Below are 72,089 nucleotides of genomic sequence, written 5' to 3' on the forward strand. Positions count from 1 at the left end.
ACAATGTCGTGCTTGTGATCTTTTATGAAAACTAGCTTAAGGGCCGGTCACAACTAAAGTACGAACAATTGACCTCACACTCGGGGAAAAATCGACGTGATCGAATTACTAAAACCTCGAGATTGTAAGACATTAAAAAGGCAAACCTCGATTTTATAGACCACGGCCACCCCCCACTCGGGGACTGATACTTAGAACAAGTTCGAAGTATAACAGGGGAACAAGCCCAAAAGGCGAATCCCAAAGATAAAGGCTACAACCAAATTAACACGGTTCAGAGACGTCCGATTTTCGTTATAAAACAGGCCTTCAAATATTTTTATAAACCGATTAAAAAGGCTACCCTCGGCTGAATTACTAAGTGTCTCGATAATATCGACCCTCAAAAACCCTAATGGGTACAAAGTCTTTCGAACTCTCGAACAAATTTTTTATTTTATGCTAAGGCACAACAGATTTTATATGACTAAACAATAAACTTTTCAAGCCAGAAGGGGGGAGAAAGCCATTCTTTTTACTATAGTCGTATCGGCCTAATTCAAGAGCCTAAAGGGCCATTTTATTTTTGAGTTCGAGAAATCATCCTCATTCAATTAAAATCTAAGGGTTACCTTACTCTGAGTTCGAGCAAGTACTCACTCGGTTATAAAAACTATACTAGTCCGGCTTCGATCAAATTGCCCAAGCCTCGAACTTATGAACAAAATTTTCATAAGGCATGAATGAAAAAAAAATTTCACAAGGCAGAAAATGAAATAAAGACAAGTCGAAGAGAGATCTTTATATATATGAGAATATTTACAAGGTCCAATCAGAATCCTACACAAAATATCAAAAGTGAAAAATCCTAAGGTTCCTAATTTTTCTCAGGGGCATCTTCTTCTCCATCGAGGTCCTCCCCATTCTCGGACCCCCTCTTGTTGTTGTCATCATCATTATCGGAAGATGACAGCACTCCAGCATCAGCTTCAAGCTCTCTAGCCTTTATTATCTCGTCGATAAGATCGAAACCTCGAGCATGGATCTCCTCGAGGGTCTCCCTCCGAGATTGGCATTTGGCGAGCTCAACAATCCAATGTGCTCGAGTTTGAGCAGTCTTGGCTGCCTCTCTCACTTGGACTTGAGCGGTTTCAGCATCTGCCCGGTAGACGGCCACGATCGCATCTGCCTCGGCCTTTGCCTTTTTGGCTTCAGATTTGGCCTTTGTATTTTCGAAAGCCAACCGAGCCTCGAGATCCTATATTTGCTTTGCCTGAGCAGCTTCTTTTTCAGCAGCAAAGAGTTCCATACTTTCTTTCCACCCCAAGGTATCCGCCTTCATCATGTCGACCTCTTCACGTAATTGCTCGATCCTCTCGACCTTCTGTTGCAGCTGTGAGATTGAAATGTTAGCCATCGTTCCCGACTCGAGCCCATGAGCTTTTAAGATTTTTATTACCAGCTCGATCAGGTCGGTTTGCTCTTTGTGAGTCGTGGCCAACTCGGCTCGAAGGTCCTTGATCTTTTCTTCTTTTTGCCCACCGAGAAGGTTAAGGGCATTCCTCTCCTCGGTAAGCCTTTGAATGTCGGCCTCGTACCGACTCAGCTCAGCTCGAGATCAAGAAAATGCTTCCCGATGAAGCGTTGAGGCCTACGCAGAAAGAAAAAAAGAAGTTAGATAGGAAGAGAAAAATGAACACAAGGGTAATACCAACAAAGGAAATTAAGGCTTACCCGATTCAAAGCTTGTTGTTCTTCATTGAAAAGGCTCGATGCCGCGCCCGAGTCCTTCCTCGAGACCTCCAAGTCGCTCAGGCCGATAGCATCTTCGACTCAGGTAAAGTAATCACGGAAGGGGTCCTCCCTTCTGTGGGTTCCTTCTATGGAGGGGATCTTCAAGGCCCGAGCCTCTTGAATCATCTCCTCATAAAGCAGCGGGGAGCCTCCAATTTCTATTGAACTAAGTGGATTACTTGGGGCGTATTCTCCATCTCGAGGGGCCTCGAGACCAGCCTATACAGCCATACCCACTGTTGGATCATTATGGTGGGAGGCATCTTCAATCCTCGAGGACTCGGGAACCTCGCCCAAGTCTCTTCCCGAGACCCTTCATCTCGAGACGGAGTCTCTACAGCCTTCATCGATTCACTAACCTTTGGGGGCTTGGTGCTAATTCCCACTCGGCCCATCAGCCGGGAGTCGTCTTCTTCCTCTTTTTGGTGTTCCTCCCTTAGATGCCGAACAGAGTCTTCGGTCAGGAGGATGGTTCTTACTCGGTTTACAAGCCTTCTTCTTCTTTGGTTTTAGATACTCAGAGGTTGAGGTTTTTTTCCTCTTTTTGTCCTTCGCCGATTTTGGTGTCGGGATCAAAGTTTCCTCCTCAGCAGATAAGGGCCTCATGATAACATCTTTGCCAAGGCCTGTATGAAAGGAAATTAAGTAAGAAATGCTTTAACAAAATCATCAAAGACGTGGAAAAGGGGCTTACCATGCGTTTTGGCCTCCCATCGGCCTTTTGATAAATCGTGCCATGAGCGCTCGGCATACTTAGAGGTCGAGGCCATGTCCCGAACCCAGCTCTTGAGGTTAGGAATTGCACCGGGAATCCAAGCGACCGCTACATCACAGAAAAGGAAATCGATGAGAAGAAACAAATGAGCAAAATAATAAATAGGAGCTAACAGTGGGATTGTACTTACGCTTCATATTTTATTTCTCGGGAAATGGCATCTTCTCGGCCGGGATCAGGTCGGAAGTGCTCACTCGAAGGAATCGGCCCATCCAGCTTCAGTCCTTGTCCTCGTCTATGCTCGAGAACAACACTTTGGTAGCTCGGCGTTGGAGTTTTATCAACCCGCCTCGATAGAAGCGGGGGCTGTATAACCTGATGAGATGGTCGAAGGTGAAAGGCATCCCCTCGACTTTGCTCACAAAGAATCGGAGCAGAATAATAATTCGCCAAAAGGAAGGATGGACTTGGCCTAGGATTGTTTGATATTGACGGCAAAAATCAACGATGACGGGGTCGAGGGGGCCAGCGTGAAAGGGTAAGTATAAACACTTAGAAACCCTTCCACATTGGTGGTGATGTCCTCTTCGGGGGTCGGGATCACTACCTCTTTTCCCTCCGAGTTGCAGTCTTTCTAACACTGGTTTGCTTTACTTTATAATTCATTTTCTGTTATTAATCTTCACATTTATCAATTGGTATCAGGTGAAATCACGTGTCCTTAAGACCACATTATAAGTTTAATTGTTATCCAATTTTAAGGGTAAACAACGCTCTTAAACAAATAATAATTAGAAGGTATTTTTAATTATTTTATTCTTATTTATGTCTTATTGGTATTTTAATAATTATAATATTATTTCATAATTAAGGTAAAATGATAAATAATTTTAAATAGCTATTTTTAGTAATGACGGTACATATTTGACGGAGGGGAAGTAAAAGAAGCCGAAAAACCTCCACATTCCAATGTCCTAACCTATCACGATTTTTCTTTCTGGCCTAATATGGTTTCTGATGTGGCTATTAACATCATTACGGTTGGAAAAAGGTGATTAATTAAAGTTGGAATCTGAGGCAGTAATAATATTTTAATAGACCTGATTCGCGGTAAAAGGAGACAATTAGTCGGAATAAACGGCAACTTTCCATTACACGAAGATAGGCTTATGCAACCTTGATCTACTGTATTGCTAAACACTTTATTGGAGAACTAAAACTTTTTCAAGATAAGAGTTTAAAATTTCTTAACAATCTTAACTGTTCAAAATTAACAGATTTTAGATGGTATAAAGATATGTTTATAAAAAAAGTTATGATCAGAGAAGACTGCGGTAATGCTTTCTGGAAAGAAAAATTTATCAATGGTCTACCAAGATTGTTTGCCGAAAAGGTAAGAAACAAAATGAAAGATAGATTCAACGGTCTAATCCCTTATGACAATCTTACATATGGGGATTTAATCAGTTTTATTAATGTTACAGGTCTTGACTTATGTACAGACCTCAAACTTAAAAGCCTTATTAAAAAAGACAGGCTCCAATCCGAAAATTTCCTAAGATTTTCCCCTATCTTTTCTCTCCCTCTCTGTAAAAATGTTCTCTTATGTTTGAATAAAGCTTTTAACAAGTAAGTCTTTCTGTCTTTACTATTTAATTACGCATTTATTTTATCTATTTTAAAGATAAAACTTAAGATCCTCTTAATGGTAAAAACCCAATCGGTAAACCGTCTTAATCGAAAAGTCAAACCAAATCGATTAAAAAATTCGATTATATTTGATTTAATTTAGTTTGATATTGAGTAAAAAAAATCGAATCAACCCGACATATAAATATATAATTTTTATATAAACTTTTAAAACTATTTATATAATTTTCTTTAAAAATATCAAAAAATATTTGCGATTCTTTTATGGGATATAATATTTAGTTAAATATGAAGTGCTCGATATTTATTAACTTTATATAATAGGTTGTACGATCACTTTCTTATCAAGTGTTAGTGAAATGCGTCAATCTCTTTGTTCTTCCATATTCATATGTCAATATCTATTAAATTCTAATATCTTTTTCGAATTTAAAATGGTATTTTGACAATTTAAAATTAAATAGACCATATCATTAAATAGGTATTTTTATATTTAATTATTAAATTCGATTAACCTTGAAAGTATACATCAACATAAAATTATTGTGACGATTAAAAAATAACTATCATGTATTTCTAAGAAATTTCTTCCATAAGAATATTTTAATAGATCATATATTTATCAATTTTTCAAAATTTTTACTAAACATATAGTCCCCCCGTTTCAATTTATGTGAACCTGTTTGACTAAACACAGAGTTTAAGAAAAAATGAAGGCTTTTGGAATTTGTAGTCCTAAATAATTCAAAAAGGGGGCAGAGTATTTATATAGTTATAAAAGCTGCTCATTAAGGGTATAATTGTAAGTTTAAGCAAAATTATTTCCAAATTTGGAAAAGAGTCATTCTTTTTGGAACAGACCAAAAAGGAAATATGTTCACATAAACTAGAATGGAGGTAGCTCCGTTCCAATTTATGTGAACCCGTTTGACTGGGCATAGAGTTTAAGAAAAAATGAAGATTTTTGGAATTTGTGGTTTTAAACAATTCAAAAAGGGGCCTAGAGTATTTGTGTGGTTATAAAAGCTTCTAATTAATGGTAGAATTGTAAGTTTAAGCAAAATTGTTTCAAATTTAGAAAAGGGTCATTCTTTTTGGAACGAACCAAAAAAAAAAATAGGTTCACATAAACTGGACGGAGGTAGTATTTACTTATAAAAAATTTAACAAAGTAAGATTGAAAAAATATTTATATAACAACAAAATCCGAAAAACCCGATAAAACCGAATCAATCCAAACCGATATAAGTTGGTTTAGTTTGGTTTTAATAAAAACCGAACCAACTCGGTCTATGTACATCCCTATCCGGAGCATTAATACCAAACAGTAGTAGTCCCTCCATTTTAAATTAGATGAGATACTTTTCTTTTTAGTCTGTTTCAAAATAAATGACACATTTCTAAATTAGGAAATAATTTAACTCTAAACTCTTCATTTTTACCCATTTTACTCTTAATGAGAAGCTTTTATAACCACACAAATGTCATGACTCCATAAAATTTTTATCCATAAGCTTTTAAGACCACAAGTTTGAATTTTTTTTTTTTTTTAAACTTTTGTCTAGTCAAATTACCTCGTCTAAATTGAAACGGAACGAGAAATAAATTCGAAAATCAATAAAGCAAAGGCCTAAACTGTCGGTATATTTTCCACGTGTCCCAACCCTTTTATCACTTCACCTCTTCAGCACCACAAACAACAGAAACACCACATAAAACCAACATTTGGGCCCCAAACTCTGCGTACTTTTGTTTTACGCACTAGAAAGCAAAACCCCTCCATTAAAAGCCGCACCAAACCGATTAAATCACCACTGGTGCCAATCGCATAGTCAAAGGCACAAAAAAGAAAGCTAAGTGAGCTGATTCGATGAACACTTCCTTCTGCCACTGTCTATAGTCACCGACACTTCTTCCCATTTCCATTTCTAACTTTCTATCGTCACTCACTTCACCTTTCTCATTTCTATCTTCCCGAATTAGTATACTTTCTCAGTCACTGCCAAAATTGCTGTTCTAAGTTTTAGCACTGGACCAAGGCTGGACACCCCTCCTAGTACAATGTCCAGTAGATAGTGACAACTCTTCTGCTACTAGACGAAAAGCCAGCTTGGCGGGGTAACGTATGTTTTCTCTCATAAAATGGTAACTCCACAGTTGGTCCAAACCCAAACATCTTACTCATCAATGGCGCCCAAGCAAAACTGTAAGAGCAAAGTTACTTCTTTATTCTCCGATGGGTTTCTGTGTGCCGGCGGAAGTATTGTTGCTTTACTAGTGGTCTGGGCCTTTTGGTCGTTTATGAGCACTAGCCCAAATACTGATCCAAGTTTTTTCAGTACTTCCGCTGCTAAGAAGTCCACTTTGGAAACTCCGGGAGAGCTTACTTCACCGGGTTTCGATTTAAGGTACGATCCGCCCGACCCGACTTTCTATGACGACCCGGATGTGAGCTACACTATTGAGAAGCCGGTAAAAAAACTGGGACGAAAAACGAAGGCAATGGCTGAAGCTGCATCCTTCATTTGTCCCCGGAGTAGAAAAGCGGGTTTTGATGTTTTCCGGTTCACAGTCGACGCCGTGCAAAAACCCGATCGGCGATCATTTGTTGTTGCGGTTCTTCAAAAACAAAGTCGACTACTGCCGAATACACGGGTACGATATTTTCTACAACAATATTTTACTGCAACCTAAGATGTGGTCTTTCTGGGCAAAAATGCCGGCGGTAAAAGCAGCCATGTTAGCTCATCCTGAAGCTGAGTGGATCTGGTGGGTCGATTCAGATGCTGCTTTCACCGACATGGACTTTAAACTTCCATTGGATCGTTACAAAGCCCATAATTTCGTAGTACATGGTTGGGAGAAGTTAATCTACGAGCAGAAAAGCTGGACAAGTATCAATGCCGGAGTTTTCTTGATTCGGAATTGTCAATGGTCCATGGATTTAATGGAAGCTTGGGCTAAGATGGGCCCACAGTCGCCGGAATACGATAAATGGGGTGAAATTTTACGTTCCACGTTTAAAGATAAGATTTTTCAAGAATCAGATGATCAGTCGGGATTAGCTTATTTACTGTTGAAGGAGAAGGAAAAATGGGGAGATAAAATATACGTAGAAGGTCAGTATTATTTCGAGGGGTATTGGGTGGAAATTGTAGGAACATTAGATAATATCACCGACAAGTATTTAGGTATAGAGAAAGTGGTACCTAGTTTAAGAAGAAGACATGGTGAAAAAGTAAGTGAGAGTTATGGTAAGGTGTGGGAGGAACACCTTAAGGATGCTGGGTATGGGAGATACAGTTGGAGAAGGCCGTTCATCACACATTTTACAGGGTGTCAGCCTTGTAGTGGGGACCACAATCAGATGTATTCTGGTGAAACTTGCTTTGATGCTATGCAGAAGGCATTGAATTTTGCTGATAATCAAGTGCTTAGGAAGTATGGTTATATGCATAAAGATCTGCTTGATTCTTCCTCTGTTTTTCCTGTGCCTTTTGACTTTCCTGCCTAATAGATTTCTTCATTACTTTGTAATTTTAAGCTCTATATATATAAATATATGTATTATATAGTCTTTTCGTTTACCATCTTTTATGGCTACCTATTTTATTGTGCAATTTGCAATGTTGTAGTGTAGAGGTATTTTGTAATTATTGAGTTGACCCATATATAGTGACAACTTAAAGATATTTACATTATTAGTGTATTGTTAATTTTACTTTTTATGGACGAATACATGAAATTATCATTTATGGTGACTTAATAGTGTAAAAAAAAATTTAGTAGTACATAGAGGTTATACTCTTGCAATAGATGTAAGGAAAAGGAAAAACATCTATGAGACAAAAGTATATGCCACATGTTAGAATAGACAAAATTTTGAGGACAAAAAATGCAAGGTCGCATGTGGTTCTATTCAGAAGTAGTGTGTTTGGTAACATTGACCTAGAGAGAGTGACCAAAAGGGGCATTTGATTGAAGAGCTTAGTACGGGTAGCAGAGTAGTGCCAATGAAATTGACACATTGTAATTGTATGATTTTAAGATGCGGATACGTTCTATATTACATATTCAGCCTTTTCTTATTGGATACAAATAAAAGCACAAATATTATTAGATAAGCAACACAGAGGGGAGTTAACGAATCTTTTCCTGAGATCTGGCATGGCTATGTCGTTGGGTAGAAGACTCGCATAGTCACTGCTGGCAATTTTGATTCTTTGAGCTTGAGGTGTTCACTTTTCAGTATCAGAGAAACAAAAAAACCTCTATATTATCACAACCCCACTCACTATTCCACAATATAATTATCATGTGACAAAACGACAAACGAACAAGTGTCTAATATCTGAGCAATACTTTTATATAAATAAGAAGAGAGAGAGAGATGTAATTGAAGTACACCCAATTGATTAAACAAATATCCTAGTATTTGATTAGACACAAGTTAAACATACTTTGGAACCTGCAAAATGAAACAATCTCTATAATTTGATAGTTACAGAGTGCAAATTAAAAGAAATACAATAGTACTAATTTAATAGGAGTAGTTCAGATATGGTTCAACATATGTTTGGCTATAAGTACTACTCCTAGTCTCTTTCATTTCATGTGATATTTTTTTTCTTGTTTTAGTTGTTTAACAAAAATGATAAAAAGAATGATAATTTAGAAATAATTTAAATTTACTTTATATTTCACTTCTAGTAATATGATTTTATAGGGAAAAAAAAAATCTTGACATACCTAATCAGAAGATGCAGAGGTACTTGCAAGTGTGAGCAAACAAGTTTGACAACAGTATTATAAGGAACGAAAGCAACTTGTATTGGTGAAGAACATTTTCACAAGGTTGCATGTGGGTACTATGACTGTCCAGAAACACCAGCTTGATCATAATGGGCATTTTATTGTATGTGCCTATTTGGTTAGGGGGGCAACACGAAATGTGCTGATACTATTAGTTGATAATTGGTTAGGAGTTACGACTGTAAGATGTGGATATCTAATTGGTCGATCAAACATTTGAATGTGATAAAACGAACACAAACATCTGTGAAATAACAAGTAACAATTGTGAGTACATAATTTCATCATAGATACTTAAGACATCAAAACCGGGCTGTGAAAGTTTGAAATTAAATGACATTACATTTGGTGAAGAAGAACCCTTAAAACAAATTTCATGCACCGAATGTATTACCAGACACCGAATAAGAAATGAAATTTGGACCTAACTCAACTCAAAATTAGCTATGTATACGGGTGAAATCGAGCCTTTGGACGCCTCGGTTCCCGATGAAGTAAACGGAGCACAGATGTGACTGTAAGGAACCGGAATCAGGGCAAGGAGCCCCTCGAGTCAGGGTCCGGGCAATACACCTGCCCTCGGAAGAATCGGGGCCACATCCCCAGGTCCGGTTCGAACCCTAAAACTTCGGATAGCATTACCAGATAATCGAGCACGACAAACAAAGGGTCGTGATATCCGTGCCCAGCCGGATATTATGGTGTGAATCTCGGCACGTATCGGCAAAAAATCAGTGATTAGTAAAACGAAAGATTTTTATCTTTTTTGGAATTCTACTTAGGGTAAAACTCCTCTACTATATAAAGGGGAGTCTAACTATTCATTAGGCATCATTGTAACACTCATATCAAGATAATATACTCTTATTTTCTCTGTTATTCAAAGTTCTTACTTTTGTTCATCGGTTCTTCATTATCGTAAGCTCGGGATCATCGAAGGCAGGTATTTCATCAAAGTTGGTACTGAGTCCGGGATCACTCGGGTTAATTGGTTTGACAATTTATTACGTCATTTATCTGTTTAATCTAACGCAATTTATCATTTGTATTGAATTAATTCGCGTATCCTTAAAATCACGTATAAATTTAGTTGTTATCCGTTTTTTTACGGTAAACAAAAATATTGACATAAATAATAGGCAAATGATCCTATCCTACGCCGACGTGGGACTCTAACAACATCAAGAGTAAAAAAAAAAAAATCTACTTCGATATTGGACGTGGAAATGGGTTTCCAAAATATACAGGTACGACTTGGTCCAATTACGAATATCTGAATTTTAAAGGTTGGACTTGCGCATGGATTTGAACCCACAGGCAGCCCAATTATGCTGTCAGTACAGAGAGAGTGAGAGAGAGCCATTCGACTGATTTGCACAAATTATGGACTGGATATTTCTTCTGTTTTAAGTTTGTTTTACGAGTTGCTTCATACTTAAAAGTATGTCGGTTTTATCCCAGTTCACTCATGTATCAATTAATCTTATGTCTCATATCCCAAAGCATGACCCCCGGAAAAAGAACACTTAAAATGAGAGAATTTTATATTAAAAATAGATTTTTATTTTTACTTGTTATTCTACGTATATCAAGATAAGACAATTTATTTTTTATATTTTACTCTTAATTCATTAACCAACATTTCTTGAATAAATAATGATCAATTGTAACTTTCCCATGTTCAATATTGGAATTCACAAGAACTCTTCATTATCCTCCTTCGTTAAACACAAAAGTCCACTAAAGTCATCTTTTATTTTCTTGTTCTTTGGAGTATTTTTTTTCTTCAGAAGTTATTTAGGAATTTGGGTTCAATTATTGAGTACCAATTAATAGGGTTATTATGGTAAAATTATCATGTCAATCATTATTTCTTAAGGGACGTGAAAAGTCAAAACGTGCCAAGTGAAAGTGAACGGAGGGAGTATTCAAGACTTTAAGGGGTCATTTGGTATGCAGATTAAATTATTTCGAGATTATAATAATGGGATTATAATCCCAGGTCTAATTTATACCGCATGAGAGATGGGATAAAATAATCCCGCACTTGATGGGATAAGGTGAGATAAGATGGGATATCCTGGATTAAGTCTGAGATTAAATTTATACATTGTTTGGTTGGTGGTATAAATTTATCGCAGGATAAATTTACACCGCCAACCAAATACGGTATAAATTTAATCCTACATCTTATCCCACCTTCTCCCTCATACCAAACGACCCCTAAGGAGGTTATACTGTTACGGAGAAAAAGTGGGTGAAGTGCACAAACAACTATTCTTAGAGTTTCTATTAGGGATCAGTGTCACGTCCTTAGTAATTAACTAAGTACACATGCGGCACTTGACAATTTGCTCACGTTCTTGTTATGCCAAGTTAGCCTTACTACACTCAAGATCGCTAAGAGAATGGTAGAAAGAACACAAGAGAATTGTTAATGGAAGCTTTATATTAGAGAGAACTTGAATTGTTTGCTTGATGAATTACAAATGAATGACATCCTTTATATATTAGTCTCCTAGGGGCTAGTGTGCAAATATTAATTGTTACACAAGTCCTTAATATTTACAAGATAAGGGCTTTCTCTAGAATTCTCTACAAGCCTAGAAGATTCCAAGGACTTTCCTAGCAAATCCATAAACATCTAGGATCTTCCAAAGGAAATGTCCATACTTCTCTAGAATCTTCTCACAAATGCAAGCATTCCTCCTATGTAAGCTTCCACATGGCATTAATATATTCCAAATGGCGCTTATATGGCATGATGACATGGCGAGTTATCACACTCTCCCCCACCTAATGTTGCGACGACCGCGGCGCAATGTTGCTTCATAAACTCTCGGATCTTATCTTTGAATTGCCATAAATCTTCATAACGTTCCCATGTGGCCTCCTTCGGTGATTGCCCCTTCCAATGGACGAGGAACATTGCGGTGGCTTTTTGCCCTTGTTTTCGCCTGGCCTGGTAATCAATAATAGCCTCAATCTCCCGGTAGTGCGAGGCGGTGATAGTAATAGGCGCTCGACTTGAATGGCCCTACTTGGATCATCATTGTCTTCATGATAGGGCTTAAACATGCTGACATGGAAGACATGGTAGATCTTAAGATATGATGGCATGTCAAGCTTGTATGAGATCTTGCCTACCTTGGCGACTATCTTAAATAGCCCCCATACTTGCGAATCAGATTCTGATGCATGCCTCGTAGTGCCTTAAACTGTCTTGGATTAAACTTCACCATGACCATGTCTCCAACTCTATAGTCCGTGGGACGCCGCTTACGATTTGCAAACTTCTTCATCTTCTTAGCTGCCTTATCCAAGTAGGACTTAGCAGTGTCAAGCTGCTCCTCCCATCCTTTAGCCATATGATAAGCCCCCAAACTCTTTCCCTCGAACGCGGCTGGTAATGAATGTGGAGTTTGTGGCTGTTGGCCTGTGGCTAGCTCAAATGGTGTCCGTCCCGTGGACTCACTCCGCTGCAAGTTATAAGAGAATTGGGCGATGTCTAGGAGCCTTGACCAATCTTTCTGATGCGCGCTTACATAAGGCCTCAAGTAGCATTCTAGTAAGGCATTGACCCGTTCCGTTTGTCCATCTGTCTGTGGGTGGAAACTAGTGGAAAAGTGCAGTTCCGTGCCAAGTATATCGAATAATTTTCTCCAAAAGTTCCCAGTAAAACGGGGGTCTCAATCACTGATAATATGACTTGGTAAGCCCCAATACTTCACCATATTTTTAAAGAATAGCTTGGCGGCTTCCTTGGCGGTGCAACCTGGTGTGGCGGGCATGAAGGTGGCATATTTGGAAAATCTATCCACGACCACCATAATAGTACCATAACCGTCAGACTTCGGTAGGCAAGTGATAAAGTCCATAGTCACGCTCTCCCATGGACGCTCTACAACTGTTAGTGGCTCCAAAAGTCCTCCGGGTTTTTGTTGCTCAACCTTGTCCTGTTGACAGACAAGACAAGTCTGCACATAACACTCTATGTCATCTCGCATGCGTGGCCAATAGTAGACTGACTCAACCAAGGCCCTAGTGCAACGTTGGCCTGGATGACCAGCCCACATTGTGTCATGACTCTCCCTTATAATCCGCCGTCTAATGTCTCCAAACTTAGGTACGTAGACCCGCCGACCTGTGGTAAGTAGTAGGCCGCCTTCAACCCAAAAACGTCTCGTATTGCCCTGGTTGGTTAACTCGATAAGTTATTTGGCTGCTGGATCGTGTTGCATGCCTTCTTTTATAGCCTCACGAATGTCCCATCTTGTTGAAGTGATTGCAGCAAGCTCGGCTTTCCGGCTCAAGGCATCGGCTACAACGTTACCTTTGCCCGGCTTATACTCTAGTACATAATCAAATTCGGCCAAGAAATCCTGCCACCGAGCCTGTTTTGGGGTGAGCTTCTTCTGCGTCTGAAAGTAGCTAGTAGCTACATTGTCGGTCTTGACCACGAACCTCGACCCAAGCAAATAATGTCGCCATGTACGAAGGCAATGCACAATAAGCAGTCATCTCCTTCTCTTGCACTGTGTAACGCCGCTCCGTCTCATTTAACTTGCGACTCTCAAATGCTATGGGATGCTTATCCTGCATCAAGACACCCCCAATGGCAAAATCTGAGGCATCTGTATGCACCTCAAATGTCTTGGCAAAGTCAGGTAATGCCAAGACTGGCTCCTCTGTTACAGCTGCCTTGAGGTCTTCAAACGCCCTTTGACAATGCTCCGTCCAAACCCATGGCTTGTTCTTCTTTAGCAACTCAGTCAATGGTGCGGCCTTTGCTGAGTAGCCACAGATGAACCGACGATAGTAGTAAACAATGCCAAGGAAGGATCTCAACTCAGTTACCTTTATAGGTGCCTCCCACTCCTGGATAGCACGTACCTTAGCCTCGTCCATGCGTAGCTCGCCATTACTAATAACATGGCCTAAGAAGTGCACCTTTAATTGTGCAAACTCGCATTTCTCCCTCTTGATGTATAGTCCGTTCTCCCGCAAGACTTGGAAAACCTTCCTTAAGTGCTTCATGTGCTCTTCCAAGGTGTTGCTGTAGATGACTATGTCGTCTAGGTAGACTACCATGAACTGATCAAGGTAGGGATGGAAAATCTTATTCATAAGGGTGCAAAATGTGGCAAGTGCATTGGTTAAGCCGAAAGGCATCACCAACCACTCAAAGGCTCCATATCTCGTCACACATGTTGTCTTTGGCTCATCCCCCTCTACAATGCGAACCTGGTAGTAGCCCTTGCGAAGATCCACCTTGGTAAAATACTTGGCTTGCCCAAGTCTATCGAATAAGTCAGCAATGAGCGGGATTGGGTACTTATTCTTCACCGTGACCTTATTAAGTGCTCGGTAGTCTATGCACAAGTGTAGTGATCCATCCTTCTTCTTCTGGAACAATACTGGTGCGCCGAAAGGTGCCTTTGATGGGCGAATATGACTAGCATCTAGCAACTCTTTCAATTATTTCCTAAGCTCCTCTAGCTCGGGCGGTGCCATACGATATGGGGCAAATGCGGGTGGCTTAACCCCTGGCTCCAACTCAATCTTGTGATCCACCTCTCGCCTAGGCGGCAAGTGCTTAGGCAACTCCTCGGGCATGACATCTTTATTTTCCTCAAGCAACTTCTCTATGCGAGGTGGTAGTGTCTCTTGAAAACTCTTGTCTTCCTCCAGACTTGTGATGGTTGCCACGAACGTCGGCTCCCCCTTCTTGATCCCCTTTATAACCTGCATAGCTGAGAGTTGTGCTTGGCTCTGTCCGTGTGGCATAGACACTGTAGGTACCATGCAAGCTCCTTCTCGCTCCATAACCAAGAGATGTTGGAGGTAGGGATCGATCAAAGTATGACAATGTCTAAAGAACTCTTGTCCCAATATGATGTCAAAGATATCCATAGCGGTTACGGTAAAGTTTGTCATACCTTTCCAAGTTCCCAATTTGACACCAACTCCATTAGCTACCCCACGAGCATTTTGTACCTCGGCATTCACGGTCTTGACGCGGGAGTTGGTTGGAGCAAGCTTCAATTCTAGTCTTTTTGCGGCAGCCTCAGTCACGAAATTATGAGTTGCTCCAGTATCCACCATTGCACGAGCAGGCTTGTTGTTGATGGTGAGATCCACGTACTGGTTTCCATTCTCGGTAGGTTGGATAGATTTCTTTGTGACAGCACCGCATAATCCGATCATACCTAACTGTGCGGTTCCCGAACTCTCTCCTTACGACTGCTCCTTCCGTTCACGGACCATGGCGCTAAGGCTCTTTAGGTCGGGACAATTCCTGAAGCTGTGAGGCCCTCCGCATATGTAACATCCCTTCTTCTCGGCCTGCGCTTTCTTCTCGGCGTACCCCTGACGGCCACTCAGCTTTTTGGAATCTTGAGTCTTATAGTATTGTTGTTGTATCTCCTTGCCTTTGCCACGGTCTCCCCCACCTTTGACATTGTTAAACTTTGATTCTTTGACTTTCCCTTTGTTGTGTTTGTCATGCCTGAAATCCATCAATGATTCGGCCTCCACTATGGCTTGGTCTATATTTGCGACTTGCCGGCGTTGTAACTCCTGCTTAGCCCAATTTTGCAACCCGTCCAACAAGTGGAACAACAAGTCATCATTGGTCAAGTTGGGGATTTGAAGCATAAGGGTAGTGAATTCCTTGACATAGACACGTATGCTCCCTGTTTGCTTCAACTCCCTAAGTTTGCGCCTTGCCTCGTACAAGACATTGTTTGGAAAGAACTGTCGCTTGAACTCGGCTTTGAACTGATCCCACGTGCTAATAGTACATATACCTTTATCCACGGCGGCCATCTTCCTTCTCCACCATAGCATGGCAGTCTCTGAGAGGCACAACACCGCAGTGTTGATCATGGCCTCTTCGTCCTTCACTTTGCCGTGCTTGAAGTAGTTCTCCAAGTGCCAAAGGAAGTTTTTCACTTCTTGCGCATCACGAACACCTTTGAACACCGGGGGTTTGGGAGCCTCAATCTTGGCCTCCCTCGTCACCACAACATTGCTAGCTGCCTCGGTCATGCCAGCACTAGCATGCTCCTCGAGTGACTCTATCTTTGCCTTCATAGCATCGATAGTACTCAAAGCCTCCATGAGTCTGCTCTCTAAGGCAGTGATAGTTTGCCTTAGTTCCATCTCGGTCTGTGTACGTCCCTCCAAGTCATTTCGGATGCTCTCAATCTCTTCAAGAGTGTGCCCTTAAGAACACTAAGGATGCCTTCCACCTTCCCCAAGCGTTGGCCAAAGGTCTCCACGGCGTCCATCCCCGCGTTCATCTTCATCACCCACTCTTTACCGAGCGAGACGTCCTCAGGCAGGACCTCCACTTCATCCTCGCTCGCCTCAGTGGCAGATGGTTCTTGGGATGTAAGCCCTTCGTTTGACACAACCTCAGGTGGCACCTCCCGACCCTTGTTGGTGGCATTTCTCTTTTTGTTACGGCCGCTCTTGCCAGCAGCATCCTGGATGACGTTGGCTTGAGTGTTGGCAACGTTAATTTCTCCGTCGTTCGCCATTCCCTTAGTCGCAACCTTTGCTCTGATACCACTTTGTCACGTCCTTAGTAATTAACTAAGTATACGTGCGGCACTTAACAATTTGCTCACGTTCTTGTTATGCTAAGTTAGCTTTACTACACTCAAGATCGCTAAGAGAATGGTAGAAAGAACACAAGAGAATTATTAATGGAAGCTTTATATTAGAGAGAACTTGAATTGTTTGCTTGATGAATTACAAATGAATGGCATCCTTTATATACTAGTCTCCTAGGGGCTAGTGTGTAAATATTAATTGTTATACAAGTCCTTAATATTTACAAGATAAGGGCTTTCTCTAGAATTCTCTACAAGCCTAGAAGATTCCAAGGACTTTCCTAACAAATTCATAAACATCTAGGATCTTCCAAAGGAAATGTCCATACTTCTCTAGAATCTTCTCACAAATGCAAGCATTCCTCCTATGTAAGCTTCCACATGGCATTAATATATGCCAAATGGCGCTTATGTGGCATGATGACATGGCGAGTCATCACATCTAGTTCTATTAATTCAGGTCTTGACGAATGTTGAAAGCCCACAAATTTTGAAGATTAATTATAATTTAGAATATATATTGGCTAATTTCTAAATAACAAAACCTGAGGCGCGTTCGTGTATCAAGTAAAGAAATATTGGGCTCATGAGGACTTTGTCGGCCCAATCGGGAGTTCCCAAGCCACTTCAGTCTCCCAGTATTTCATTCCCGAGAAAGGCGAAATGTGGATCTCTACGCTTTAATAGGCGAGTCCAGTCAATAAATTTCAAACACACACCACGGTCTTTTTCTTTTTCCAGTTTCCACGTTGGAAATGAATGGTTAAAAACAGATACTTGAACTGATAAATCAAAGAATAATTAGTCATTCAGCAAAAGCTACTTATACGATCAAATAATTCAATAAATTAATTGCAGATAAGTATCTAAACTAAATAATAGGCGTACTTAATAAATTGATAACCTCGAAAAGATGGTCTCCAGGAGCTGATCGATTATATGCCTGTGAAAACTCTTTACAAATTATTATTTCACCTATCAATTTCAAGAATAACGGAGAAAATCATTTTAGTTCCTTAGTCTCATTCTGTTGTTGTACAGAGTCATGAAGCAATAATTTTTTATTCCCAACACTTGGACTGATGACATGAATAAAAGGCATTAGCAGGGAAATTAAATACGACTGAAGTAGATTTCAAAAAGGTAAAGAACGAATAGAAAAGGAAAAGAAGCATTTAGGGCTAAACAGCAGACACAAGCAAACAAATACTATAAGAGAAAAGTAATTCTTGTGAAGATTGGTGGAAGTTTGGTTTAGGCTTTTGTCACACAACTTTGGCGTGCTAATTTTGACAAAAAATATGTAAATTGATAAAACACGCCACTAATTGAGGGAGCTGCCTGCATCTTCTAATTCTTTTCTTTTTCTATAATTATCCAATCTCCCTCAATCCTCAGTCAATCTGGACACTCTCTTTATATACATTTTTCGCCCCTTTTGTCAAACATATCTTTCGTTTGGAACTGGAAAATCATAGGTTGAATGATGACCCAAAAAGTGCTGTCCACACCTGTCGACAATTTCTTAAAATATGGGACTTTGCCTTTTGAATTATTGCTTGCCAAACTATTACTTACAAAACTGGATTAAGATACTTCTTTTTACATGAAGTTAAAAAGGGTGCGTGGTAAAATGACCTCCATACTGAATTGCTTTAGCTTCATTGTTCTTTGTTAATTACCTCAGGCAACTCTCTTTTTATTTTGCGCTATTTTCGTCAAACGATTCTTTCATTTGGAACTGGAAAACAAAAGATGAATGACCAAAAAAGTATCTTGTCCACATCAGTAGACATTTCTTAATACTATTTGATTGCCAAAAGTATTGGCTTACGAAACTGGACTAAGAAATTTAATAAAGAAAATACAGAAACAAAAATGGATGGTAAAAAAGCTCCACAGTGAGTTGCTTGAGGTAAAACTTGTACCATTGTTTTTGTATGGGATTATAAAAACTTGTTGCTATTCCAATAATAAACTATCAAATACAGCAGTAATAGCGGTAAAATCTAGATCAATTGACTGGAATTAAACCGCATCCAAAATTCACAAGACTTATGAACGTACGTAGCAAGAATCCTACAGTAAAAACTGAGATGTGAGTTGTTAATTCACACGAATTCTTCTACCTCTTCAGCTGGAAAATCAAAATTTACCGGAGAGACAGGTGAATTGCTTTTGATATCATTGTGCATGAATCCAAAATTACGTAGCACCTGATTATCCGCAAAGTTTAACGCTCTTTCCATTCCCACCCAACATTTATCACCCACATACTCCGCTGCATGGTCCCCACTACACGGCTGACATCCCGTGAAGTGAGTTATAAACGGCCGCCTCCAACCACCCTTCCAATCACCGCCCTCCGCCACCAACGGCTCCCTCGCCGCCGCGTAACTCTCGCTTACTGCCTCCGCGTGTCTCCTCCGCAACTTCGGTACATCTCTGTCTATCTTCACGTAATTTCCCGTGATGTTATCAAATCTATCTACTATTCCTAACCAGTATCCGTGTAAAGAGTAATCAGTAATCGCATGAATTTTGCTCCTCCATTTTTCTTCTCCTTTCATTATAATATAGCTCAGTGCCGATTGATCGTCGGACTCCGGGAAGATTTTATCCTTGAAAGTTGACCGTAATATTTTGCCCCACTGCTTGTATTCTGGGCTTTTCGGGCCCATATTGGCCCAAACGTCTAAGAAGTCCATGGACCACTGACAATTTCGTATAAGAAAAATCCCTGCATTTATCGCAACCCAGCTTTTCTTTTTAAAAATCAAATCAGGCCAGCCATGAACGATGAAGTTATAGTCCTTGTACTTGTGCAGTGGGATTTTGAAATCCATGTCAGTGAAGATAGCATCCGAGTCAACCCATAAAATCCACTCGGATTCAGGATGGGCCAGCATGGCGGCCCGAACAAGCGGTATCTTGGCCCAATAAGAACGCATTTTAGGGTGCAAAAACGTGTTACCGTAGAAAATATCGTAGCTATGGATTCTACAGTAGTCAACTTTGTTTTTAAAAAACCTTAGGAGTAAATGATCACCTTTAGGGTACTTGCATGGAGTGGGTTGTGATCCAGTGAGGAGGAGTACACGGTTAGCTCTTCCGGCTGCAAATGAAGGATGAAGCTTCAGCCACTGGATTCTCTTCTCGTCCCAATTTTTGATAGGTTTATTAATAGTGTAACTGAGTTCCGGGTCATCGTAGAATGTCTTTTCCGGCGGGTCATATCTCCGGTCAACGGCTTCCCGGTCCGGCGGGCAATATTCCGGTGAAGTAACGTTTTGTTTGGATAAGAAATTTGAGAAATTAGGAAAAGGATCAGTAAAAGACCAAATAGCACAGACAAGTAAAAGAGCTACTATGGCTGCTAGGAAGAGAGATTTGTCTCGTGAAGACGATGATTGTTGTTTGGCCCGAAACACGGTATGGGCCATGGCCGGTTTACGTAAATGGAAGGTAATTGCAAATATGGGAGTAGTATAAGATTTAGAGTGAGAACGTCTCGGGATGCAATGTGTGCTTTAAATGGTGTATGGAAATTAAATGGACCAAGCTAAAGAAATACTACTATAGTATATTAATTAGTCAGCTGGATGAATCTGATTGGACTTTAGGGGTTGAGTAACGAAAATTACTGAAAATTAAAATATTGTGGAATCGATGAGAAGGAATAATATTTAGTAATATTATAAGTAGGGCTTCTTGATTCTTACAAGGAAACTAAGATCTGTAATTAATTCGCGCATTTGCTTTCCTTATAAAATAATATTAATTTTGACAAAATGGGCATGAACCGGTTGAGTAAGAAGATTTTAATGCAAACAGGGTAAGTGGGCGTTTTTAATCTATCTAGGGTTGAGATTTGGGGACTGATAAGGCTGTTACCATGTGTTAACATTCAGTTTTCCTGAATTTGTATTGGGACTAGCTAAGAATATTAGAGTTTCCAGATTTTTCCATTTTATGACTTTTTTTGGATTGAGCAAATTGAGTGCGGAGGCGTGAGTATCAAGCATCTTTCTTGTCCAAGTAAAAAAAAAAGTTATATGAAAATTTGTTTTTACCCTGTCTATTAGTCGCTTAAACTATAACTTTACTTTGTGAATTAACAAATCCACAAAGTATCAAACTGAGGAAGTTTCCACAAGTGCGATAGTGCATATATATGACTTTACTAATATGCACCTTTTCTTTTTCTTGTGGCGGCTAGCGATAATAGCAACAAGAATTGCAATATGGAAATCTTATTGACTAATGATAATAGACCATTGATTTTTGAAGATAAAAACAAAAGGAATCTTAAATGAGTGCACCCTCTCCTTTAAAATAAGAAAGTGCTGCCTCAGTACTTTACGCCATACCTTCCGCTTGGCTAAGATCCTGAATTCCTGGTGCTGACTTCTTTTTTAACTATAGTCTATCACTTATCCCTTCAGTCTTGATTTCTTAACCACTGGAGCAACTATCAAATGGTAATATTTGTTACTTTTTACATTTATTTATAGATTTATTATTCTACATGAACCCAAATTAATTGAGCAAATCTCGAATGGTACTAACTTTTTGCCAATCATCACTCACTCTTCTATCTTCTCATCTGTCACTCTAACGAGTCTACTTTAAGTTATAATTTTTTTTTTATCAACAAAAAAAATAGGAAGAAAGGGGCTAAGTCCCATTTGCCACCATACCCTACTAATCTCATGTACACTTGCATTTATGTATAGATCGTTAGCCTACCCACACCAGGAAACGGTCCTATTAAAAACGAACCACCACTACATTTTGATGTCAGAATAAATTGGGCCAAGGCGACATGAAAGTGGGATTCAGGCTTAGTTAACACAATATCCTTAAGTTGTATACGGATATCATCACACATATATGCCCAATTCCAAACTAATACCAATTCTAATCTTAATACCGGTATGTTTGGCCAAACTTCTAAAATAAACTTATTTTGATAAGTATTTTTTTTAAAAGTTTGGTGAAAACATTTGTGTGGCTAATTAATTAGAGAAGCATTTTTCAGCAGCAATTAGTGTTTGACTAAACTTTTAATAAAGTGTTTCTAAGTATATTTTTTTCAAAAGTATTTTTTTAAAAAAAGAAAATTTTACCTCATATAGTAAACTATTACACCTCATTTATTATAAATCAAAACAATTTCAAAATGTTATTACTTAGCTATCTTTTCTATTTTATAGTAAAATGTGTATTTATTTTATACCCTACCATTGAGGCATGAATATGACAATTATGTTCTTTCTCTCTTCCTTCTCTCTATCAACAAAATTCACAATCCTCTTTCTTCTCCCTCAAACATAACACGTCAATTTGACATCTCGGATTCAATTTGTTGTTAAACTTACCGTTGGCGGCGACCTAATGCTTTATTTCTGTCCTAGTTGATCCTGATTCAATATTAGAAGTATATTGCGGTGGCTCGAATAGCCAGCACAGCACATAGCGTTGTGGCTATGGTTTTCATATGCCGTTGCATTACCCAAGATATGCACGAGCGGAATATGAGGCGTGTCAGAATGGAAACTGGACTGTTTGCTTACTCAATATGGACTGCCCATCACCGGAAATGTTAATCAAAAGAGATAGTTTTCCATGGGAGCTTTTCTTTGGACCTATTAAGAACATGCAGATTCCCTTCTTCTCTCTATGTAAAACTTTTTAATTTTCAGTTTGTTGTTCGCCTATAAAAGTTAAACTTTTTTTCATAACATGAAAACATGGCTTGATGTATTCTGCAATACATTGTAACCAATACAAATATATTGTATTTTTGTATAAATACATTATTTTTTTTGCATGAATTTATGTATTCTGAAGGTGTGTATTTTTAAATACAGTCGAATATCACTGTATTTTATGTTTTTTTTTGTTGTTTGAATACAGTCGAATTGAATACGGTGAATTGAATACAATGTATAATAGTGAATAATGAATATCTGTGAATTGAATATAATGTATACAATCAAATTGAATAGAACGGTCTACACCCTATTTCTTGATTGCCTTACTGTATAAATACAGTCGCGCGAATACATGGAATACATCACAGTAGCAGCGAAATTTATGTAGAATTGATTATGTTGAGTTAATTTAGGAGTGATACACGCTAATTGATCCTCTTTCTGATATTAAACAACTGGACTCCCCTATTTTTAGGCGAATTCCGCTACTGTATTCATGAATACAATAGTGCGAATACAACAAATACAGTCGCACAACTAGACTCCCCTATTTTTAGGCGAATTCCGTAGCAGGAATACAATCGCGTAACAACTAAATAGTAGATATAGTAAGTAATTATATATATGGTAGATATAGGAAGTTAATAGCTATTAAAGAATAGCGGTTTCTGAAAATTTCTCTTTTAAAAAAGTGTTTTTGGAAGGCTACGCTTTTCTGCTTCTCAAAACCTGCTTCTGCTTCTACTCAAAAACACTTTTTTTCTTCCAAAAGTTTGGCAACACCTCAAGTTTGAAACAAAATCAGTTTTTTTTTGAAAAAAAAAAAAATTTTGTTTGGCCAAGCTTCTAAAATCATTTTTTTCAAAAGTACTTTTTAAAAAAGTGCTTTTGGTGAGAAGCAGTTTATGTTTGGCTAAATAATTTGAAAAATACTTTTGAGCAGTAACTAGTGTTTAGCCAAGTTTTTGAAAACTGGTTCTAAGTGTATTTTTTTCAAAAGTGATTATCAGAAAAGTACTTTTGAAGAGAAGCTATTTTTTTTTCTGTTTCTCAAAAATTGCTTCTGCTTCACCTAAAAATCACTTTTTTTCCTTCTAAAAGCTTAACCAAATACCTCAATTTTTGGCCAAAAACACTTTGGGCCAAAAAAAGCACTTTTGGCTCAAAAAAAAGTTTGGCCAAACAGGCTATTAGTCTTGAAAAAGCTTAGCGAGGCTATAAGACTGCACAATAGCCCAAACTAAGATTGCATATCGTAACCATGATGATCTGTCATGGTCAGTGGATTAATTTTCATTTCTCTTTGTTAGTAAGACGCCCGAAGTTCTCATTTTCAAAAGCCAGAGCTCCATGGAAATGGATCAGCATTGTCATTAATTAAGTTGAAGTTACACCACTAGTTCAAGCCAGACAAATGCCTTCTCCGGAAAATTTCGAATGTTCTCAGAAACAGGTTTTCTCCAAACTTGAGTATTTCATAAAACAAGGCTTCTCCAACGTGTCATTAAGTTATGTCATTAAAAGAAAATGAATCAATTGATAAATATTTACAGTACTACAGTACACTGAAGCACTAAATTAACTAGTAAGAAAACATCAGCAGACTGCAACAAGTACACGAACATGAACCACACAGTTCAAAATAAAAACTGTGTTCGATATTTTGAAAAGATACTAATCCAACCTGCTTCTTGAAATTTTGTCAGTAGTAGTAGCAAATTTGATTTCTTCTTATCAGTTACAACAACACTTCTGCCTGTTCCAGTGGTCCTTCATTTCACAAGAAATCCGTCAAGCTTTAGCTCTTGGCAAAAGGACGGGGATTTTTAAGGTTTGTCGCCTTCCTTAGTTGATTTTGAGCTGCCACCAACCAACCGTTTAGCAATTCTTCTTTGTTTTAGTCTGTTTTGTTTCGAGCAAGAGTCTGCTTCACCTGGATAATGGACAAGCGCTAAAAGTTTACTCCATATACATTCAGTATGTAAAAAGTTGTTTGCAGATTGCAGTGTCAGGTCACGTTAAGGTAATTAAAGGTAATATTTCATAGAATAAGATAAGAAAACCTGTTAAGCAGGCCAATTTATACTGCCTCTGTAAAAATTTACTTCCACTTTCAATAGATGTAAGACAAATCCAAAGTGAAAAATAAGGAGAGAGACAAGAAAACTACTGCTATTGCTACTTTTTACTCCTCAAAGCATACCTGGCTCATTGGCATTTTGTCGAACATCTTGTGGTTCCTCTTCTGTTGTACTCACATTTTCACCCTTCCCATCATTCTCTGCGGTTGGAAAAAACGGCCCAATTATATTCTGGATCTCTTCCGTTGTACTCACATTTTCACCCCTCCCATCATTCTCTGCGGTAGGCAACAACGGCCCAATTATATTCTGGCGGCGCGAGGCAGCTTCCTTAAGCTTCTTTCGTCGAAGCCTCTTTCTCTGGGCCCTTCTGAGCTTCTCATCAGGCCCATGATCAGACGCTTGATCGCCAGAGGAAGAAGAGCCCCTATCGTCTTCCACTTCATCTGTATATAAAACCCAATTAGAGTACTAAAATTGCATTTGGTAAGCAACAACTGCACAGACATCAAAATTATACTCATATAACACAGAATACTCCTATAAAAGAAAACCTGGAATTTGATCCAAGTTGATGCCTTGACCAAGAATGTGAAGTGGCTTTTCATCGTTTTCTTCCTACCAATTGTAATAATAACAATAGTCATTTAACACTATGAAAAAGAAAGGGTAATGATGGAGATAGTAGAAAAATAATGGGGATTTACTTGGGGAGGAGGTGAAGGTGGAGGAGGATAGAGCATTCGAAGGAGGCCTTCATGGAACTTCTGTCGTTTCTCTCCTTTCTTCATACTTTGCTTAATTTGGTTTTCTCTTCACATCTGATATACCAACGGGTGTCAATTTGAGCCCAAACCTATCCCATTCGTTCATTCCGTTCAAAAATTAATAGGCGAGTCTATTTGAATTAAGGTCAAGTTAACTCATTATTTTTTTTATGTCCAAATGCAACTCACCAAAAAATAAAGTTATCTCAACCCAACTTATCTAAAAATTTACTTAGTTGCCACGTCATTAATTTTTGCCACATTATTTGTGCTTTAAGCTCAGTGTAATCTTTTCTTGGCACAATAAGTTGGAAGGTAAGATATTTTAGCCTATTCCATGAAAATCCGCTGAAATGTGAAACTTAAGATGTTGAAATTGTTGATGGATTTAATGATAGATAAGCACGTGAGACACTACTCTTGGAATGTTACAACTATTTTTTTTGTGATGATCGATGTAGAACTGGCTACATATTTTTGGTGTTCAATTCTAAAAGTGTATGTGCTTGTTTATCATATTTTTAAAATTCATTAACAACATTTTGAGCATCCGTGGTTTAACCTTGTATTTCATTAACACGTGTATTAAATTAAAGCAATCTTTCTTGAAATAGTTAAAACATCTACTCTACGGTTTTTTGTGCCAAGAGTAAGTTACAATTGGCTTTAAACTAGCATTATAATGAACATATTTGTCAACAGTAGAAGAATCGAGTAAATTGGAGGAATTTGTTAATGGTCGCTTAGGGCTTCTAGATCTTTCTCATAAGATAGTAACAGAGAGAACACGAGAAAAATGACTGAATAGTGCACGACCTGCCTAATACAATTGGGCCCTTATGTATTTATATCAACCCGATAACCCGGTCTAGAGGTCTTACAAATTGAGTACACATTACAACAATGGCTACGAAATAGGAGAAGAATCAATAGGACCAGTCATGGTAGCAAATGTAGTTGCATAACAATTCAAAGGAGAAGTTTTAACCTAACAAACAATTAATAATAATTCGCCACACCTAGAACCACAGAATATGATGAACAGTTCAGGTACAATTACACAGATAAGAAATAGGAATACCAGCCTTCTTCGCGACCTAAAGAAGTAAAGGCCTGGATATGTGAGCAATATCTCCGTCGAAACTCCGATTAACTGCAGCAAAACCCTAGGTCGGAGGAGAACATAGAAAACTCCGCTGAATACCAAAAAATCTCAAATCAAACCAGCACCACTGCACTACCGATGACATATAGGAGACGTCAAAGCCACAAAAATGAATCTTCGACCGAAAATCAGAGAAATCACAAAGCCCCGATGAAAATCAAAACTTGGCAGAAACTGATGGGGGTAACACTGCTCGATAGAAAAAGACGAGGACTAACGAATTCACCACTCTGATACCATGTCAGCAGTAGAAGAATCGAGTAAATTGGAGGGATTTTTTAATGGTCGCTTAGGGCTTCTAGATCTTTCTCATCAGATAGTAACAGAGAGAACACGAGAAAAATGACTGAATAGTGCACGACCTGCCTAATACAGCTTGGCCCTTATGTATTTATCAACCCGTCCTTATGTATTTATATCAACCCGGAAACCAGGTCTAGAGGTATTACAAATTGAGTACACATTACAACAATGGCTACAAAATAAATTGGTTAAGTGTTACAAAGAGTAGCTACTGCTAACTATGTACAGAATAAATAACTGGGCCTGACTCATGTTTTCTGCTTTGGGCCTGAGGCTATGTATTCCAAAAGCCCAACACCTCCCTCAAGTTGGAGGGGGAGACCACCTTCAACTTTTCCAAGAAGGATTGATGAAGGAGCCCAGACAAGGATTTAGTAAACAGATCTACAAGTTGATTGGTAATGGAGACATGAAACAACTGGATCAACCCTTTACTCAACTTGGTGCGAATGAAATGACAGTCGACCTCGATGTGTTTAGTACGCTCATGGAATACCGGATTTCTGGTAATATGAATCACTGTCTTATTGTCACAAAACATAGAAATATGAGAAGAAATAGAGACAGTAAGATCAGCCAAATGAAGAAGAGGGAAGGAAAGGAAATGAACAGTTAGGGAAAGAATTGACAGGTGGAGTAGGAGATGAAGCAGGAAGAGGAGAAGAAGGAGACACATCTTGACCGGAGATAGGGAAGTTATCAGTAGAAGTGACAAATGAAGCAACAGAAAGAGAATCATCAAGGGAGAAGGGAGGATCGGGAGTAACTGGAAGCTTGGAAGCTGTTGGTGCCATGATTTCTGGAAAAGGAAAGTCAGGGGAAAAAGGAAAATGATATTCATGGAAGAGAACATCTCTAGAAATAAAGCATTGTCGAGACTGCAAATTGTACAATTTATAACCCTTCTTTAGTTTATATCTATGTGAAATTGGGACAATGGCTAAACAAAGACATCCAAAAGTCCTCAAATAAGAGTACTTGGTGCCTTGCCAAACAACTATTCATAGAGGGATTTGTTGTGAAGTAATGGAGAGGGAAGTTTGTTTATAATGTAAATGGCTGTAAGTAAATAGTCACCCCAGAACCTTATTGGAACCTTTGATTCAAAAAGTAAGGCTCTAGATGCTTCAAGCAGGATTCTGTGTTTTCGTTCCTCCACATCATTTTATTGACGTATGTGGGGACATCTGGTTTGATGAATAATCCCTTGGTCAGAAAAAAGAAGAAGCAATAGCAGCATTACTAGCCCCCCAGTTAACTAAAGCATTGTCAGATTTATTTTCTGGGTGGTAACATGAAATCGAGTCTTAACCATTGTAACAAAAGCTTTCAAAGCGGAAAAGGCGTTACTCTTAGACCCCATTAAATGGGTCCATGTACTTCTAGAAAAATTATCTATAATGGTAAGAAAGTTTTTAGAACCAGAATAGGTAGGAGTGTGATATGGCCCCCAAGTGTCAACATGGATAAGTTCAAAAGGTTTAGAACTATGAATAGAACTGTCGGGAAATGGTAGCCTAGTTTGCCTAGCCATTGGGCAAATAGTGCATGGAAAAGACAGTGTAGAAGAAATAATAGAAGATATTTCAGGAATAATTTTTATCTTAGCAAAAGGAACATGAGCAAGCCTATGATGCCAAACAATATCAGTTTTAATCATAGCAACTTTATTACAGGTGGAAGAGACAGTATGTACAGAACAAGGAAAAGAACTAGAATCACACATGAATGACAAGATGTTGCAGACATTTGACGAGGTAGCCTGATTTTGGGAAGGTTTCTCCCATACAAACTTGTACAGTCCAGTGTCCAGTTTACCAAGATCCAAAGGCTTCTTCAGAAAAGGCCTTGTATCATGCATGAAAGTCTGGTAAACTGAAATATACAATCAAATTGTTCTGTAATATTATGTACTGAGATTAGATTATGCTTAAAAGAAGGAAGTTAAAGAATATTTTGAAGAATGATAGATTCAGTCAAGACAAAGGAACCTGTGCAGGTAACCTTAACTTTATAACCATTTGGAAGAGAGACAAGAAAAGGAATAGGTAGTAGAGTAATGTTAATAAGGAAGTCTTTATTAGAAGTCATATGGTCGGATGCACCAGAATCAACTATCCAAGTCAGAGAATTTGATTTACTCAACAAAGTAGAATTGAAACTATAACTATATTTTTAGGAAGTAATGTACCAACAAAATTGGCAGAACTCATGATGTTAAGTTGAGGCCCACAATCAGGGACATTAGTTTGATGGCGCAGTGAGATCAGCTGAGAATACTGCTGTTTGGTGTACTATAGAACGATGATCAGTAGTAGCAGCAGAATGAAGAGGTGTCTGATTGGGAGTAAGATGCTCAGGAGGAGGAGAAGAATCGGAATCTACAACCATATTTGCAGCTGTTTTTCTTCCTTTGGTAAACTTGAAGTTAGGAGGGAACCCATCAAACTTGTAGCACTTATCAATTGAGTGCCCAGAATTTTTACAATATTTGCAAAAGGTACTAGCTTAGAATGATCAAAATTTACTCTCTGATTCAACTGTCTTTGTTGTCCCTGAAATTGAATATTAGGTTGAGGTTGAACAAACTTATTTGTACTAGAATTGACATTAAAGAAAGCTGACTCAGAAGCAAATAGAAGTGTTGGATTAATTTGCCTATGCTTTTCATCTTGGAGAAGAATGTTGTAAACATTATCCAGAGATGGTAATGGTTGCATCATCAACAAATTGCTTCTAACACCCATGTATAGTTCATTAAGTCCATAAGAAATTGATGAACTTTGCCCTCTTCTTTCTCCTTTTGAAGACCCTCTTTAGCAGCACAAATGCATGAGTTTGCATGACTACTGCACATTACCCCGAGTTCATCCCATATTTTTTTAAGTTTGTTAAAGTATGAAGCAATGTCCAGAGAGCCTTGATAAGCAGAAGTAAGCTCTCTCTTTAATTCAAATACTTTGGTCCCATTTACACTACCATATCTACTATTCAATGGTTTCAAAATACTTTCAACTGTCTCACAATATAGGTCACTTTCAGCTATGTCAGGAGACAATGAACTAGTCAGCAACGATATAACTATATTATTGCATCTATCCCACTGTTTATACTCAGGTGAAGTTATATCAGGCTTAAAACAAGACCCATCAATAAAACCTATTTTGTGTTACGACCCGAAATTTTCTACCGGCGGGACCGTGATGGTGCCTAACATTCCACTGCTAGGCAAGCCAACGTTAGAAAATCATTAAACTAATTCCTTATTTCCATTCAGTAATTAGCAATAATTAACTAAGATGAAATATAATAAGTGCGGAATATCATAAAACTATATTAATTACTACCACCCGGATCTGGAGTCACAATTCACGAGCATTCTAGAATTTACTACAAGTAATAATCTGAAAGAAATACAACTGTCTAAATGAAAGAAACAGTAGAACAGAAAAGATGGACGGGGACTTCAAGGTCTGTGAACGCTGACAGATCTACCTTGAGTCTCTGGACAATGGACCAATAGCAAAAATCTCGATCAACCTGAGCCGGTATCAAAATCTGCACAGAAAGTGCATAGTGCAGCATCAATACAACCGACCCCATGTACTAGTAAGTGTCGAGCCTAACCTTGGCGAAATAGTGACGAGGCTAGGACAAGACACCCACATATAACCTGAACAGTATAATCATGCTAGTGACAACAACAATAATTAAAGAAAATAACGCAAAAATAATGGGAAAGGACATACAATGGGGGAATACAATATAAAGAGTGAGGATAATGAAAAGATAAAATTAAGCCAAAAATTCTTAAACGAATTGAGCAAATAAAACAGCAAAGGAAAACTGTACGGCATCACCCTTCGTGCTTTTACTCTCATCCTCACCAAATAAATAAATAGAACGCGACACGACATCACCCTTCATGCTTTTACTCTCAACCTCACTAAATAAATAAATAGAACGCGGCACAGCATCACCCTTCGTGCATTAAACCTCTCATAATATACACGGCATCACCCTTCGTGCTTTACACTCTTCCTCACAATATGAATAATGCATGCACGTCATCACCCTTCGTGCTTTACATTCCTCTTCACAAATCACAGAATCAATAACAACGGATAGATAGGAGTATCACAAAAAAACTAATATTTTACCTATAATCAATAGCACGATGTAACCTCAAGCTTGAACCAATATTCGAAAGTTACCAAATCTTAGTGAAACCAGATATAAGTCACCCGACATTTCACATAACCCGCTAAGCATGGATAGTAGAATTTAAGGCTACAAAATAGACAAGAATAAAATTTTACTTGCATGCTATGACTCGACACGACGCATAGATGCTCGTCACCTTACCTATACATCGCATTTAACAACCAAACATGTAGCAAATAAACACATAATACCTATTCCCTCAAGTCAAAGTTAGACACGACACTTACCTTGTTCCGAAGACCACTTAATTCTCAATTACAGCTTTTCCTTTGGAAGTCACCTCCAAACCACTCGTATCTATTTAAAATTGACTCAATAACATCAAATATTGCTAAAGGAATCAATTATATTTCATAAATCAAATTTCCCAAATTGTTTATCCAAAAGGTTGAAAAATCGACCCCGGACCCGCTTGGTCAAAACCCGAGGTTCGGACCAAAATCCTTTTACCATTTACCCCCGAGCCCGAATATATAATTAGTTTTGGAATCCGACCTCAAATTGAGGTCTAAATCCTCAAATTCTCGAAATCCCTAGTTTCTACCCTAACCCCTAATTCTACCATGAAAACTCTAGATTTTAGGTTGATAATTCATAAAATATAATGGGTAATTGAAAGAAAATGATTTAGAATCACTTACCTGTGATTTGGGGAAGAATTGGTCCTTGGAAAATCGCCCCTTGAGGTTTAGGTTTTGAATATTTGAAGAATGAATGAAAAATCCCGTCTAAGTCCCTTTTACTCAGCTGCAAGTGTCACAATTGCGACCTGAGCTTCGCAAATGCGAAGCTCGCAAATGCGAAGGAACACTCGCAATTGTGATGCCCTTCACAATCCTGCTGCCTTCGCAAATTCGAGGAAAGTGTCGCATTTGTGACCATTGAACCTCGCAAATGCGAGTAGATGTTCGCATTTGCGAACCTGCCCTTCCCAGACTCCCTTCGCAATTGCGAAGGTAACCTCGCAAATGCTAGAACTGCTGGCCCAGGTTTCTGATCGCAATTGCGATGAAAGCCTCGCAATTGCGGACCCTGTTATGTTCGTATTTGCGATGCCTGATCTCGCAATTGCGAGATCAAGAGGCCTGCAACAGGTTCAGTTATACCAACAAAATTTTCTAAGTTCAAAATATCCCGTGACTTATCCGAAACTTACCCGAGCCCTCGGGACTCCAAACCGAACATGCCCACAAGTCTAAAAATATCATACGGACTTGCTCGCGTGATCAAATCGCCAAAATAACACATAAAACTACGAATTTAGCACCAAATCAAATAAAATTCTCAAGAACACTTTAAAATTCATATCTTCTTAACTGGACGTCCGAATCACGTCAAATCAACTCCGCTTCTCACCAAATTTCACAAACAAGTCTTAAATATCATAATGAACCTGTACCGGGATCCAGAACCAGAATACGGACCCGGCACTAATAATTCCAAACATCAATCAATTCTTAAAAATAATTAATTTTCACACTTTTAATTTTCATCAAAAATTCATAACTTAAGCTAGAGACCTCCGAATTCGATTCCTGGCATACGCCCAGGTCCCATAATTCGATACGGACCCACATGGACCGTCAAAACATGGATCCGGGCCCGTTTACCAAAAATATTGACCGAAGTCAACTAAAATCAACTTTTAAGGCGTAAATTCTTATTTTTATCAATTTTCAACATAAAAGCTTTCCGAAAACCTGCCCGGACTACGCACGCAAATCGAGGAGGGTAAAAATGAGATTTTAAGACTTAAGAAAGCACATTCGAGTTCTAAAACATAAGATAATTTTTTGGGTCCTCACATTCTCCATCTCTAAAATAACCGTTCGTTCTCGAACGGACATAGAATAGTACCTGAGTTGGTGAAAAGGTGGGGATATCTACTCCGCATATCGGACTCAGACTCCCAAGTAGCTGCCTCAATAGGCTGACCTCTTCACTGCACTCGAACTGAAGGGTAACTCTTTGATCTCAACTGGCGAACTTGCCGGGCTAGAATTGCCACCGGCTCTTCCTCGTAAGTCAAATCCTTGTCCAACTGGACAGAGCTGAAATCTAACACATGGGACGGATCGCCGTGATACTTTTGAAGCATGGACACATGGAATACTGGATGAACAACTACTAAACTTGGTGGCAACACAAGCCTATAAGCTACCTCCCCCCACTCTCTCTAGGATCTCAAATGGCCCAATATATCTAGGGCTCAACTTGCCCTTCTTCCCAAATCTCATAACACCCTTCATGGGCGATACCCAAAGTAATACCCTCTCTCCGACCATGAATGCCACATCACAAACTCTACGGTCGGCATAACTCTTTTGCCTGGACTGAGCTGTACGAAGTCGATCCTGTATAATCTTGACCTTGTCCAAGGCCTCCTAAACTAAATCTATACCCAATAACCGAGCCTCCCCCGGCTCAAACCACCCAACTGGCGACCTACACCGTCTATTGTATAATGCCTCATAGGGAGCCATCTGAATGCTCGACTGGTAGATGTTATTGTAGGCAAACTCCGCTAACGGCAAAAACTGATCCCAAGAACCTCCAAAGTCAATAACACGGGTGCAAAGCATATCCTCCAAGATCTGAATAGTACGCTTGGACTGTCCGTCCGTCTGAGGATGGAATGCTGTGCTCAACTCAACCAGCGTACCTAACTCACGTTGTACTGCCCTCCAAAAGTGCAAGGTAAACTGCGTACCTCGATCAGAAATGATAGACACGGGCAAACCGTGAAGACGGACGATCTCACGAATATAAATCTCTGCCAACCGCTCCGAGGAATAGGTAACTGCCATACGAATGAAATGCGTTGACTTAGTCAGCCTGTCCACAATAACCCAAACTACATCAAACTTTCTCTGAGTCCATGGGAGTCCAACAACAAAATCCATAGTGATACGCTCCCACTTCCACTCAGGAATATCTAGTCTCTGAAGTAAACCACCAGGTCTCTGATGCTTACACTTTACCTGCTGGGAATTTAGGCACCGAGCTACATAGGCAACTATGTCCTTCTTCATTCGCCTCTACCAATAATGTTGCCTCAAGTCCCGATACATCTTGGCGGTGCCCGGGATGAATAGAATACCAGGAACTGTGGGACTCCTCAAGGATCAACTTATGAAGTCCATCCATATTAGGCACACAAATACGACCCTACATCCTCAAAACTCCGTCATCTCCAACAGTAACCTGCTTGGCACCACCATGCCGCACTATGTCTCTAAGGACAAGTAAATGAGGATCGTCATCCTGCCGATCTCTGATGCGCTCAAACAAAGAAGACCGAGCAACTGTACAAGCTGGAACATGGCTGGGCTCAGAAACATCTAACCTCATGAACTGGTTGGCCAAGGTATGAACATCTAATGCAAGCGGTCTCTCACCAACTGGAATATATGCAAGACTACCCATATTGACGGACTTTCTACTCAAAGCATCGGCCACCACATTGGCCTTCCCGGGATGATACAATATGGTGATATCATAGTCTTTCAATAGCTCCAGCCACCTCCTTTGCCTCAAATTGAGTTCCTTCTGCTTGAACAAATACTGCAAGCTCCGATGATCAGTGAATACCTCACATGGCACGCCGTAAAGATAGTGCCTCCAAATCTTCAGCTCGTGAATAATGACTGCCATCTCTAGATCATGAACATGGTAATTCTTCTCGTGAACCTTCAGCTGCCACGAAGCATATGCAATAACCTTGCCACCTTGCATCAATACCGTACCCAGACCAATACGAGATGCGTCATAATATACTGTATAAGATCCTTAGCCTATGGGTAACACCAATACCGGTGCCGTGGTCAAAGTAGTCTTGAGCTTCTGAAAGCTCGCTTCACACTCGTCTGACCATCTGAACGGGGCACCCTTCTGGGTCAATCTGGTCAACGGGGCTACTATAGATGAAAACCCTTCCACAAATCGACGGTAATAGCTCACCAAACCAAGGAAACTACGGATCTCTGTAGCTGATGTGGGTCTAGTCCAGTTCTGGACTGCCTCAATCTTCTTAGGATCCACCTAAATACCCTCTGCTGATACAACGTGACCCAAGAAAGCAACTGAACTCAACCAAAACTCGCATTTTGAGAACTTAGCATATAACTGGCTGTCTTTCAGAGTCTGAAGAACGATCCGAAGGTGCTGCTCATGCTCCTCTCGACCGTGGGAGTAGATCAAGATATCATCAATAAACACAACCACAAAGGAATCCAAGTAGGGTTTGAACACCCGGTTCATCAAATCCATGAATGCTGTTGGGGCACTTGTCAGCCCAAATGAGATCACTAGAAACTCATAATGCCCATACCGAGTCCGAAAAGCTATCTTAGGAACATCGGATGCCCTAATCCTCAACTGATGGTAGCCAGATCTCAAATCAATATTTGAAAACACCTTGGCATCCTGAAGCTGATCAAATAAATCATCAATCCTCGGCAATGGATACTTGTTCTTGATGGTGACTTTGTTCAACTACCGATAATCTATACACATCCTCATCGATCCATCTTTCTTCTTTTACAAACAACACGGGTGCACCCCAGGGAGAGACACTAGGTCTAATGAAGCCCTTATCAAGCAAATCTCGCAACTGCTCCTTCAATTCTTCCAACTCTGGCGGGGCCATGCGATATGGCGGAATGAAAATAGGATGAGTGCCCGGAGCCAAATCAATGCAGAAATCAATATCCCTGTCGGGTGGCATCCCCGATAGGTCTACAGGAAACACCTCTGGAAACTCACGAACAACCGACACTAAATCTATGGAAGGAACCTTCGCACTAGAATCGCGGACATAAGCCAAATAAGCTAGGCACCCCTTCTCGACCATATGCCGAGCCTTCACATAAGAGATAACCCTGCCGACAGAATGGCCAAGATTCCCTCTCCACTCTAATCGAGGCAACCCCTACAAGGCTAAGGTCATTGTCTTGGCGTGACAATCTAATATAGCATGATAAGGTGACAGTCAATCCATACCCAGTATGACATTAAAATCAACCATGTCAAGAAGTAGAAGATCTACACGAGTCTCAAGACTTCCAATGGTGACCACACACGAACAATAAACACGATCTACAACAATAGCATCTCCCACTGGTGTGGACACATACACATGAGCACTCAAATAATCACGGGGCACAACCAAATAGGAAGCAAAATAGGATGACACATAAGAGTAAGTAGATCCCGGATCAAATAGAACTGAAGCATCTCTACTGCAAACTGAAACAGTACCTGTGATAACAACGTCATATGACTCAGCCTCAGGCCTGGCTGGAAAAGCATAATACCGGGGCTGGGCCCCACCACCCTGAACTACGTCCCTGGGATGGCCTCTAACTGGATGGTCTCCACCTTTAATGGCCTGACTTATACCCGTTGACCAAGGGAAAAATCTAGAAATGTGCCTCGGATCACCACAAGTATAACATAATCTCGGCTGTTGTGACTGCTGACCCTGAAATTGACCCTGTCGACCCGCTAGTGGTGCATTATAGTGTAGCTGATCGGAATAATGCATATGAGGGCCACAACACCTGAGGAACCGTGGGATGCCTGAAGCGCTGAATAAAATGGCCTGGGAGGATGGCCTCTACCAAAAGTACTCCTGCCTCTAGATGAGGCACCGCTGAACTCACCAGAATGAGGAGGTCTTTTGTCAGACCCCTGACCTCCCTGAGTAAGAACCATTTCGACCCGTCTGACGATATTAGCAGTCGCCTGAAAAGAAATCTCACTCCTAGTCTCCTTAGCCATCTACAATCTGATAGGCTGAGCAAGTCCATCAATAAACCTCCTCACCCTCTCTCTCTCGGTGGGAAGTAGAAGAATAACATGTCGGGCCAAATCCACAAAACGGGTCTCATACTGAGTAACAGTCATACTGCCCTGCTGGAGATGCTCAAACTGACGGCGACGCTCCTCTCTCAATGTGATAGGCAGAAACTTCTCTATGAAGAGCTGAGAGAACTGGTCCTAAGTAAGAGCAGGTGACCTAGCTGGTCTGGTCAACAAGTAATCTTTTCACCATTTCTTAGCGGAACCAGTCATCTGAAATGCAGCAAAATCGACCCCATTGGTCTCCACTATACCCCATGTTTCGTAGAACCTCATGACAATTGTCAAGATACTCCTGGGGATCCTCTGAAGGAGCACCACTGAAGTGAACAGGAAAGAGCTTGATAAACCTGTCTAATCTCCATAAAGCCTGAGAAGACATAGCTGGTCCATCTCCGATCTGTGTCGCAATAATCGGCTGAACTAATCCGACTGGCTGAGCTGCTGGAGCCTGATACTGGGGAGCTATCTGCTCCAGAGCGGGAGTGGTAGGAGTCTGGGCTCCTCCTCCAGCCCGAGAGACTACTGGTGCCATGGGAAATGCGCTAGTCTTGGCCACACTCTCCATAAGGCCCATCAAACGGACCAAAGCGTCCTAAAGTACTGGGGTGGAAATGAACCCCTCCGGAACCTGAGCAGGTCCGGTAGGAACAGTCTGGGCTGGAACCTCCTCGTCAAGCTCTATCTGAGGCTCCACTATTGGGGCTGCTGCTCGGGCCCTAGGCTGAGCCCTGCCCCTGCCTCGGCCTCTGGCACGGCCTCGGCCTCGACCTCTGCCCCACGCAGGAGCTGTCACTGGAGGCTCTGGCTACTGCTCAGCTGAGGAAGCGGTACGTGTTCTTGCCTTCTGCGAGAGAATAAGAGTAAAAGAGTTCAATCAGTATTGAGAAAGCAAATTCGCACGACAGAGAAGAATATAAGTGAAACTTGTTCCTAAACTTCATAGCCTCTGGAAGATAAGCACAGACGTCTCCGTACCGATCCTCCAGACTCTACTAAGCTTGCTCGTGAATCGTGAGACCTAGGCAACCTAGTGCTCTAATACCAACTGTCATGACCCAAAATTTCCCACCGACGGGACCGTGATGGCGCTTAACATTCCACTTGCTAGGCAAGCCAACGTTAGAGAATCATTAAACCAATTCCTTATTTCCATAAAGTATTAACAATAATTAACTAAGATGAAATATAATAAATGCGGAATATCATAAAACTGTATTAATTACTACCACCCGGATCTGGAGTCACAATTCACAAGCATTCTAGAATTTACTACAAGTAATAGTCTAAAAGAAATACAACTGTCTGAATGAAAGAAACAGTAGAACAGAAAAGATAGACGGGGACTTCAATGTCTGTGAACGCTGACAGATCTACCTTGAGTCTCCGAACAGTGGACCAATAGCAAAAATCTCGATCAACCTGAGCCGGTATCAAAATCTGTACAGAAAGTGCAGAGTGCAGCATCAGTACAACCGACCCCATGTACTAGTAAGTGTCGAGCCTAACCTCGGCGAAATAGTGACGAGGCTAGGACAAGACACCCACATATAACCTGAACAGTATAATCATGCTAGTGGCAACAACAATAATTAAAGAAAATAACGCAAAATAATGGGAAGGGACATACAATGAGGGAATACAATATAAAGAGTGAGGATAATGAAAAGATAGAATTAAACCGATATTTTACCTATAATCAATAGCACGATGTAACCTCAACCTTGAACCAATATTCGAAAGTTACCAAATCTCAGTGAAACCAGATATAAGTCACCCGACATTTTAAATAACCCGCTAAGCATGGATAGTAGAATTTAAGGCTACAAAATAGACAGGAATAGAATTTTACTCGCATGCTTGACTCGACACGACACATAGATGCTCGTCACCTCACATATACATCACTTTTAACAACCAAACACGTAGCAAATAAACACATAATACCTATTCCCTCAAGCCAAAGTTAGACACGACACTTATCTTGTTCCGAAGACCACTTAATTCTCAATCACAACTTTTCCTTTGGAATTGACCTCCAAACCACTCGTATCTATTAAACAATGACTCAATAACATCAAATATTGCTAAAGGAATCAATTATATTTCATACATTAAATTTCCTAATTTTTTCCTCCAAAAGGTTGAAAAATCGACCCCGGGCCCGCTTGGTCAAAACCCGAGGTTCGGACCAAAATAATTTTACCCATTCACCCCTGAGCCCGAATATATAATTAGTTTTGGAATCCGACCTCAAATTGAGGTCTAAATCCTCAAATTCCCGAAATCGCTAGTTTTTACCCTAACCCCTATTTCTACCATGAAATCTCTAGATTTTAGGTTGATAATTCATAAAATGTAATGGATAATTGAAAAAAATGGTTTAGAATCACTTATCTATGATTTGGGAAAGAATTGGTCTTTGGAAAATCGCCCCTTGAGGTTTAGGTTTTGAAAATTTGAAAAATGAATGAAAAATTCCGTCTAAGTCCCTTTTACTCAACTGTAGGTGTCGCAATTGCGACCTGAGTTTCGCAAATGCGAAGGAACACTCGCAATTGCGATGCCCTTGACAATCCTGCTGCCTTCGCAAATGCGAGGAAAGTGTTGCATTTGTGACCACTGAACCTCGCAAATGTGAGTAGATGTTCACAATTGCGAACCTGTCCTTCCAAGACTCCCTTCGCAATTGCGAAGGTAACCTCGCAAATGCGAAAACTTCTGGCCTAGGCTTCTGATCGCAATTGCGATGAAAGCCTCGCAATTGCGGACCCTGTTATGTTCGCATTTGCGATGCCTCATCTCGCAATTGCGAGATCAGAGGCCCGCAACAGGTTCAGTTATACCAGCAAAATTTTTTAAGTTCAAAACATCTCGTGGCCTATCCGAAACTCACCCGAGCCCTCGGGGCTCCAAACCAAACATGCCCACAAGTCTAAAAATATCATACGGACTTGCTCGCATGATTAAATCGCCAAAATAACACCTAAAACTATGAATTTAGCACCAAATCAAATGAAAATCTCAAGAACACTTTAAAATTTATTTCTTCTCAACTGGACGTCCAAATCACATCAAATCAACTCCGTTTCTCACCGAATTTCACAGACAAGTCTTAAATATCATAATGAACCTGTTCCGGGTTTCGGAACCAGAATACGGACCCGGCACTAACAATGCCAAACACCAATCAATTCTTAAAAATAATTAATTTTTAGACTTTTAATTTTCATAAAAAATTCATAACTTGAGTTAGGGACCTCAGAATTTGATTCCGGGCATACTCCTAGGTCCCATAATTTGATACGGACCCACAGGGACCGTCAAAATATAGATCTGGGTCCGTTTACCAAAAATATTGATCGAAGTCAACTAAAATTAATTTTTAAGGTATAAATTCTTATTTTCATCAATTTTTAACATAAAAGCTTTCCGAAAACCTGTCCGGACTACGCACGCATATCGAGGAGGATAAAAATAAGATTTTTAAGGCTTAAGAGCGCAAATTCAAGTTTTAAAATATAAGATGACCTTTTGGGTCATCACATTTTGTTTCTAGCAGACAAGGATACTATCATACTACGTCTCCAACCTCCAAAACTAGTTCCTGGAAATGGAACAAATACTAGGGACACTCCGAGAACATCGGAAGAGAGGAGAAATAGAGGGGAGGAAGTATCTCGAGTATACTTAGAGGATTCACTAGCACCAGTAGAAGAATCAATAGGAGCAGTCATGGTAGCAAATGTAGTTGCATAACAATTCAAAGGAGAAGTTTTAACCTAACAAACAATTAACAATAATTCGCCACACCTAGAACTACATTATATGATGAACAATTCAGGTACAGTTACACAGATAAGGAATAGGAATAACAACCTTCTTCGCGACCTAAAGAAGTAAAGGCCTGGATATGTGAGAAATATCTCCGTCGAAACTCCGATTAACTGCAGCAAAACCCTAGGTCGGAGGAGAACATAAAAAACTCCGATGAATACTAGAAAATCTCAAATCAAACCAGCACCACTACACTACCGATGACATATAGGAGACGTCAAAGCCACAAAAATGAATTTTCGACCGAAAATCAGAGAAATCACAAAGCCCCGATGAAAATCAAAACTTGGCAGAAACTGATGGGGGTAACACTGCTCGATAGAAAAAGACGAGGACTAACGAATTCACCACTCTGATACCATGTCAACAGCAGAAGAATCGAGTAAATTGGAGGGATTTGTTAATGGTCGCTTAGGGCTTCTAGATATTTCCCATCAGATAGTAACGGAGAGAACACGAGAAAAATGACTGAATAGTGCACGACCTGCCTAATACAGCTTGGCCCTTATGTATTTATCAACCCGTCCTTATGTATTTATATCAACCCGGTAACCAGGTCTAGAGGTCTTACAAATTGAGTACATATTACAACAATTGCTACAAAATAAATTGGCTAAGTATTACAAAGAGTAGCTACTGCAAACTATGTACAAAATAAATAACTGGGCCTGAATCATGTTTTCTGCTTTGGGCCTGAGGCTATGTATTCCGAAAGCCCAACAATATTTTCAATCTCTAGCTAGAATCTTAGTTATCGAACAAGCAAATCTTAGAAGATGTCTCTATTTTGGCGAAATAAACTCATGGTCATGTTCTTAAACAAATCTATTCACCATAAAAATAAGGACTTCTCTCTATTGACAATTAAAAATTATCATTGCAAAACATTTTTGTTGCATGTCTATTGAGCAGAAAAACATTATCAGATTTCTTGTCTTTCATATTTCTCCTCTTACCTATACCTAAAGCCACCATAATTCCTTAAGAATATATTATTTCTCGTATCTTGCATCAAAACATTTATAGTGTCTACATTCACAATACAAAACATAAGCTTCTTCCTCTTCTTCATAACAGCTTTATTTCATTTTCAAGTTTTATACTAACTAACTAGTTGAAGGGGAAAAAACACAAATAGAATGAGGTTTATTTTACGTGATCACAAATATTAGGTTATAATCACTTAAAAGATAGTAGTAACTATAAGTAATTGTTTAAAATAAGTGAAATGAATAATTTGTAAAATAAAACAGATGAGTTGTTTAATAGATCATGTAAAAAAGTTTACATCGTCAATGAATATAAATTAAATTATTTAATTTTTCTAAACTCAGTGTGCTGATGTGCATCCAATGTTCCTGTTATTTATATGTATCCTTTTCAGGAAAGGGTGGTCGGGCAGAAACAGAAGTGCAAAGTCATTATTATGCCGATTATCATATCTCTTCTTAAGAGGCTAAAGTGAGGTCTTAATTATGGGTTGAGGACCACTGTCCATATCTCATCCTCAACAAATTTATAATTACATTAATTACCAACTAACTAAAGCAGAGAAATAATCAGAATGAAGATTCAACCTCCAGAGCCACCAACACATCCATGGTTTGCTACTGTGATTTGTTAAATTAGCTAATGCTGCAGTTAATATCCCAATTAAGTGGAATCTGTTATGATTATATGTAGATGCAAATTGCCTTTTGTTGAACTATCCAAACACTTTAAAAAACAATGCTTGCGCCCACTGCTCATAGCATGGCGGCTGAGCAATTTGACAAATAATTAAACAAGGATTATCAAAGCCTTCATTCTTAATTATTGTCTCCTATCGCGATGAGGCCATCACTGTGAACTTGTCTAAATTCTGTTGTTTTCCGAGGATTACAATAATAAAATTACCTATTATGAAAGACAATTATGATGTAAGTCTGAAAATTTCTTCAACTACAAACAATATTAAAACTAGAATTATTCCACCTAACAAAAGTGGGAAAGAAATTTTAACCTAAGAAATCAATTAGCTTGCCATACGTGGGACAATTAGTTTACCATTATCAATTGATTTTCTTTTCTATATAGTATTTGTTGGTTCACGCCTGACAATTGAAGTGGACAACTGAAAATCACTACTGTAATTTAAAGCTGGTTATTTTCAATCACTTTCCGAATCCTGATCATCTCATCGCTTGCTTTTGCAAATATTTGTACTAGGCATTCATAAACTTTCTCTTATTGGTCTGAATTAAACAAAGAGCCTCATAGGATGCTCCACTTGGAATTCAAGAAGTGATTGCGATTAGATCATCTCACACAATTAAAAATCTTACTCTTTTGCGCAAAATTAGAATGAGGATCAGTCACTGACCTATCCTCTTATAAAGAAAGGTGCATCGCTTCTACTTGTCAAAATTTATGCTTACCTCCTATGGTAACAAGTAGTTTAACTAAGTTAACATTTTCACGAAGCGATGTTGTCCTTATCTTAACATCTATGGAAAACTTCATTGCTTGCTAGGTTTTCGTCAACATCAGTAAGAAGGACTTTGAATATCTTAGAATTTAACTAATAAATGAGGAAAAATAGATCAACAAACATTTTTGAGGGGGTTGGATATTACTTCAAATCTCTTTACCATTCTGTGTCATACATTTCATCGTTAAGTAAATGTCTAAATGATAATGGAGTACTACGAATTCACAGGAAAATATAGTAGAAACGAAACAAAACATCTACCAACTTTTTCTAACATTCTACAATCTCATTTCAACCTTATAGATAACTTTGTTTTTTTAAACGATATTGAAATTTGAGACATGCATAAATCAAGAATATATGTGTGAGTTAATTTCGTAAAGGTAGCACGAACTCACGAAGAGTGTCGCCTAGATTTGGATAACGCTGAAAAATTACTTGAAAGACAAGTGCATGAATGACTCTGGAATGACAATAAATATACTCATCAATTGGCATACGACTGAGTGAGAGCGCGAAGCTGAAATGTACAGGTCAAGTTGACACATACTTTGTCCACTACAATTAACTTAGCACACTCCTTAAAAGATAATATATACCATGATAATTTTACTATAATCACTCTTATTTATTATAGGTTGGAAAATAAATTAAAAATAAGTAGTACTAATAAGAAGGGTAAAATAAGTATAAAATGATAAATTATCTATTGGTTTTTCAAACTAAACAAGTAAAAATAAGCATCTATCTTTATATAGTGAACAAATAAATTTGAACAGATGAAAAATAAGTGCAACAAACTTGTTTTCAGCACAGATTCACAGTAAGTAGTAAAAGATGTAGTGTGTCTACAGCGTGCGCGATCGTACTTACTGTATTTTTTTAATGATTTTTTATTCGTTATCCGATACCCATATTAGGGCCTGACTAAATTCGGTCCGCATCAGAAGTCCCACATTGAGGGTAAAGTGCTCCTTAACAAAGACGACTCCATACCCGGAACTTAAACCCAAAACTTTATTTTAGAATGAAAAAGTACTTATCACTCCACCACAACCCTTGTTGGTGCACTTACTGCGTTCAATCGCCTTAATTTGGACACAGTTCTATATGTAGGTAGGAGTATTTGAATGTGTATAAATTGTATATTTATGATTGGTTTACACCTATTGACATAAAGTAATAGCAGGTGCAATAGTATTCTGCATGCATTGATTTAAAATATTAAAGGCCCTTTTAATGTCTCAAATACAGAACTTGTAAATACTGGTTTGACCATCAGTATTTACAAAGACCAGAACTCTTTAGCTTGTATTTGGAATAGGGTGAAATATTGAATTACTGGTTTTGGAATAGGGTAAAATTACTGGATTGGGAGTATTTCCATTGAAATAACGATTTTACACACAAATCTTTGTTTATGCACAGATTTATTTTCCACTTGCGAGTTCATACTTCATACTAACCGAAAGTTCACCTCCAATTACGGATTCTTTTGGTTGTTGGTTAGAGTTAGTGAAGGATTAGTTATATAATGATTAGTAATGCATGAATTGTAATGCAAAGATTATTTTTTGTTAAATTACTTTATTTTAATTATACAATGTGTAAACTAATTATAATGAGTGTTTTTTGGTTATTTGTTTGTTTAATCCATATATTACTAATACATGTATTAGTTATTTCACATTTTATCTTGCAAAAAAAAAAATTCATAGATTTATACAGATTTGTTATATAATTTATCCATATATTACTTCTACCCCAATATAAAAGGAATCAAACATAATACTTGTGCGAAGTAACTAAAGGCGCTCCCAAAGATAGTACTATTAGTTGTGTTACTCCTAATACATGAATAATTTACCCTTTACAGAACAACAGGAAGAAGCAGGGCAACTTGAGAATGAAAGATGTTGAGTTCATTACATGGAGAATTGACAAGTAAGTGAACATGTATATGCAACAGTATACCATCACAACAAGGAAAGAGGAATAACAAAAACAATCCAAGAAACAGTAAGAAGAAACTATTACAACAGCTGGCCTTGTTTCCCTTCTTCCAAATTTTCTTCCCTTATAGCACTCTGTTTCAGAACAATATCCCTTTTCTTCTAGAAGAAACAGCATAGCTTCTACTTCTTTGAAACACATCTGTATTCACTTTAACATCCTCACCAAAATCACACGGCTTATCTTCATCAATTCTTCCAATAGCAACAGAACGACTCCTAGCTACCACATTAATATTCACCCCATTTTTAGCAAGTGATTTTTGCCTCAGAATCTCCGTTTCCACTTTGTTTACAAGACTCCTTTTCGAAGCAATTCGCACCAGCTCCCTGAAATCTTCATCCTTACTTGACAAAGAAGAATTGGCACTGAAACTTCTAGGCAAAGAGGAGATTTGCGCAACAGCAGGACAACCCATAACAGTTCCATAGCCAATTGTACCAGAACAATCCATCAGGCTATGGACATAAAAATCCCTGGCTTTAATTAAAACTCTGATGGGTGCTTTTATGCACTTCTTAATTCTGCTTTCTTTGTTAGCCTTTGCGCTCATTTTCACAATTTGTACAAGTCGCTATGATCAGGACTGAAGAAGATATATAGAAAATTCGACTATTAGATATATAAATATGCAAGAAATTATAAAGACGGATAGGGAGAAAATAAATAGGTGGGGGAGCTACTAATTAAGATAACAGCGCAACTTTGGAGAGTGGGAAAAGCAACTTAAGCTTTTAATGATTGAAGACACTATATTGGTGGAGGTATTTATAATTTAATGAATCGTTGGGACATATTGGCATGAAATGTATATCTGGAGTGGCGTTAAACAGAAATATAAAAAGGGGCTCGAAAAGGATTGGGCTCATAGAATTGATATAAAGGATTATATCAATTGCAAATGGAGTAATAAAGGATTTAAATGTAGCTTAACATGTCTTATTTTTTAATAAAAGATTAGTAGTAATTATCATTTAAATGATCCGATAGTATACAAAATTATTTATATTATTTGCGTATAAAAAGTTTAACTCTAAAATAAAAGGTTTTTGTGGGACGTGATAACCAAATACTTCATTTATGTCTCAACAGAAAGGAAACGCCGAAGGTGTGGACCATGTCCAAATACAACTTAATGTAATTTAAATTTAAATAAAAGAAACACGCCGTAATCGAGATGACAAAGATGATCTATTTAAGTATATTTTTTTGTTAAACAGTAAGCAGAAGTTGAATTTTCGTATTACTAATATGTTAATGACGACAGAGAAAGGAACATTATTCAGAAGAACTCTGAATTGGATTTGGAAAAAGGAAAATTCAAAACAACTTTCCTTTTATCAAACTTCCTTAGTCAATATGAGAAGAATGTGCGCTTGTTTACTCTTAATAACAATTGAATTTACACGCAGTTCTAAGGATAGGATTAATTCAATACAAGTGATTAATGACGTTAGATTAAGCAAATGAAAGACGTGATAAATGGCCAAACCAATGATAAGAGTGATCCCGAGCTCGATTAATGGCTCAATGTGGAACCTGCCTTCGATTCCGAGCATGCACTTATGAGGAACTTATGAACAAAAATAAGAACTTTGAAAAAACAGAGAGAATAGAAGTAAATTGCCTGGGTATGCGTGTTACAATGTGTCTAATGAACAATAAGCTTTCCCTTTATATAGTGAGGGAATTTTACTCTACGTACAATTTTAAGAAAGGTAAAAATCTTTCGTTTCGCAAATCACTGATTTTCTGCCGATACGGGCCGAGATTCACGCTGTGATATCCAGTTGGACACGGACATCACAGCCCTTTGTTAGTCGCGTGCAGCTGTCTAGTAATGCTCTCCGAAGTCTTGAGGCTCGAACCGGACCGGAGGACGTGGTCCCGATTCTCCCGAGGCAGGTGTTTTGCTCGAGCCCCGATATGAGGGGTTCCTCGCTCTGACTCTGATTCTGTACGGTCACGTTCCTGCTCCGTCTGCCTCACCGGTAAACCGGAGTGCTCACTGGACTCGGGTTTACCTGTATACAGATAGTCCCCTCGTTTTTCAGAGAGTAGGCTTGCCGAAACAATGAGAAACGATAGATGACTCCGGTTCCTTCCTTCGTACGTTACGACGAGGGAGTCGAAACGTCCAGTCAGTCACATCGTTCTGACTTCGGACACGTGTCGCTCATCGGCAGGTTGCCCCCGAATGTGAAGCGTCTGCTGTTTCCCTAAAAAAGCTTCCTTCCTTTGTTCTTTTTCTACTTTTCGACTAAATTACTATCTTCGAGCTTTCTAACCATCATCAAACATTCTTCAAACCTTCATATCTTCATCCTTGTTCTTCAATCTCCATAGTAATTTCCAAATTTTTGCCTAGATTTTCTTTAAATCTTCATACTATATTCTTCATCTTCAAAATCCATTTTTCCAAAACTTTGCATTCTTTCCTCAAATTTTCAAACACTCCCCCAGATGACAATGGCCAAAACATCGAAAACTGTTCCTCGACAAGTTGCCTCTTCATCTTCTCAACCGGCTGCTGGTACTGAAGCGGTTGCCCCTGAAGTGGTTGCCCTCAAAACGGCTTCCCTCGTTGTGGTTGCTAATGAACCGGCCGCCGATCCTCCCATGACAGCGTTCATTCCCGAGGGCTTCTCAATTCCTGATGACTTTAAAGTCGAGAAGCCTTCGCGCAAATAGGACCGGGGTGAAGGAGTCTAGAGGTACATATGTTCTGTGACTGGAGATGTTCTTCCCATAGTTCGTAAAGACTTCAATTGGGAAGGCAAGAACGTAGTAGTCCCCGGGCCCGAGGACGCTGTTACTACCCACGTGGAGGGGTACTTAAGTATTTACACTTATCCCTTCACACTGGGCCTGATGGACCCGATCGTTCTAGACTTTTGCAAGAGATACAAGGTGTGCCTCGGGCAAATCCATCCATCATTGTGGAGGATCGTGACCCTTCTCCGCTACTTCGTGAACAAGACCGAGTCTCGTCGGTTCACGATCGATCACTTGCTCCGATTATACAGTCCCCGAATGTTCTGAGGGGGACTGATCAAGCTTACTCGACGGGCCAGCAAGGACCCTTTTTCGAGTATCGACGAAGACCGAGACCGGAGCTGGCAGGGACGCTTTGTCCGAGTGAAAATTGAGGATTTGATCCCCCCTGAATACATGCCATTCCATGAAAAGTGGAATGCATCTCGTAAGTGCAATCTCCCTTTAAATATCAAAATTAGTTTTCTTTAATTTCTATCTTCTCATTCATGCTATGGTTGTACAGTCGCCGCCCGGGTTCTAAATACGGTTCCCCGATTGAAAGAATAGATCGAGGGCATTTGTGCTCAGATGTTATACTTCGAGCGCAGATGGCGCGTACTCTCGAAGGGCCGATGGGAGGCCCGTTCTCATGGTAAGGCCTCTTTATGAGTAGCCAATACTACGTTTCTACCTTTTATTATAATAATTCCTCTTCCTCTTTGTTATTGCAGGTTTGACTAAGACCACCTAACTTAGGCCTTCGAAAGGGGATGAAGATGTGCCCCGTCGGTTGCTGCCATGGAGGAAAAAAAGAAGAGAAAGAGAACCCTCAGGCTCCCCGGGCTCGGAGGTAATGAAACCAAAGAAATGTGTGCTTCTGCAAGCCCAGGATGGGCTCCAGTTCCCGGGTGCAGGACTCCGACTCCTTCCTCCGGCTTAGGGATGAGCTGGAGGATGAATCTATTTTTGTTACCTATGGGATGACCTATCCCAGGGACTCGGACGCATCCGAGGGGGAGACTCGTGAGATCGACCCCCCTCAAACTCAAAAGACCGACGTGGCTACCCGGGGTGAAACTTCCCAGGATGCCGGCTCCGCTCCAAAGGAAGCACCCGGTGTAATTGAGATCTCGGGGATGCCCTCCTATATTGATTCCATGCTCGATGAGGCCCAAGCGAGAATGGAGAAGTCCAACGAGGGGGTCCATGGTGCGGAAGATCTCCTTCACTCCTATTTCTACGTTGTGGATTCGTTGGCTTTGGAAGACTTCTCCGATCTAGGCGACCTGGAAGTTCCGAAGAAGGACACATCCTCAGAAACTGGCAGGCCGAGCTCGAGCCCGAAATTGATCAATCAGTTCCCTACTCCGAGTGTGGACCCCGGTTGCAAAAGATCGATTATACTTATTCGGAGGATACCCGAGTTTTGTCCGCTCCTGTGGGGGTAGCTAGCTACCTCCGGTGCCTGGTGACCGATGAGGATCAGGCAAAAATGAATGAGGGGAATGTGCCATACCTTTTCAATGAGGCGCATCAGGCGCTAAACCGGGTCACATTTTCTTTCCATCGATCTATTGTTATCTGCATTTGATATTTCTCACATTTTTCTCCCTTTTGCAGGCCTCAGTACTTCACCACGAGAGTTTCCTTCGGTTCCGGGTTGAGGTAAATCAACTCGAGCTCGAGATCAATGAGCTTGCCCAAAAAAGGGACATGTACAAGCTTCTTAGCGAGCAGCGAGAGGGGGTCGCCAAGAACCTCCAGGCCTTGCTGGATGCAACTCAGAAAGAAGCACTGGCCTTAAGGCAGGAGCACGCCGACTTTGAGGAAAAGGTAAAAGTTTTTGCAGTTAGAAACGAGGGTTCGGTCGTAGAGGCTACCTACAATACTTTGCATGTCCATCAAAAGATCGACCAGATCGACCAACTCCGTAAGGAGATGGATGAGATACAAGTAATGGCCGACAGGTGGAAAAACAAGATGGACCTGCTGGCCTCGGAGAAGGAGACCGCCCAGGCCAAGCTGTCTTCGCTGGAAGTTCAGCTTCAGGTGGCAAAAGAGAAGGCTGATGCACGGGCTCAGCAAAATGAGGACCTCCAAGCATAACTGGGCTCGACCATCGCTGAACGGGACGCCCAAGATAAGGAGCTCAAAATAACGAGGTCCAGGTTGGAGATAACCTCGGCGGATGCTCACGAGATGGTGTCCCAATACAAGGCCGATGTGGAAGTAGCCGAGGCCCGCCTGAAGACCACTACCGAGTACGTGAGGCGGCTATCCCGAAGGGAGACCCTCAAAGAAATCCATGCCTGAGGCTTTGACCTATTTGCCGAGATCGAGGAGGCAAAAAGACTTGAGGTCGAGGCCAAGAAGCTGGCCGAACCCCGAGGAGAAGAGGGTTCCGAGGGCTTTGAAGAATCCGAAGGCCCCGACGGTTCTGGTGACGAGTCGGGTTCTGGTGAAGATCAGGCGTAGATGCCTTAGGATTTTTTTTGTTTTGTATCCTGTACATATATTTTGTTGAGGCCATTTTTGCTGGGCCTTTGTAAAGATATTCCGGAGTATATAAAGTTTTTCCCTTTTGGCAATTTTCAAGTCTATTATCTTACCATCTTTTTATAATTGCAAATATTTCTAATGCCTTAGCACAAAATCAAACGTAGTAATAAGTCATTTTTCGGTGGTCCGAACAAAACCCGTCCTCGATGCAATTTTTGCTCGAAACTTGTAGAAACTCGGAGTGACCGGAAATTTCCCTAAGATGCTCCCTTAAATGTTTTTAGACTATATCTTTGCCGAGGGTAATGTTTGAACAGGTTTAGAATTTTGTTGAAGGCCATATGTTCTGATTACGGACTTCGGACATCTCTGAACCGTTTCTAGGGTGGCCGTAGCCTTTTAGGTTTAGGCATCGCCTAATAGGCTTTGTGCCTTCGGGTTGAGTAACCCGAGCCACCCGAAATTATTTCAGACGATAGTCCCCGAGTGGGAGTAGCCCTTTGGGCTCGGATAAGGGTGACCCTTGGGCTCGATAGTCCCCAGGTTGGAATGGCCCTTAGGTTCGATATATTTAAGAAGCAAAAATGCGTATTAGTGAGGCAGAAACTGTCTTTTATTTCTATGTGTAACGTACAAGATTGTAAGCATGTAAAAGCTCGTATTATGGCTAAGGTGGCTTACGCAGGCACAATTCACTTGACCGTTTGGCCCTTACAATAAATCCTAACCACCGAGCCTAGACTGTTCAAGCACAAAGTTTCCTTCTTTGCTAAAAATCTTGACCCGAGGGTGATGGCCCCCAGTATTTGAGATCGATCTCGAGAGGGCTCAGATACTGTTGATCCGACCATTGACTCTGATTTAAAATCGATCTTTGATTCTAAGTTAGCACGATTTACTGTTGTCTCATTAAAAATCTTATCGTAAAACTCAATTGGGACAAAACCGATTCAAGGGAAAAAGAGTGCAACGCGTGCTTTCAGACCTAACAACCACATTCTCCTTTGGTTGTTGCCTGCTAGTGTTAGTCCGATTCATAATATTTTTTTTTAAAAGTCAATGAGATCGTACCTTAGCAGTAGTACCATTTTAAGTACGTCATGTTCCAGTTATCGGTAGCTGTACACCATTTCTTGCATCGAGTTTGTATGAACCTTTTCCGATAATCCCAATCACTCGATATGGTCCTTCCCAATTCGGTCTCAGCTTCTCTTAATTCGGTTTTCGGGTGTTTAGTGTTACTTTTCTTAACACCAAGTCCCTGATATTGAAGTGTCAGAGGTTGGCTCTTCGATTGTAATATCTTTCTATCCGCTGTTTCTAGGCGGCTAACCGGACTAGGGCGACCAACCGGACTAGGGCGGCCTCGTGCCTCTCATCTAATAGTTCCAGGCTCGTGCTCATGGCCTCACCATTTTATTCTTTGGTCGTATAACAGAACATGAGGCTCGGTTCTCCCACCTAAACCGGTATTAGTGCTTCGGCACCGTAGACCTACAAAAGTGGAGTGGCTCGGTACTATATTTTGAGGTCGTTCGGTAATCCCACAAAACTTCGGGCAGAATTTCCTTCCATTTCTCTTTGACATCGGTTAACCTTTTCTTAAGGTTTTGAAGTACGGTTTTGTTCGTAGACTCCGCATGTCCATTCCCACTAGGGTGATAGGATGTTTATAAGATCTTTTTGATCTTATGGTCTAAAAAAATTTGCTTACCTTGCTGCCGATGAACTGCTTCCCGTTATCACACACTATCTCGGCCGGTATTCCAAACCGGCATATTATGTGGTCCCAAATAAAGTCGATGACTTCCTTTTCCTGGATCTTCTCGAACGCTTGAGCTTCGACCCACTTAGAGAAATAGTCAGTCATAAATAGTATAAATTGAGCCTTATTGGGTGCCCATGGCAGAGGACCGACAATGTCCATTCCCCATTTCATGAATGACTAAGGCGATAGGACCGAATGTAGTAAATCCCCGGGTTGATGGATTATTGGTTCATGCCTCTAACAGTCGTCGCATCTCCGTACAAAGTCCTTCGCATCTTTCTCCATGTCGATCCAGTAATAGCCGACTCTGATTATCTTACGAACCAAAGAATCTGCCCCCGAATGATTTTCGCAGGTGCCTTCGTGAACTTCCCTCAAAACATATTCGGTGTCTCCCGGTCCCAAGCATATGGCGAGTGGGCCATCGAACATTTTTCTGAACAGAGTACCTTCGGATAGGCTAAACTTGGACACCTTCGTGCGCAAATAGTTTATATACTTGTTTCTCCATTCCCAAGTTAAACTTATTGAGTTTATTTCGGCATGGCCTTCTTCTACTATCGATTTTATGAGTTGTACGATCGTTCCTGAGCCGAATTCATCGTCATCAACCGATGACCCCAAGTTAGCCAGAGCATCGGCTTCGCTATTTTGATCCTGGGGTATGTGTTGTAGGGTCCATTCCTTAAATCGATGTAGTGTTACTTGTAATTTATCCAAGTATCTTCGTATTCATTCCTCTTTCACTTCGAATATCCCATTGACTTGATTTACCACAAGAAGGGAATCACACTTAGCTTCGACCACTTCGGCCCCTAGGCTTTTAGCCAATTCGAGACCTGCAATCTAGGGGTGGGCGTCAGCCGGTTCGGTTTGATTTTTATGAAGTTGGTTCGGTTTGTTCGATTTTCGGTTTTCTATTTGGTGCAAAATAATCGAACCAAAATTAGTTCGGTTTCTTCGGATTTTGCTAATTAGGTTCGGTCAATTTTTGGTTTAATTCTATCGGTTTTGAACAAATTACATCAAGTGCTTGCCAGTATAATGAGAAAGTTGCATTCAGCTATAATAGCCTTCATATCATGATGTTCTGGAATTATAGGTTGCAGAATCAAGACACACTTATAAGTTAAGGTGTATTAACTCTGGTATTTTTTTAAGGAAGATCTTAGACGTGACATGTATGGGTCAGCATTGTGCAGGAGCGAAGTAAGTTATGATCGCCGTTAGGAAATTGAAGCGATATCTACATATGTGAGATGACCATTATATACCCAAAACTCATGTTCAGATCAATGAAATGACTCTAAAATATAACATTTGAAGGTTGTAGTGTCCGTAATGTGAAGTTTTTTGCAGTGCAAGGGTGGATTCGAAACAGAGTCTGGTCGTAGAAATGATATTAATTCCTCCGTATTGACACGATGCAGCGTGACCATGCATGATTCTGGTAAAGATCTGGATATGATATTACATTTATATAATTTCTATTTTGTTTCTTCCCAGTCTTCCCCTTAGATAAATGTTTAGCAGCTTTCTGTTATTTTAAAATAACATATGTTTTGAAGTAAACTATCTCAACTTAGTTTATTCTAATGTGCAATGATTCAATAAAGAATACTGCATGAGTTTTCATCTAAAGGTTTTAGTAGACCTTTTTGAATAGAAATATTACTACATTTGTTTGAAAGCGGACAAACATGCTCGAGAAAACTATGTCCTCTATGAAAACTTCGATTTTTCGGTTTAACCGAAAATCGAAGTTTTAAACCAAGCACCGAAATTATAGAAAATATAAACCGCAAACCAACCGAATAAACCGAAAAATTGAAACCGATAAATCAAAGTTTACGGTTAGGTTAGTTTTTTTGGTTCGGTCGGTATTATGCCCACTCCTATTGCAATCATGGCCTCATACTCGGCCTCATTGTTAGTCAATTTCATATTTCTAATAGAATGCCTAATTACGTTTCCTGTAGGTGGCTTCAACACGATGCCGAGTCCGGATCCCTTTGCGTTCGAGGCACAGTTCGTAAAGAAGGTTCAAATTTCTGAGAAAGTCCTCGAGGTTAACAACAATTCCCTTTTGACTTCGGGTATTAAGGCCAGCGTGAAGTCGGCCACGAAGTCTGCCAAAATTTGAGATTTAATGGCAGTCCGGAGTCGATAGTCGATATCGTACCCGCTAATTTCTACTGCCCATTTGGCCAATCGGCCCGAGAGCTCGGGTTTGTGTATTATATTCCTCAGTGGGTAAGAAGTTACGACACATATGGGATATCATTGAAAATATGACTTTAATTTTCTAGAGGCGCTTAGCAAAGCGAGCGCCAATTTCTCTAGGTAAGGGTACCTTGTTTCGCCCTCGCCTAGAGTCCTACTAACATCATAGATAGGAAATTGCGTACCTTCCTTTTCCCGAACTAAGACACTACTTACCGCAATCTCGGATAACGCTAAGTACAGGTACAACTGCTCGTCTGCCTTCGGAGTATGAAGCAAGGTTGGGCTTGAAAGGTACCGTTTGAGTTCTTCCAAAGCTTGCTGGCACTCCCGGGTCCACGATAAGTTATTCTTATTCTTCAATAATGAGAAGAACCGATGGCTCTTTTCGGAGGACCTTGATATGAACCGACCTAGGGTGGCTATGCGTCCGATTAGCCTCTAAACGGCCTTGACATTGCCCACCACGGTGATGTCTTCTATAACTTTGATTTGGTTGGTATTGATCTCGATCCCCCGGTTGGACACCATGAATCCAAGGAACTTCCCGGACCCGACCCCGAATGCGCATTTCTCCGGGTTCAGCTTCATATTATATTTCTTCAGTATGTTGAAGGTTTCTTGCAAATGTTCCAAATGGTCCTTTGTTCGCAAGGACTTAACTAACATGTTGTCAATATAAACCTCCATTAGGCAACCAATCCGGGTACTTAATTCTTTGTAAAGAAAAAGAATCCTTGGGACACGCCTTGTTTAAGTCTTTGTAATCTACACACATTCTTAATTTGTTTCCCTTTTTAGGCATTACTACTACGTTAGGCAACCAATCCGGGTACTTAATTTCCTGAATGGAACCTATTCTAAGGAGTTTGGATACCTTGTCTTTGATGAACGCATGCTTGACTTCAGACTGAGGCCTCCTTTTTTGTTTAACCGGGTGGAACTTCGGGTCTAAGCTTAGCTTATGAGTGGTTACTTTCGATGGGATCCCTGTCATATTTAGATGGGACCAAGAAAAACAGTCCACGTTAGCTATAAGTAATTTAATGAGTTTTTTCCTGAGCTCGGGAGTCAACCCCGTGCCTAGGTATACCTTCCGATCAGGAAAGTGTTCGATCAATATGACTTGCTCCAGCTCCTCGACCGTCGACTTGATGGCATCAAAATCGTCAGGGGCGATGAACGACCTAGGAATTCTGTAATCATCATCCTCGCCTGCTTCTTGCTTCTCCGGTCCGGTCGTGCCGGTGTCGGTGATTACTATTTAGTTTCTTTCTTCCTAACCGACTCTAGGTTCTTTGATGTTGAGAGTGCAGATATTGGGATCACCTCATTGACCGCGAATATTTCTTTTGCGGTTGGTTGCTCTCAGTTAACTGTCTTGATCCCTCCTGGTGTGGGGAACTTCAATGCCTGGTATAGTGTCGAGGGTATTGCCCTCATGTTGTGAATCCATGGCCTTCTGAATAAAGCATTATATCTCATATCCCCTTCTATCACGTAGAACTTCATTTCCTAAATGGTGCCGGTGGTGTTCACTGGCAGGGTTATCTCCCCTTTAGTAGTTTCACATGCCATGCTGAATCCATTTAAGACCCGGACTGCAGACACTATTTGGTTTGTAGACCCACTTACTCTACGACCCTCGATCTGATGATATTGGCCGAGCTACCTAGATCAATCAACACACGCTTAACCCGAAATTTATTTATGAGTACAACAATTACCAGTGCATCGTTATGCGGTTGCACGATGCCTTCAATGTCTTCATCGTTGAAAGAGATGGTCCCCTCTGGCATGTAATCTCGGGTTCACTTTTTCCTTGTAATGGACACCTTAGTGCGCTTCAGCATTGGCCCCTAGGGACGTCGAATCCACAAATGATCATATTGATGACGTGCTGAGGTTCCTCTTGCTCGGTCTGTTTATTGGAGTCCCTATTCCTGAAGTGATTTTTGGCCCGATCACTTAGAAATTCCCAGAGGTGCCCGTTATTGAATAACTGGGCCACTTCTTCTCTTAGTTGTCGATAGTCTACGGTCCTGTGGCCGTGAGTGCCATGATACTTACACATCAGGTTGGGGTCTCTTTAGGCAGGATCAGACTACAATGGACGAGGCCACTTGGTAGCTTTGATGCGTCCGATGGCAGATACGATACCGTCAGCATTGAAGATTAAGTTGTATTCCGATAACCTTGGTGCCTCCCTGGCCCCAAGTGGCCGGTCGAAACCGTTTTTGCTCATGTGTCCCCAGATATTATGACCTTGGTCATTTCTTTTTTCATTCCTTATAGGATTACGTCCGGATCCGCTGCCCCTTCGATCTCCTCTATACGGTTGATACTGATCTCCGTTTGGTCTTGGTTCATGATCGACGACTCTTTTAGACCTGTCATTAATTTTGACGGGATACACGAACCTAGAGGGCCCCCCGAGCTGCTCGTCCTCGACTATAATTTTTGATTGGTACCTGTTATGGATGTCAGCCAATCTATCAAATTCTGTTTCACCTGCTGTGAAGCCAAGGATCTTTTGGGGTTGAGACCTTGAGTGAATGCTTGAACGATCCAATCGTCCGCAACCGGATGGAGGTCCATTCTTTCCATTTGAAACCTCGATACGAATTCCCTGAGCATTTCGTTATCTCTTTGTTTCACTTTAAAGAGGTCTGATTATTTGGTCTATACTTTGATGGCCCCAGCGTGAGCTTTTACGAAGGCATCTGCAAGCATAACAAACAAACCAATGGAATTAGGGGGCAGGTTATGATACCATACATTTCTCCTTCAGATAGGGTTTCTCCGAACTTTTTCAGCAGAACCGACTCGATTTCATCATCTTCTAAGTCATTTCCCTTGATGGCACACGTGTAGGAGGTCACGTGTTCATTTGGATCCGTGGTCCCGTTATACTTTGGAATTTCAGGCATACGGAACTTCTTTGGGATTAGTTTCGGATCAGCGCTCGGAGGGAAAGGCTTTTGGATAAAATTCGTGGAATCCAGGCCTTTCAATATGGGGGGTGCTCCTAGCATTTGATTAACCCTAGAGTTATAGGTCTCCACTTTTTTGTCATTGGCTTCGATTTTTTTTTCTCCCGATTCCACCCGCTTTGTCAGTTCCTCAAGCATCTTTATTATTTCGGAGTTGGTCCTGGGTTCAACTTCACCCGGCCTTTCTGTGGCTGGTTTATTTCTGCGGGTATTTTTTTGGGATGGTTCGGGCTCAACTCTGCTGGGGGCGCGACTTTGGTTCTGCAACTGTGCTATTGCCGCCTGTTGAGCTTGTAACATTTCGAAGATCACCCGTAAATTGATCTCATCGCCTTCGCCGTCGTGTGTAGCCCGGCTATCAATCGGGCTCCCCCGTGAACGTTGTCTTTGGGGTCGGTAGGCAAGTTTGCGTTGATGGTCACATATGAGTTGGCATCGATTGGGTAAGCGACCGAAACTACATTGGGGTCAACAGGGGGTACCTCGTTGTCGGGCACTACATTGTTGTTCTCGCCATGGTGGCCAGACTCAGCATCAACGTTCAAGTGAGCAGATTGAGAGTTCGGCATTTTTAATTTAACCTGAAATTAAAATCTCAAAGAACAAGCGTAAAACACAGTGCATTATGGAAATTTGTATGAAATTATCACTATTTTCCTTAGCCCCACGGTGGACGCGAAATTATTTACCCTTAAAACATATAACAATTTAATTTATATGTGATTCTAAGAATATGTGGATTAATTCAATACAAGTGATTAATGACGTTAGATTAAGCAAATGAAAGACGTGATAAATGGCCAAACCAATGATAAGAGTGATCCCGGACTCGATTAATGGCTCAATGTGGAACCTGCCTTCGATTCCAAGCATGCACTTGTGAAGAACTTATGAACAAAAATAAAAACTTTGAATAATAGAGAGAATAAAAATAAATTACCTTGGTATGCGTGTTATAATGTATTGTAGGAATAATAAGCTTCTCACTTTATATAGTAGGGGAGTTTTACTCTAAGTACAATTTTAAGAAAGGTAAAATCTTCCGTTTCGTTAATCACTGATTTTCTGTCGATACGGGCCGGCATTCACGCCGTGATATCCGGTTGGGCACGTACATCACAACCCTTTGTTAGTCGCGCGTAACTGTCTGGTATTGCTCTCCGAAGTCTTGAGGCTCGAACCGAACTCGGAGGACGTGTCCCCGATGCTCCCGAGGGCATGTGTTTTGCTCGAGCCCCGATATGAGGGATTCCTCGCTCTGACTCTGATTCCTTACGGTCACGTTTCTGCTCCGTCTGCCTCATTGGAAAACCAGGGTGCTCAGTAGGCTTGATTTTACCCGTATACAATGCCATCTCGTTTTTGTCTTTTGCTTAAAACTCTTCTTCTTTTAGTTGACAAAAGATAAAAAGAAGACAATAATAGCCATTTTTTGAGTTCGTCATCGTTCAGAATTTAGTAAGGGCAATTTTGTTTTCTCATGTTGATCATGATGTATGCCAATATGCTATTAATAGCTTTAGGACAAATTCTTGTAAGTTGTAGGACGGCAAATATCGATATCCAAATGGCAAATACAGCACGATATGTGATGTCGAACTAATTACTACGAATTAATCCATACACAAAATGTTGATTTTGTTAGTATTCTTTATTCGAAAAAATATTCAAAAAACAATAGCAATGTAAAAACAGAATGTAGAAAAAACAGTAAATGAATCCGAACTCGCCGAATTCACAGTGTTTCCTTAAGTAACTTAATACCCTCCTAATACTCGAGGTTTAGGATTATTTCCTTGCAGGATAGAATGAATTACCCTCACTGGTGTAGTGGTACTTCAAACCCCAGTGACCAACGAACTCAAAGATCAGTAGCAAATCACACTTACTGCTTTCTTTCTGTTAAAAACAATGCAAAAGTAAGAAGGAGAAATCAGAATTTTTGTAAAGAAAATCTGATGAAAAGATCATGTATTTATAGCCAAAACGTTGGATAATACCGAAGAGTTGCAACTCTTCATGTAAGGCTGCAACTCAAAATGACTATTTTATAAAATGACTTTTTATGCAAACCGCCAAATTTAAATTCTAACGGGAAATTCAAAACGGAGAAAAAATAATTTACCGTTACAAAAAAGGGCAATTTGGATTAAATTAATATTACATTAATCTTAATATTATATTAACAAATAAATTAATCAATCAAATTATTTGACCGGAGCCGAGTGATGTGTGGCTATAATTCCATAGTTTCGTACATTATGTGCCTTGCATTTTACATGCTTTAATGATAAATTACACTTTATTTGTGCATAATGGAGTCTATTTTATGTGTAGGTGAATTGGAGATGAAAGTAGAGCAAAAAGGATACTTAAACGTTGAAAGTGTGCTCGAGAACAGTGAAAAGGAGAGACCAGGCTTTAGCCTGGCGAGGCCAGCCAAATTCCAGGCGTTAGGCTGGCGACGCCAGGCCTAACGCCAGGTCCAATCCGAGTTTTGAAGACTTAATTCGTTCCGGGTTTGACTAGGACCCGGCCTACACGTTTAGGGTTTCTTCTACACATATAAATAGACCTAAAACACCACTTGGAAGGGGGTGATTTTCAGCAGCCAAAAGGGAGTTCTATCAGCAATCACGTTTTTGGGCAGCTAGAGGCAAGGAGAGCTGGTGGAATCACCTCTTGGGAGTTAGAATCATCTATTTCTACATCTTTTCATCTTTACTCTATATTTTAATTATGCAAAATATTTGGGATATTGTTACTATGAGTATGAGTAGCTAACTTCCTAATCTAGGGTTTTGATGGAACCTATTGAAGGATGATTTTCTTGTTACGTTAATATAGATTTGCCGTAGTATTTTCTCTATTTGTTCAACTATATTATTCTTGTGGTTGATTGAAGGGCCCTCAATTAGCTGTGCCTATTTAGTATGTATTACTCGGGAGAGAGTACATATTTAGGTAGTTGTTGAACAACATCACTCCTAAACGTATATGAGGGATCAATACGGAGGTTTAAAGGTGAGTTTAGGGATAACGAAACCTTGATGCGATCTGAGTAAGCTGTACTTAATGCCAGCTAGCATAATTCGGAAGAATATGCCTAGTAAATTGTGGTAATTACTCGGGAGAGAGTTACGACAGTTAGAGTGCTCATGGTCGATAGAGAAGACTTAGGCAAATTTATAGGAAACGTAGCGGAAAGGATTCCGACAATTGGGAAAATCATAACTCTAGACCTCCTTAGTCTTGTCTATAATTTTATCCATGTTAATTGATAGTTTTAGTGCTTTCTAGTATTTGTTAGTTAATTAGATAAAAATAAATATTATAATCTTTATAATTAGGAAATTATTTGGACTTGTGTTTCTTAGCGATATTAAACAACTGTAGTTAAGCCTTAGTTCTCTGTGAGATTCGACTCCGGACTTGTAAACCGGATTATATTTATAATGACTGCTTAGTCCTTTTTATAAGGCATAGTTGGGCGTGATCAAATTTTGGCGCCGTTGCCGGGGAACTAACGGTATAGATGTAGGTATACATATTGCTAGGTTGCAAGTTTGAACTTTTTTTTCTTGTATTTGAATTTTTTTTTATTTTTGTTTTACTTATTGATTTTAGAAACATGGCATCTTGGAATTATGACAGTTTTGATGTTGGTAATTCTACTATTGATCCTCCTTATGCATATTGTGGAGGAAATCACCCATGGCAAAATTATCAAAATATTCCTAAGAGCGAGTTATGTGTACCAACTTAATCTTATATGTGGAATGTGTGTGATATGTGTGGTGGTCAAGATGGTCACTTTCATGGTTGTGCTTATATGTCTTATACTCCCCCAACCCCTTACTTTAATGGTTCTATATTTTCATGTGAAGTGAATAAGAATAAAGAATCTTGGGAAGCTGACCTGAAGGAGATCAAAGATATGTTAAAGGTCATCATGGAACAATATGATGAGAAATTACTGCAGATACAAAGGCAAGAGGCAACTATTCACAATTTGGAGGCTCAAGCTAATAAACTAAGTGAACATTGTAAAGTGCAACAAGCTTACATTGTGGATAATAGCCAAGAAGAGCATGAATGGGCTGTAGAAATTGCCATTATAATGGAGGAGTTGAGAATAGAATTTGACCAAACCAACAAACTAGAATTTGATGATACCGATATTGTAGAAGAGATACTAGAGTCAAGCAAGGACATTGATGATACATATTTAGTTGACTCTAGTGTCATTAGTTTTGAGGATGTAGATAGTCCCAATGTTCATGTAGTTGAACGCATTGGTCCACACTCCAAGCATTTTTTCACATTATGTTTGGATGATGATATAGAAATAGAATCATCCGAGCCACTTGAGGAGTCAAGGAATGAGGAACAAGGCGCCTACATTCTGAAATGCTTCTTGCCAGAAAGTCGGGAATACACATCTCATCTAAAGGCCAAGAAGTGCAGAATACTACATTGTTTTATTGGACCAGTCAGATTCATTCCACCACCCCAGGAGCATGATCATAGAGCAGAATCAAAACTTGGGGTCCAATTCATAAGTTCAAAGTGGAGGCAGAAAGTGATTTGTGTCGTGCCGCGACGTTAAATTAAGCGCCTGTTGGGAGGAAACCCAGCTTTACTGCTTTATTTTATTATTATTTATTTTTATTATTTTTGTAGTGTCGATTTTTGCTTTTCTAGGAGCATGGAAACAAAGATATTGGAAGGATACAACAGCAAACCAGATGGTTGGAACTAAGTGTGAGGTACCCGTACGAAGGACCAAGCCTGGGAGAAGTCTGAGTACCCCATGAGTTACTAGTGCTTCGGCCTTTGGCCTACCAGGGAATTTCTTTTACCCTCTTATTAGTTATGATGTGCATTGGGGACAATGCATAATTTTAAGTGTGGGGTGAGGAGATTGTCTAGGTGACTTTCTATGCTATTTTAATTGTATTAGTTTAATTGAATATTTTTTCTTAGAGAACAAAAATAGAAAAGATTGAACTTTTCTCGACGATGGATCTATTAGACAATTTTCTTGAGGGATTTAAGTAAAAAAAAAAAAGACAAAAAGATTTTATTTTGTTAAGTAGTGTAGCAATTCTCCCTTTGTTTTTCTTTGTACCGCGGTTCTTTTTCAAGGGTTTTGTTTGAACCGGGTGTAGTTAGTTTTATTTGTTTTTAGGAATAGGAACCATTGTTCCATGAATTGAATTGAAGCAATATCTCTTAGCTTTGTTATGCCTTGAGAATAGTTAGTACTATGGTTGTGATGCTGAGGCTCGGGTTTTGACTCTCGCATAAGTACCTTAAATCGTAGATTCCTAATTTGCTTAACTGTTTTGACTGGAATGTCGCGATGAAACCAATCCTGAGTGAGTTATGTGCCATGTATGTGTGAGGTTTTATATGTATTGTATGCATTGCATTTGATGTCTAGAACTTGCCCCGTGTGTTTGCAAAGCGAAATAGTAGTATTATTCAGTCTAGGAAGTGATATAGGCATTTCTTTGTTAAGCCAGATATATAAAGTTTACCCACCTAAATGTTATGTACCGTAGTTAACCCCGTTGAGCCTATAATATTGTTTCTTTGGTAACCACATTACAAGTCGTACCCCTTTGTTTTAATCGACCATATATTTGAACCTTTTCACATCTCATCGGCACTTGAATTGTTATGAACTTTGTAAAAGTTAAAGTGTGGGATGGTTGGTTCGGCTTTGGTGTGGAACTAATGAAATAAGGAGAAAGATGCACTGTTTTGAAAAAGTAAGAGCCACTTGAATTGAAAAAGAAAGAAAAGAAAAATTAGCTATATTGCTGAGAAAAATATTCCTTGATAGTGGTGACTCTTGATGTAATTGTGCTTAAAGAAATATGGAGTTAATATATATTGAGGTGAAGGTGGAGTTATGGTTTGACATAAGTATGGGCTTGAGTGTTAAAGTATATGTATTAAAGTACTTAAGGGAGGTGTAGTCACTCATATCCAAATGTATCCTACCCGACCCGTAGCCTACATTACAACCAATAAAGTCCTACTTGATCTTAGATTGAATGAACTCGATTAGTAGAGTATTACACTACGGGCAAGCCTATGGTATGGCATATGGATGTTATTTCTGAGAACGAGTGAATTTTGTCTATCTTGAGTTCTTATGTTCTTAAAATTCATCGTGTGTGGAACTAAGCTCTTTGATTGGGTGAGGGCACATGATTCATGAAGGAAAGGTAATGTTGTTGACATCCATGTTGGAGTAAGTAAGTGAATTGTGAATAAGCCATGGTATTTGTGAGTCGAATCTTGAGGCGAGGATGTCACACTTGTGTGCTTAAACTATTTTAAAAATTCTTGGTGTAATGAGTTAGGAGAATTGCTTAAAAAGGCCGTATCTATAAGTGTAGTTTGATTGCTCGAGGACGAGCAATGTTTAAGTGTGGGGTATTGATGTGTGGCTATAATTTCATAGTTTCGTACATTATGTGCCTTGCATTTTACATGCTTTAATGATAAATTACACTTTATTTATGCATAATAGAGTCTATTTTATGTGTAGGTGAATTGGAGATGAAAGTAAAGCAAAAGGGATACTTAAACGTTAAAAGTGTGCTCGAGAATAGTGAAAAGGAGAGACCAGGCTTTAGCCTGGTGAGGCCAGCCTAAGGCCAGGCTGGACCAGGCTTTAGCCTGGCGAGGCAGCCTAAGGCCAGGCTGAACCAGGCTTTAGCCTGGCGAGGCCAGCCAAATTCCAGGCGTTAGGCTGGCGACGCCAGTCCTAACGCCAGGTCCAATCCGAGTTTTGAAGACTTAATTTGTTCCGGGTTTGACTAGGACCCGGCCCACATGTTTAGGGTTTATTCTACACATATAAATAGACCTAAAACACCACTTGGAAGGGGGTGGTTTTTAGTAGCCAAAAGGGAGTTCTTTCAGCAGCCACGTTTTTGGGCAGCTAGAGGCAAGAAGAGCTGGTGGAATCACCTCTTGGGAGTTAGAATCATCTATTTCTACATCTTTTCATATTTACTCTGTATTTTAATTATACAAAATATTTGAGATATTGTTATTGTGAGTATGAGTAGCTAATTTCCTAATCTAGGGTTTTGATGGAACCTATTGAAGGATGATTTTCTTGTTACGTTAATATAGATTTGCCGTAGTATTTTCTCTATTTGTTCAACTATATTATTCTTGTGGTTGATTGAAAGGCCCTCAATTAGCTGTACCTATTTAGTATGTATTACTCGGGAGAGAGTACATATTTAGGTAGTTGTTGAACAACATCATTCCTAAACGTATATGAGGGATCAATACGGAGGTTTAAAGGTGGGATTAAGGATAACGAAACCTTGATGCGATCTGAGTGAGCTATACTTAATGCCAGCTAGCGTAATTCGGGAGAATATGCCTAGTAAATTGTGGTAATTACTCGGAAGAGAGTTACGACATTTAGAGTGCTCATGGTCGATAGAGAAGACTTAGGTAAATTTATAGGAAACGTAGCGGAAAGGATTCCGACAATTGGGGAAATCATAACTCTAGACCTCCTTAGTCTTGTCTATAATTTCATCCATGTTAATTGATAGTTTTAGTGCTTTCTAGTATTTGTTATTTAATTAGATAAAAATAAATATTATAATCTTTATAATTAGAAAATTATTTGGACTTGTGTTTCTTAGCGATATTAAACAACTGTAGTTAAACCTTAGTTCTCTGTGGGATTCGACTCCGGACTTGTAAACCGGATTATATTTGCAATGACCGCTTAGTCCTTTTTATAAGGCATAGTTGGGCGTGATCACCGAGCGACAACGAGGCGCGAGGCTTACCTTCTTCCCAACTCTTTAAGAGCTAGAAGAAGTGTAATTGTATATATACCCATCAAAACTCTTTTCCTCCTTCGATATGGGACAATGTCCCATTATCAAAGAGGAAAATTCAAAAAATACATTTTTCCCTTTTCCATTTTCCGCTCACTCTATTTTAAGATGGAAGATCTACGCAATTGACATATGTTGAAAACATAAACGTGCTATTCCACACCAGATAAATACTACTGGGTATGCTATTTGGAAGTGATTACGAAAAACAACTAATATTTTAGTGCGTATAAAGACAGACGTTTTGATATAACTCGTAATTACTAAGTATAACTTGTAATCTAGCTTAGATTAAAAAAATGTTGTCTGTGTGATTGAAAGTAAATAGTCCCTTTTTACCTCCTTCATGGTTCTAAAAATATGTTGTTAAGTGGGCTTCACGATTCCCTATGAATGGATTACAAAAGTAAATTGGGGTAATCTATTTATACTTTTCTAAAAATAAATTTGCACAAAAACTTGCGAAATGATTGAGAATGGCTTGGCCAACTCGAGGTATATTTTCTTAGAAAGAGGACCAATGAAAAGGGTAAATGATCGCTTCTTATTTGCTGTTTAATTAAGAAAAGCTTATAAAGTGCCAAAGAAAAATTAATTGAGCCATCTGTTGGCATCATAAACTATGTTCGATCCATGAACCCTAATTTTGGATTGAGTTCAGACGAGAAAAAGGGGAAATAGATGAATGAGCTTAATTCAGAGTTTCAGACCACATAGGTCTTAAGGAGAGTTCTGGTCGACCCGGTCCAACGGCCCAACTCCTTATAACAAATGGACCATCTGAGTTAGGCAAGGCAATCTAAGCTTACTTTTCATTCTAGCAGTATTTCTTCTATTTCTATATTTGAGCTTATTCATATTGACACATGGGGGCCCTACAAAGCCCAAACTCATAATGGATTCAAGTATTTTCTCACTATTGTTGATGACTTTAGCAGGGGAACATGGACATACCTCTTGAAAACTAAGAGTAATTTCAGTCCTAAATTTTTTTTTTGCCATGGTGAAAAGGCAGCTTAATACTAAGGTCAAAATTGTAAGATCTGATAATGCTTTGGAGTTAGGTACCAGTTCCATTTCCTCAGAATATTTTTCTTCCAAAGGAATTTTACACCAAACTTCATGTGTTTCCACACCCCAACAGAATGGTGTAGTAGAGCGCAAATACAAACACCTATTGGAAACTAGTAGGGCCTTACTATTTCAGTCTAATGTTCCTATTATGTATTGGGGAGAATGTGTTTTGACCGCCACTTTTCTGATTAATCGATTTCTCTAAAATATTTTGGGACTCAAATCTCCTTATGAGATTTTGTTTGGATCCAGTCCTTCTTTTAATCACCTAAGGTCATTTGGCTGTTTATGTTATGCTGCAACCCTATCCTATCATCGAACTAAATTTGATCCTAGGGTTATGAAGTGTATTTTTTTGGAATATCCCTTTGGGAAGAAGGGGTATAAGCTTTTAGACCTTTCTACCAAGAAAATATTTGTTTCTAGAGATGTTATATTTTATGAAGATCACTTTCCTTTTTCAACAAATCCTTCTATTCATGAAGTCTTTCCAGTTTTACCTTCACCAGTTGATCCAGACACTCTTTCCCCTGAATTCCCTCCCCCATCTCCCCATTTTATCACTTCATCTCTTGAATCACTGTCTTCAGCTCCTCAGTCACCATCTCCAGTTCTTTCTCCTGGTTTGGATTCCAATCAATCTAGTTCTTTCCTTCTCCTGCTAGGTCTGCACCTTCTACTCCTGTCGGATCTACTCCTCTTCTTTCACGATCTGTGCATCCTACTCCTCAAGCACCTTCTTAGCCTGCACTAAGACAATCTCTTAGAACACATAAAACACCTTCATATCTGGCAGATTATGTGTGTAACTCTGTTTATTTGACTGATCTAACATCTACTTGTTTTGCAGCTAGCATTCAACCTAATGTTCTTCCTTTTTCAGCCCTTTCTTCAACCAATCAAACTTTCCTAAATTCTATTTCCCACATATTAGAACCAACCATTTTTACACAAGCAATGTTACAATCTGGTTGGCAAGTAGCAATGGCTTATGAATTTGCTGCTTTGGAGGCTAATAAAACTTGGAAAGTAGTGGAACTACCTAAAGTAATGAAAGCTTTGTCTAGTAAATGGGTCTACAAAGTGAAACATAGATCAGATGGAAGTGTGGAAAGGCTCAAAGCTCGATTAGCTATAAGAGGAGACACACAAAGAAAAGGGATAGACTACAATGAGCCCTTTTCTCCCGTAGTTAAAATGACTACAGTTGATGCCTTATGGCAATTGCAGTTAAGAAATGGTGGTCTTTATTTCAATTAGATGTTAATAATATTTTTCTTCATGGTGATTTGCAGGAAAGAGTTTATATAAAAATTCCTGCAGGTATGACTGTGCTTGGGCCTAACCTTGTTTGCAGGTTAAAGAAATCACTCTATGGGCTGAAGCAAGCATCTAGGCAATGGTATGCTAGGCTTACTGCAGCCCTCAACTTTAAAGGATACACACACTCGCTCAATGATTATTTACTATTTTTAAAAAATACAGATTCTGGTGTCTCTATTGTTGCAGTTTATGTCGATGACATTCTACTTACATGTGATGACCCTACTAAATTACAACTTCTAAAAAATTTTCTTGACTCAGAATTTAAGATTAAAGACCTTGGTGAGACATATTTTTTTCTTGGTATGGAAATTATGAGAGAGCAACAAGGGTTAACATTGAGTCAAAGGAAGTTTACCCTTGAACTTCTTGCTGAATTTGATTGTCTTAATTCCTTGACTACTTCCTCTCCTTTGGACCCTTATTGCAAGTTGAAGGCAGATTCCGACGATCTATTGTCTGACCCCACAGTTTATAGATGTCTGATTGGTAAACTAAATTTTTTAACACATACGCGGCCGGATATCTCTTTTGCAGTTCAGAGACTCAGCCAGTTCATGCAAACCCCTCGTCAATCTCATTTTGATGCTGCCGTGCACTGTCTCCGCTATCTCTTGGGCAATCCGGGTCTTGGTTTATATTTTAACTCCACTTCTTCCTTCCAGCTCCTCGCTTTTTGCGACTCCGATTGGGGATCTTGTCCGGACACTTGTCGTTCAGTCAATGGGTATTTTATTAGTCTTGGTGGCTCACCGGTTTCATGGAAATCCAAAAAGAAACCCCTCATCTCTCTCTCATCGGCTGAAGTAGAATATCGCTTCATGAGTCGGGTAGTCTCAGAAATCACTTGGCTTGTTTGTCTTCTTCAGGATCTGTCTGTATCACTATTTTTGATGGTCACCGTTCACTCCGAGAGCCAAGCAGCTATTCATATCGCCAAAAATCCTGTCTTCCACGAACGCACAAAACATGTCGAACTGGATTGTCATTTTGTGCGGCAACAGTTCTTGGCCGGCTTAATCTCTCTCATGTTTGTTCCCTCGCCTTCTAAACTAGTCGACGTTTTCACAAAGGCACTCCCAGGATCTCTTCATCACTCCTTTCTTTGCAAGTTGGGCGTGTGTTACCACCCTTCCAACTTGAGGGGGAGGGGGGTGTTGCCACCATAAATTATGTTCGATCCATGAACCCTAATTTTGGATTGAGCTCGGACAAGAAAAAGGGGAAAGAGATGAATGAGCTTAATTCAGAGTTTCAGACCACATAGGCCTTAAGGAGAGTTCTGGTCGACCCGGTCCAGCGACCCAACTCCTTATAACAAATGGACCTTCTGAGTTAGAGACAGGAATTGAGCCCAACACAAATAATTCTGGGCCCAATCAATATAACAATAGCACTTCATCTAGATACCACTTTAACCTTCCAGTAAATTATATACCAAATACGTGTAAATAAAGTAGTTTATTTGTTTTCTTTATTTTAGTATTATCCACATGTTTGTTAGGCAAGAACCAATCAGGTAGGATACAACTGTAGGTAGTTATAGAATAAAGTTTTTACATTTTTGCCCAAAGGATTTGTATAAATATACACACTGTACAGAATACTATTCATTCATTGAATAATATAGAAAATTTCCTAAACTCTGACACCATCACAATAATTATTTCCCCGTAAAATAATACAGTTGAATTTATAGCGTGGTTTATAGACAAGTGAATTGATTTGGTCCCAAAAATAATTAATGAATTAAATAAAATGCGTTGATGCTTACCATCGGAATCGAGATAAAATAGCAGATAGCTTCGTTCCTAGAGCAAGGCTTCCGAAGGCAGCAATAAGAATGACGTTAGACAGAAAATAAAATATTCTTTAGTTTGGAAACAATATGCATGTAGCATAAGTTTGTCAGAATTTTCCTGTCCTACAACAGCTGTTGAAGTCACTATTTATAGTTATTCCTAGGGAACAGGGTCCTAGGATCAAGCCCCTCTTAAATGACAATAATGGGTTCATTGATGAATATGTAATGGTAGATCATGAATGTCAAAATTCTCTGCAACGGCTGTGTTATTTAATACTGAGGAATATTCTTCATTAAATGTCATCCGGTGACAAATATTCGTTTGCTCCCGTTGATTATGTTCCCTTCGGGATCTACCCGATGCCAACTGAAGTTGTTGCCCTCGGTCTTGGTTTTCACTCGCTTGATGTTTCGTCTGCCTCCAGTTTCACATGTCACGCTATCATTCAAGCATTTAATATAAACTAATTTTACCCTATACAATAATTTTAGAGGGTTATTAAAGTAGCTATGATGGACCTCAACTGCAATCTCTGAAAGTTGAACACTTTATTTTTTTCAAATTAATCGGGGGTGGCCATTGAACAATAAAAAACATAAGATATAAAAAGATTAACGAATTTATTAAATATGAGCCTCAGCTTCTTTCCAACGAAAATTGAGTAAAAGCTTACTAATGATATTCTTACTTCCATCAATGAGGTTTGATTTTTACCTACCCTCCACTTTCCATCTCCTATGGGCTTGAAGTTAGAAAGATGACGTTACAATCAGACTATTGTGAGATTATCTTTAATTTTGAATTGGATAATTAAGATTGCTTAGCGTTTGAATGTGTCTAATTTATCTTTCTTTAACAACTAATACATATAAGATTCAAATAATTCAATGAGTAAATATTATATAAATATAAATTTAATTTTAATGATGTTGTAAAAACTATATGTTTGATAAAACACACTCTAAAAGCTAGTGCCGTGAGGATGTTGGTTATAAGATGATGAGCAATGGTAGTCGTGGTCAATGAAGGAGGATGATTGAGGTGGTCGTGAAGTGGTGGTGCTGATGGAGTCGAAGTGAACAAACAGTAGCGAAGCTAGAAAATTTAATAAGAGTGTTCAAATTTTGAACACTCTTTGCCAGGGCTATGCAAGATTGTTCAAAGTCTATTTTTAACCAATAACAACTAATATTTTACCTTATATGCAACATAGCTTTGCCCCTTGAACAATGGCGGTAGTTGTGTAATGAAGGCCAACAGTGTAGGATCGTTAAAACAGTGATTTCTTTTTTGCATATAGTATTATTATATTGTAAGCAGATGAGATCATTAGAATTTGTCTTAACATTGATTATTTTATCAAAGATTACCATAAAATTACCCCCAGTAGAAGAGGAACAATTATAGTAATTAATAAGAGAAAAGGCAAGCAACTGCCAATCAGAGAATGAAAGATGCAATATTTGTTACATGGAGAATATATTTACAGCTAAATGAACTATACACAACAGCAAAAATGACAACTTTGGAAGAGGAATAACAACAATACAACCCAAGAAACAGTCGAAAACCGGAGAGAGAAAGAAAAGCGCGAGGACTAATTAAGCGATGTATATCAAAGCCTGCGGCCTGCCATGTTTGTTTCTTCTTTAGATTTTATTGTTTGGACTCTGTCTAGAAGAATCAGCATAGCTTCTACTTCTTGCTCTTGGATAAACATCTGTCTTCCCCAGAACATCCTCACCAAAATCACAAGGCTTGTCCTCATCGATTCTTCCGATGGCAACAGAACGACTCCGATTCACCCCATTTTTAGTTAAGGATTGTCGCCTCAGATGTTCCAATTCCACATTGTTTACAAGTGTACTCCTTTTGGAAGCAATTCAAATCAGCTCCCTAAAGTCTTCGTCTCCACTTGACACAGAAGAGTTGACGCTAAAACTTCTGGGCAAAGAGGAGAGTTGTGGAACTGCAGGACATGAGCTCATACTGCCATAGCCAATTCTGCCAGAACAATCCGTCATGCTTCGGACATACCAGTCCCTGGTTTTAATCAAAACTCTGATGGGTGCTTTTATGCACTTCTTAATTCTGCTTTCTTTCTTGGCTTTTGTGCCCATTTTCATGTTGAACAACTGATCAGCCCTTTCTCACCTAGTAATTAATCTCAAGCTTAATTATGAACAACCCTATAAGCAGGGGGGAAATAAACAAAACTTAGAAGTCAACTAGTGGATAAGTATAAAAATATATGTAGACGTGATAAAGAATAATAATAGCAAAAAGAAAACAGACAAGTGGGGAGCAACTAATAAAAGATTGCAGGAACTCTGAAGACTGGAACTAAAGCAACCAAGTTTTAATATTCAAGAGACTATGTTGGTGAAGTATTTTTAAATTAAATTTCCTGTTTGGCATTTAAAAAAAAAAAGGGCTCGTAAAATGCTTTGAAGCCTTTCAAAACAAAATGTCTATGTGGACAGGGGCGGAGTTAGTCCATATAGTACGAGTTCGGCCGAATCCATTCGCTTTGGTCTAATTCATGTATTTATCTTAAAAATTCATTAAACAAGTATAAATTATTAATTTAAAATTCAGTATCGAACCCATGTTTCAAATTCTGGTTTGTGGACGGTAATGTCTGAATTAGGAGACCAATACTATGGCTGAAGGCGTGGTACATTAATGTCCATACTCCATCTGTATACACCTAATTGTTCAATGGAGTATATCTATTTAGAAGATACACA

At 39.5% G+C, this 72,089-nt stretch overlaps 3 protein-coding genes and 1 pseudogene across 3 annotated transcripts; 1 reads left to right on the forward strand and 3 right to left on the reverse strand.

Annotated features, from left to right (window-relative positions):
* The first annotated feature begins 5,774 nt into the window (after window positions 1-5,774).
* Window positions 5,775-7,831, forward strand: LOC107807424 (putative glycosyltransferase 7; annotated as a pseudogene).
* Window positions 7,832-18,479: 10,648 nt separating this feature from the next.
* On the reverse strand, window positions 18,480-20,219 carry LOC107764363 (glycosyltransferase 6-like). Its single transcript, XM_016582917.2, has one exon. It carries the CDS (start codon window positions 20,010-20,012, stop codon window positions 18,681-18,683), a length of 1,332 nt encoding a protein of 443 aa, XP_016438403.1. The 5' UTR covers window positions 20,013-20,219; the 3' UTR covers window positions 18,480-18,680.
* Window positions 20,220-23,726: 3,507 nt separating this feature from the next.
* LOC107764365 (uncharacterized) lies at window positions 23,727-25,241 on the reverse strand. The gene is made up of 4 exons (XM_016582918.2): window positions 25,075-25,241; window positions 24,922-24,985; window positions 24,490-24,813; window positions 23,727-24,219 (listed from the first exon to the last, which is right to left on the reverse strand). Exons 1-4 carry the CDS (start codon window positions 25,156-25,158, stop codon window positions 24,113-24,115), a joined length of 579 nt encoding a protein of 192 aa, XP_016438404.1. The 5' UTR covers window positions 25,159-25,241; the 3' UTR covers window positions 23,727-24,112.
* Window positions 25,242-45,087: 19,846 nt separating this feature from the next.
* On the reverse strand, window positions 45,088-45,561 carry LOC107764366 (uncharacterized). Its single transcript, XM_016582919.2, has one exon. The coding sequence runs from the start codon at window positions 45,559-45,561 to the stop codon at window positions 45,088-45,090; it is 474 nt and encodes a 157-aa protein (XP_016438405.1).
* Window positions 45,562-72,089: the final 26,528 nt, after the last annotated feature.

This window comes from Nicotiana tabacum, chromosome 17 (assembly GCF_000715075.1).
Source record: "Nicotiana tabacum cultivar K326 chromosome 17, ASM71507v2, whole genome shotgun sequence".
Taxonomy (NCBI): domain Eukaryota; kingdom Viridiplantae; phylum Streptophyta; class Magnoliopsida; order Solanales; family Solanaceae; genus Nicotiana; species Nicotiana tabacum.

Bases quoted from the DNA above. Each gene is read 5' to 3' on its own strand.
- LOC107764363 (XM_016582917.2), bottom strand. From the start codon at position 20,012: ATGGCCCATACCGTGTTTCGGGCCAAACAACAATCATCGTCTTCACGA.
- LOC107764365 (XM_016582918.2), bottom strand. From the start codon at position 25,158: ATGAAGAAAGGAGAGAAACGACAGAAGTTCCATGAAGGCCTCCTTCGA. The intron at 24,814-24,921 runs GTTTTCTTTTAT...TTTTATATACAG, and splicing joins CAACTTGGATCAAATTCCAG to ATGAAGTGGAAGACGATAGG. The intron at 24,220-24,489 runs GTATGCTTTGAG...TCCATTATCCAG, and splicing joins ACAAAATGCCAATGAGCCAG to GTGAAGCAGACTCTTGCTCG.
- LOC107764366 (XM_016582919.2), bottom strand. From the start codon at position 45,561: ATGAGCGCAAAGGCTAACAAAGAAAGCAGAATTAAGAAGTGCATAAAA.